Genomic DNA, 71,168 nt, shown 5'->3' on the forward strand with positions numbered 1-71,168 from the left:
GGAGGTGCTATGAAATATAGAACGCAAGAATAGCAATCAATTCACGCTGCTTTTGTTGATTTTAGCAGTTCGAACACAAATGGATGAAGAAATTAATTGTTTAATCAGAGATATATGCCTTTATAGCTTTCTTGATATTGTTCAATTTTTCATTCCCACTTCTGAACAATGCAGGTTTATTTGATATGTCAACTGTGTAGAAGTTGAATATCGCGAAAATTAATTACATAATGAAGATGTCTTTTACGATTCCTTAATTTTAATTCATTCACCTCCAATAGTTTATCCCAAATGGGGCTGTAATTTTAGGGCACCTAGTTCAGACCTCCCACGTGTCCTTCATTACTACTTCAGAATTATGTTCAAGGTCGATCTCGAGAAATTTCAAGGCAAGATCCTGAATTTGCTTCAGCCAATTTGTCCTGGTCTGCCTCGTATTTTTAATTCCTTGGGTTTCTCTTCTGCTCGCGAAAAATTTTAAGCCATGCCCCTTCGCAGATATTTTTAAAATTAATTTGATTTTTTTTTAATTTTCACACAAGAAGTAAATGGGAAATCGGGTTACGTGAGTCAAAAAAGACAGCGTATTTTTTCTCTAATGTTTTTGCAAATTGAAAAATTTATTTAATTCAACAATTTTTTCAACAATTAAAAAAAAATTAATTCGAGGTCTTAAGCATATATATATTATATAAGAACTGCAATATTTAAAATATATTTCTTGAAATTTTCATTTAAAAATTTTAAAAATTCAGCGTCTGGAACCTGCTTTTCAAAGACTTTTTTGAAAAAAACTTACTTTTCGATGTACAAGATTTCTCGAAGTAGGTTCATTTGAAATCCAAAAACCAAATATTTCCTGTTATACCGGCTTCAGACCTAAGTCTTAACCATATGGCTTAATTCTTCTAAATTCTTATCAATCAAGATGTTTTGGAAAAAAATAACTTAGAATTGGATTATTAGGGACAACTTACCTATTAGATTCCGATAAAACAATGAAATTGGTTGATATTTAGGATTTCCAGACTTTAAGGAACTGGGCTAAACCTCTAATCTGAAGATCGCTTTAGCTAATGAGTTAAACTTTATAAATTATATAACCCATTGGATAATATTTTTATTAAAACCGTACTTGAATAAAGAATTTTTGAAAAAAAAATAATTTTGAATACTTGGCAGAATTTTATACAAAAAAAAACCATTTTGACGTAGTTTACACCACGTCTCGTTTTATAGAATAAGTTCTGATTAAGTAAATATAGAATCCTTCGTTCAAAGGCTAATTAGTTAACGGAAACTATTTGCTGTTTTAGTATCAGATAATCCTAATTTGAAAAATATTATCCACCCAAAAGTAGGTCTTTTTCAAAAAAGTCTCCAAAAATACGTTGTCGCAATGGCTGACTTTTGGAACTTTTTAAATGAAAAATTGACTGAGAGCTTGAATTAAATGATTTTTTTATTATGCTAGAAAGGAATTTTGAGAAAATATTCTGTTTTTTGGTCTTCTTGATCCATGTAACCCCTTAAAGGAAAATATTAATTTTGATGTGATTGTAGTAAAAATTTAATTTTTAATGGTGAGCCAATTCTGAACGGGTTTTATGGTATATTTAATTATTAAAATATAGGCAGCCTTCGCAAATTTTTTCGTGCTTCATATTCAGGATTTTTATCTGACTAAACTGTAAAATGGGCAGTGAATTGCACTACATCAAAAAGTTCTCTGATTTTTTAGGTTTCTATGCATGCCTAGTTCACTATCACAGAATTGTTGGTTTTTCCTGGACAGGAAAATGAAAAAAAATACAACGATTTGTGCGATTCTTGCCCCCGGGGCAGCGTTCACACGATGGGGGTTTGGGTTCGTCATTGCTTTTTTTCTCGAAATAAATTTAATCTACAATTAAAAATTATTTTCCTATTGTTATACTGTACCCCCGTGAACCCGCGGAAACTATCACTGCACTAAAAGAAAATCTTTTAAACACCTTTTTCACATTTTTGGAACACTGTTTTTTCTTCCAAATGAATATCGAAAAATCGACTATGAACATGTTCACACAGTTCACACTGTCAATAACCGTTGTCTCATGGAGATCGGAAGGAAACTATACGCCTGTCGAAGAGGAAATGACCACGAATGTCTCACTGTGGCTTATGAGGCTTTAGTGAGGTTATGATTTTCAAGCTGGAGTTGTCTGATGGATGTGCGAACGCTCACACATTCAGTGTTTGAAACCACACACAATGTAGTACTTGCGAATATTCCGCCACCGTGAAGACAATTTCCCTCCGATGCAAAAAATTATTACGTAAATATCGTCTCAAGTATACTCTTCATCCACTGTGTAAGTGATTTTTTTTAGAAATGAGTTTAACTATGAGAAATCAAATGAAATGTGCACCATCAAAATTATCCATTTTGGGCCAATTTTCTATTTGTGATCCTAGCACCTAGAAAAGAAGGCTGCCTATTTTTACAATGAATATAAGGTTCACAAATACTTAACTGAAATGCGGAACCAACTCTTTGGAAATAAAGAGAAAATTCGCATCGTTCGAAAGATAACACGTGCGAAGCCTGCCTACATTCCCCTAATTACTTCAAAATTTATCTCAGAATAAAAGTGAATAATTTCTAAGGGGGGAAATACAACGAGATCCAAAATAAACAATTAAATTAATCATTCGGTCCTAGTAAGTTTAAAGTTTTTAGACGCATCTGGATGAAAATACCAACGAATCATGTCTAATAATAGGATTTTCAAGGTAAATGTTTAAAAAGGCTATAGAGAGTGCATTTATCAACTGAATAGAATAATGTTAGGGTTCGTTGGAAAGGTCTTGGAATTTCTGATAAGATTGAGCTAATTAGAATCGGTAAACGATAAATGGTGCGAAAAAGTATTTTTGATATATAGCATCTATAAGTCACGAGTTCGAGCAATTTGCGAAGCATGGGATGCTTTGCTACTCCTTTATGGCGTCTACACACTAGTAGAAATTTAAAAAAAAAATGCCTTTTTTAAAAAAATTCTGACATTTCCACCTAGATAGGGGAAATTTTCTTTAAAAAGGCATTTTTAAAAAAAAATTCTACTAATGTGTAGACGCCATTTATTAAAACTGTTTTTTTTTTATTTACCAGATTTACTAATTCACTCAATGGGTCAAGTGGTAGAGTACTCGCTCTATGATGCAAGTGTCCCGGGTTCGAAACCTTTCTAGGTCACCAGGAATTTTTCTGGCGTTAAAGGTGTTCGGATTGCATCCAGTGAGCTTCACTGCACTTGATTCCACGGGCATGCGACTGACAACCTCATCCCGTACAAGAAAAAATAATAATGCATGTCTAGAAATCCCCTTGCGGGAAGGCCTAGTCCCTTCATGGAATGTTGTGCCAGCATTATTATATTATTATTATATTATTACTAATTCACTGGACAAAAAAATTTTCCCTCCCTTGCAGTTTAACATTTTACTCTTCAAATCAAAATCACCCAAGTTCTAAAATTAAACAAGTTATATTTAAAGTTCTTTATAACATTGCTATGGTGTTAAATATCACAAAACTTACTATTTTTGCACCAAAGTGACAAATATCCCAGTCTAATAGTTTAATTCAGTTTAAATTGCTTTTATTGCTTTAAATTTGCGTTCTAATCCCCAGATACCAAGTATCTGTCATTAAAACTAATTCCACTTGACACACTCTAAATTATTAATTTTCTTTGGATTTGTGGGAGTGAAAAGTGACTCCAAGTGTCAACAAATGAGACAATCTTCGTGGGACTTAGAAGACATCATCCATTTAAAAATAGATTAAAAAATTTGCACGATGTTTGAAATAGCTCTCTGTTTTCGTTTTTTTTTGTGCTATATTTTGAATACTATTTTAATTTTTTATTGAGCAATGTCATAACAAAAAAAAGTCGGTCACACTTTGTAGCATTGTTGTTTTGTTTTTCACTGAATTCTTTTTCCACAAATTTTTATGTTCAGAGTATAAAATGTCAATCAACCTGGAGGCGATCAATTTTGCAGAATCTGTGCAAAATCTTTTGACTGCCAATTTGTTTGAATTATATTGAGGAATGTGTGTGACATGGGAATCTCATATAACATGGAATAATATAATTGGAAAAGGTTTATTATATTGAAATGCTATTTTGATTCGCTTTTTACCAGTGAAAGTTATTTGTGGATTTTAAAATTGGACTCTAGAAAAAATAACGTAGAATTTTTCCATTTGAACAATTCAAATTGATTTAATTTTGCAATTCTCCCATTGAATTCTATGTATTTCTTTTTGAGTGAAAAATATGCTCCTTCAGTAAGGTATATCAATTGAAATGTTATCAATCACTGTCTGTGATCCATTTAATAAATTATCTGGGTGTAATCATCGCAATTAATATTGAATATTAACATACTCAAATGATTGATTTTCGTGCAAATCAACTCGAGAGCACCTCAAAATGTCACTTAAATAGTCATTTATTACATTTCGGTGTCATAATGGGATTTCTTTTTTTAATTTTCAACTTATTTTTTTTTTCTTTTTAATTTGTAAAAGAAATCCATTTGATTTTTTTTGTAAAGCAACAACTCAGCCTAAAATAAACACACAAATAATTTTTTGTTGATGAGTTTCAATTTATTTTCTCAATCTTTTGCGATTTAATTCATTAATTACAATGCGTCATGTTATGATTTTTTTTCACTCCCCAAATTTCAGACAAATTTCAAGTTGAAAGAGATCCGATTTGGGGATAAGGACCGTTTGTGTGATGAAGAGGAATAATATATTGAAAAAGAATAATATTTATTCTGCACTGAATGAATGGAATCAGGGGGCAGAACATGGAGCAATAAACACGAGAATGAGTGATAAATTTAATCTGTCATCATTTTAATTGTAATTAATTATCACCTTATTGGACGCTTTTATATGATCTCGTTTGGCTCCTCATTCGCCCACTAAATTTTCAAATACGCTCTTGTTGGGAAATTTTAATCAAGATTTGGGATAATGTCAAAATTATGTTCAATATTCAATAATAGTAACTCATATGAGCATAATTTGTTATGGTATTATATATTAAAGACGATCTATAAAGCTTAACACAAGAAGTATTCAACAACCAAATTCTTTCAATATCAATTGGATTTTTTTTTGAAATTATAAAAAGTTACTATTTACTTTGTGTATCTGGGCATAAAAAACAATTCAATACAGACAGAAAATTAGTAATAATAAATATTTAAAAAATATAATATTTTGAAAATTAGAGACAGTAGAGTAATATAGCTAGCAGTATACCGTAAAAAATGTGTGTAGAATCTATAAAACAATAATTGTAACTCACAGTATATTTTAGTTTAATTTATGTTGGATATCAATTCTTATTGTGACTAATTTGCAAACCTTATTGACTTGAGGTAGTGAAACTGAGGCTGGCATAAAATGTTTTACACTTAAGCCATATACTCCGAGAGAACAACGCGTATGCATCAGGAACTCAATACTTGCAAAAGAGAAAAACAAGGATAGGAATAATTGAGTAATTGCAAAGAGATGTAGACAAGGAAAATACTAAAAGTTTAGAATGTCTAAACCGGTGTAGAATCCGGTGATCGTCAGATGGGAGGAGGTTCAGTTCAGAATAAAAATTCTTTTTTTTTGGTAATTTCCGACGATTAATTCAATAAGTGTGGAAACCGGTTGAGTAGTCTCACAAAGAAATATTAAGAAAATCACACAAAAAGAGAGAAAAATTGATAAAATTTTAAAAATAAGTAGAAAATTAAGTGCAGTGCCCCAAATCCCATGTCCAGTGAACAAAAAAGACCCTTTGACAAAGCAAGAAAAGACTAAAAAAATTTGACTACTGAGGAAGGCTTGGAGTCCGAGCCGAAAGCTTTGGGAAGAATTTGAGAATTTCTTTGCTTCTTCTTACCCTACGCTCACCGGTTTCCACACCTATAAAAATTCTTTTCTTCCCAGAGCTTTCGATGCTCTACGCACCTTCTTCGCAGTGGTCGAAAATGTTAGGCTTTATCTGGGACTTCGATTCGATTGGGGACAACGATGATGTCTTTCCTGCGTACATACAGGAACTGAGTTCACGCAAAAAAGAAGCCACATCAGAGCGCCAAAGAAGAAAGAAAGAAAAGTGTTTAGCCAAAAAAATTGTTGATTGTAGAAATTGTAAAAAGTTTTTGTTAATTGCTATAAAGTTATCTGAAAGTGTGTAAACTCAGTTATATATGTACCCAGAAAAAACACTATCCTTGTCCCCAATCGAGACGAAGTCACAGAAAAAACTTAACGTTTTCGACCACTGAAGAAGGTGCGTAGAGCACCGAAAGCTCTGGGAAGAAAAGAATTTTTATTCTGGGCTGAACCTCCTCCTAAAAGTTTACATTCATCTCAAGAATCGAAATGCGAGTTGTGCTAAGATCACGAAATTGACCGGAAAGTGCCGCTCAACCCACCGTAAGATTGTAATTCGGTTTAAGGAACTTAAGACTGTTGCTTGGTGGGCAGAAAGTTGTCTGATGATCTGTAGTATCGTGCCATTTTGCGAAAGCCATACTGAAATTACTCTGAAAAATATTGCACATTGATAATTACACATTATTATTATTATATTGCTGAGCAATTAGTTTTATTGGTTTTTCAGAACGCAATTGATCATTTGCCCTTAATAATACAATCTTAAGTCCAAATTTTCCAAAAATTTTTGACTGATAAGAAACTAAAGACGTTAAGCCATATGGCTTAAGCTTAGGTCTGAAGCCCGTATAAGGTAAGATATTAAATAAATCTTTTCATGTTATTATTTTTCCCAAGTTTCAAGTCAATGAATGGAAATGAAATTCTATATGAAAGAGCATTGGAAATTAATGTAATCGAGTATAGTCAATAGAAACATCAAATGTAATTACTTTTCACTCAAAATAATATTTTTGAAGTACGTAAGGTAAAGTACCCTTACTCGACCGGGTTCCTCTATTCGACCGGTGGGTCAATTTTTGAATATTTGATGGTGAATTTCATCAATTTCTATGAATTTGTCACTGATTCGTATTATTTAAAGAATAATTGACCTATTAATGTTAGATCATACACAAAATATTATAGCAAATATAATTAAATTGAATAAATAAATCTACCGGTCGAATAGAGGAACCGGTCGAATAAAGGGTACTTTACCTTACAATATTAAAAAAAATAATTCATCAGTTTAATGGAATCTTTCATGCTTTCTCTAGACAGGACTGACTGGTATTAAACCAAAAAAAGTATTATTTTATTACATTGCTCACAACTTACTTTCCTAGTCAATAACAGTTATGCATACTGTTTACTGAAAATCCAAAGGAACTCTGCAAAAAAATAAAATTTAGATCTTGTTTAATTTTTCAAGGTAATCATGAGATCAGAACAGAAGTTTGGTCAACTAAATATTTAAATTTAATCAAATCAATCTCTATAGTGATAATGATAGATAATGATTAGGGGTTCATTCAAAATTCAACTCCTAATGCCTGAATTTTGAAAAGTTTTTAATATGAATCAGAAAATATTTATTTTTTTACTATGTTGAAATGTAATTTAAATATAATTATTTACTTATTGAGAAATTCATTTTCAGGCTTCGAATGTCACTTAATGAAGTAATCTTAAAGTTTTAGTAAAAACAATTGGAAGGTAAGTTTGCTAAACTGAACTTTCGAATTTACAAAATCTTCATGCAAGATAATTCATTTGATTTTCTGCGTAGTAATATAATAACAAAATTTATTCTGAATATAAAAAGAATCATAACTTTTCTAAAAACTGTTTCAATGATTTTAATAATGAATATTAAAAATACTAATTAAGTGTTTAATATAAAAATGTTAAATGTGTATTCACTTGTAAACCCTTAAAAAAGTTCTATGAGGCTAATAAAAAATCTCGGTTAAATAGTGCTATATATTATTTAATTCAACTTAAGACACTTTGTTAATATTACTAATGCGTTTCTATTCTTTGCTGTGTTGTATCAATTTATGAATTTTACATTGTAAGTATAATTGCTACTTCTCAGTCCACTTGAATCTTTCATCTTTCTCAAATCTTGCATTTTATTTCAAAAACCAACTCCTTTTCAAATGCTATCAATTCAATTTTCACTTTAATGAACTTCATATCTTAAGCTCTTAAACTAAGGTGCATTTTTCATAAAAGCTAAAAGTCTTGGATACCTTATCAGTATTTCCAATTCACTTTATATAAGACCAATCCTCAACCAATTGAAACCAATTCTCCAAAATCAATCCATTAACAGATTGGCAATATAGCAACTAAATTTATTATTTATACAATCTGGCAGTTGCTGAAAATCTTTCGAAATTCACTTTAACATGGTCCTAAAGTTGTTGGGATTTTTTTGGGAAATTCATTTGGGTGAATTCTTAAGAGAAATAAATGCATATTGGGTTACAAGAAAAAAAAGCTAACACAACATTCAGTGTGATTTTGTGGCTGTTCTCGTGATCTTTCCTCACTCGCCCATTGTCGACACAAGACTCATTTGTAGGAGTGGTTTATTTTTGTTCTCGAGAATGTCTTGTAATTTTATTTTCATTCACGAGTTCGCCCATGTTCCTGTTCACCCCACGTTGTTCCTCTTGCCTCTTCCAGCACTACCTCTTGCTTTTCTTATTTTTGCCCCAAAATGATTGTGCATTTTAATTTCTCCCACAAGAGAGCCAGCAAAAAAAACAAGAGAAACGGCCCCAAGAATCCGATGACTTCTTGCACTTATCACCTGGATTTTTTCTCATACACCCGTTCGAGACATTTGAATCAATGCAGAAGGTGGGAGACACAAAAAGTGTAGAAATATTAATAAGAGAAGCTGATTGATCACTCTTTTAAGTGATGTTTCAGTTTTTGGCTCTGGAATGGGAGGGATTTTGAGTGATTCAGCTAATCTTTCTACAGATGAATCAGTTGAACTTGAGAATAGGCATAGGCACATTACATTTTTAATCCATTAAAATTGCAACATACAGTGAGTGTCAATAGTTTGTTGCCTAATGGATGTTTGAGAAATCAAGTGAAAAAAATGATAGAAAAAAATACTTTTCCAAATTTTTCTTTTTGCAGATGAGTTCCTTGTAATCCGTAGATATTATTTATAATTTTCAAAAAAATAATTAATTTTATTTCATATCAAAAATAATTGTTTTCCAAAAGTTGGTCATTTTTGAAAAATCAAAAGTTTGTTGCCTCATTAAAAAAACTAATTCAAAATGGTGAAAACGTGCAACCAACTTTATGTAAACCGGTTACATTTTGAGCTTATGTCATTTGATAGGCAAATGGTGGATTTGTACATTTTTAAGGCTGTCAATGTTAAATATATAGGTGTAAGAGTGATGATAAATAACAAGAAATAATCAGTTTTTTGATAATTCATAATTTAGGTTATAATGGCAAATTACAAAAAGTTGAAAGGTGGGATATTGTCCAGAGATACTGCTGGAAGGAATCGGCGTCGCTTAATTGCCAAATTTTATGGAAATTCATGAAAAGTTATACATAAAATGGTCAAATATTATAGTTATGAGGCACGAGTACATCTGAAAAACGCTACTGGTAGACCCAGGGTTTCGACTCAGAAAGTCAATAACCGCATTCTAGGTATCTCTGATAGTAACCCCATGATGTTTGCTTCAAAAATTCAGAGTCGGCTGGTTACAGAAGGCATACAGGCTTCAAAACCAACCGCAATTTAATGAAAGTGGTAAGAATAATTACTTGGTTTGCAGGTTTCCATTGGTAAACAAAACCAATCTGGGTAAAAGGTTGTAAATTTACTTGGAGCATGCTAAAAACGTAAAAATACAACCTCTTACGCAGTTTGGTTTTGCTTACCAATGGAATCTTGCGAGCCAAGTACCTATTCTTATATTTTCTTTCATTTTGAGTTTGATTTTCGAAGCATTTGAAGCCTGTATGCCTTCTGTAACCAGCCAACTCTGAATTTTTGAAGCAAACATCATGGGGTTACTATCAGAGATACCTAGAATGCGGTTATCGACTTTCTGAGTCGAAACCCTGGGTCTACCAGTAGCGTTTTTCAGATGTACTCGTGCCTCATAACTATAATATTTGACCATTTTATGTATAACTTTTCATGAATTTCCATAAAATTTGGCAATTAAGCGACGCCGATTCCTTCCAGCAGTATCTCTGGACAATATCCCACCTTTCAACTTTTTGTAATTTGCCGTTATAACCTAAATTATGAATTATCAAAAAACTGATTATTTCTTGTTATTTATCATCACTCTTACACCTATATATTTAACACTGACAGCCTTAAAAATGTACAAATCCACCATTTGCCTATCAAATGACATAAGCTCAAAATGTAACCGGTTTACATAAAGTTGGTTGCACGTTTTCACCATTTTGAATTAGTTTTTTTAATGAGGCAACAAACTTTTGATTTTTCAAAAATGACCAACTTTTGGAAAACAATTATTTTTGATATGAAATAAAATTAATTTTTTTTTTTTGAAAATTATAAATAATATCTACGGATTACAAGGAACTCATCTGCAAAAAGAGAAATTTGGAAAAGTATTTTTTTCTATCATTTTTTTCACTTGATTTCTCAAACATCCATTAGGCAACAAACTATTGACACTCACTGCTTCTGTTCTAAAAATATTCTTCTCGGCTATTTTTCTGAAGTAATTGATTGTTTTAATTATGAAAGAAAAAATCGTAGTTTTTATAATAAAGAAGTACACAAAAAGCCGCATTTTTCATTTATTGGCCAAAAATTCATAGATGTTTAGAACAAGCCAAGAGGATAATCTTTGAAAAGTACTAATAATGTCCAAATTTGCCAAAATGCTCAAAAGTCACGGAACTTTAGAACAAGGGGAGTACATAAACCACATAAACTCACAGTAAAGTACTAAATATGTTGTTTCTTTCTAATCTTGCTGACTGCAAAAGAGGAAATTGATTTTTGAAACAAGAGGAAGATAGAGAGAATTTACGGAACTTATACTGTGAAGCATGTGGCAATGCATCCCAGGCTTTGTGATGTGCTCGAACTAGTGACGTAGATGAACTACTACAAAAATACTTTCAGATCATTTACCGTTTACCGGCTCTCAACTGATTTCTACCGATTTATAGGTCACTCAAAGATCCCTCAAAATAGTTTTAAGAGTAATTGAATTGATTTTCGGACAAAAAATACTTATAGATTCATAGCCGGTTCATTAACGGTTCACAACCGATTTGAACCGATTTATAAATCACTCAAATTTATTTGTAAAAAAAAGTCCATTCCCTTGTCTATTCCAAAAACTTAGCGAAATTCTGTATCGAAAATTTCTCGAATAAGGGAAGAGATCATAATTTTGGACAGTTTCTAAATTTGGACACTTTGAGAGTAAAATTGGACACTAAAAATAAATCGATTAAAATTAGGGATTTTTCTTCCAATATTTGATGAATAAAGAATTCTATTTAAAAATTTATTTTGTTTAGAAAATTTCAACACTAAATTCGTTAAATTTTGAATATGATTTAAATTAAAATTCCGTTGTTGAAATTTCAGTGTGAGTATTTGCTTACGAGAAATATGACAGGAACTTCGTGTTTACTTCCCATCTTACTTAGCTGTGGTGAAGTACTAACAGTTTTTTCCGTTTTTCCTTACTTTTCTGAGTGATACTATTAAATATTCATTGAATATTGCACTGGTCAAAATAAAAGGGTCAAATTGATCGAACTGCTCAAAATGAATTTAACACTTATTTACCTCCGGAATAAATGAACAAAAACAGTGATAAAGTTATCTTTGATGTTCGCCCGGATGAGAGAAATATGATATCAGTAATAAGTTCATGATAATAAAACATAATGTAATGTGATAAATTTGTATACAAAATTTCTAGAGACACTAGTGATCTTTTCAAAGCTTCAAATATGATCCATCCTTTTGAAAATGATGGATATAACCTAATTTGATCCTTTTATTTTTATCAGTGTGTGTTGATTCACGTTAATGGTGATTTGTACATTTGACCTGAAGTGAGATTTACCTTGTGAATTACGTTTCTCGTGTGAAAAATGGACAATTTTCTCAAACATTCACCAGTGAGTTGATACTTCTTATTTTGGGCAAGCGTTTTTCTCTCGTAATTTCGTGAAGTTTTGGCTCTTGTGGTGACTAGGTTGTACAAATGCCTAGAAAAACAAAAGAGCATCATCTCCACGATCGAGGATAAGCCCAAAAAGCCTTAAAAGGCTCCCAAAAAGGCTAGAAAATGCGCGAACACGCGCGTACTTGGAGTACCACAGTCAACTCACTTTAATAAATGATATAGAAAGTTTCCGGACTTCTTTTGACATTCTACGGTTCTCTTACATAAACAGGAAGAGGACTTGGTACGATAGGTTCTTGAAATAGAGAACAATGGGCATTCTTTTGAGGTAGATTAGCTGCCCAAATTTATAGCCAAGTTGTCCAAATTTACAACCAAGGTGTCAAAAATTTGAGTAAAATTCACTTCTACATATTAATTTATTTTTAAACTTATTAAGACTAATTTTTAATAAAAACAAAGATGCTAAACCCTTCTGAATAGAGAGTAACAAAAAAAATCAATTAGTATTGAAAATATCGCACTTTAAACTTAGAACATTGATGCTTATAAGCACCCTGTCCAAAATTATGAGCTCTTCCCCCATTCCTTCATTACCGTTTTATTATTTCTATGAAATCTTAATGCTCTTTCTTTTCATAATTTAGGATTTAATTCCCTAGAAATATAATATTTCAACAGATTTTATCACATAAAATACATAGCCAAAATGAAACAGTCTTTCTGTACATTAGATTAATTTTCAAACACAAAACGTCTATCGCTCATCTTTATTCATTTTCCCCAGGAATTTTACAAAATGTGCCAAATGCACAAGTTCCGCGCTGAAAGTTGTCCAAAACGTCTGTGATCCAATGTTGACCAGAGAAAGTTTCAAGCATGTTTCCGAACAAACACGTATGCAAATGAATGTGGGAGCAAGTGTTGCTCCAGACTAAAGGCTGGGAGTCACAAATATGGGACATTTGGGGAGGACTGAGAGAGGATAGGAGAACCAAATGGGATGTATGGTGGTGACGGAAGAAATTATCACATCTGCCCAGATTTAAGCGGAAATAATGGATTTATGTTTGAAGATTCACACATTTTGTCATGCCGGGAAAACACAAACTTTTAGAAGATATGATATTTGGATTTTGTAAGTTATATTTAAGTTATTTAAATCTAGATAGTTTTAGAACATTGCAATTTTAATACTTAATTATTTATATGATTATTTACTTTTTTGTTGACACTAAGTTGATTCTCGAGAATATTTGGCCCTTGTCAGTAAAAATTTATTCCAAACTGTCATACATTAGTAGGGTATAAGATAACTGATTAAAGATCCTTGCATACAATTCCTTTATCTAAACTTCTACTGACAAATTTTACATAATGAATATTCTCGAGGATAATCAGCCTGAGTCTAACTAATTGGGTTCTAATGAAATTTTCTGTAGAATAAAGCTAAAAGAACGATTTTGTTTAATATATTATTTGAACTGATTTTTTTCGGATAGGAATAACAAGATATTTTCTCGAACGAGTCGCCGTGATCAGCTATAAAGTGAAATTAAGAAAAAAATAAATAAAACACTGACCGTTAAAGAACAATGGACAAAACGGTGCATCTTTTTGTCACGAATTAGACGAATCGAATAAGTATTGGCAAAAGTAACAACTTTTGTTCTTGGCCTAACCCTAAAGTATGTAGGAAAAGAACTAGACCATAAAACTATACTTAAGAAATGGGTAGAATTATTTTACAAGACTTCTCTTTTAACAATAATTGTTTATCTTACGTTATAGTTATCAAAAAACAATGTGTAATGAAGACAGTGTATTGAATATTACTTTTTTCAAAAACTAAAATTATGAAACTCTAAAACATGTTCGAAAATAGTGTATAATGTGCTAAATGTATGTTTAAATTTTGTTTTTGGCCAAAAAAAAAACAATTTTTTATAAATAATGCAAATTTCGTTTAATAATTCTTAAACTTAAACTGTATGTAACATATTATCGTTGTGGAGAATTACCTGTGGTAAACAATAATTTCTCTGTGATAGGATTCTGTGATATCTAATACCCTCTTCTTCCTGCCCAGTTTACCTATAAATATATTGTGGTGTTATAAATCTGTCAGGGACTGTGTGTTTCTTGGGCTTCCTTCTACCGTTTGTGATATTCACGTACCTGGAAATATATATTCCTTTATTAAATATCTTCAACAGTGATCCGGAACGTAGGCGGCTGGATTTTCCAGAAGACGTTTCCTCGATGACCGCCAAATGCCCTTTTCCAAATCCACTGAGGCAGTGAAACACACTTTTCACCTTCACCAATTATTTTATTTACAAATATTCTCCTCTTAGATTGAACTGAACACGTTTAACTCTACGTCACGTAAATTTTTCTGTAGTTTGAACTAATATTTAATTTATAATTCACAAATAAATTTATACACTTTTCTCCTCGCGTCTCTTTGCAAAAATCAAGTCTTACGTAACTCCCATACTCGTTCCCCTTATTCCCCTATTTTCTTTCCAGCTGATCTCATTCACCACTTTTTCCTCTTTCTCTCTCCCTCCATGCATGTTCAAAATCCAACCGTCTTTTGTCTCTTATTTTTAAGAGATCTCCAATCAATGGAAATTCTATACAATCGTTATTTATGAAAAACTTGGATGAGAAATGCATGAAAGTGTCTGAAAATGTTTAAAGTCGATTATCTCGGAAACTATGAGACATAGAGCTCTCAAACTTTACATCCGTTTAGAACCTCTGTCAGCGACCTGTGAGAATCCGCGACGATATTCATTACCCACGAAAAATACGCACTCCGCGAAAATCCGCTAAAAAAATCGGGCCCCTCGAAAATCCGAGAAAAATTTCGTGCCCCGAGAAAATCCGCGAAAAAATTCGCGGCTCGGGAAAATCCGTGAAAAAATTTGCGCTTCGCTACAATCCGCGAAAAAATACACGACCCATAAAATCGGAAGTTGGTTGAAATCGGCTGTGTATCTCGGGCTATAAATTTTCCTAGACAAAATAAAAAAAATACGTATATATTATTTTTTTAATGTAAATATAACGTTAACTTCAAAAACCTCTGACTGAGACTCTGAGACTATGAATTCTCCCCCTGCCTGTCTCTCAATTTTGAGAGCCCCAAAGGGGGGGGGGCGTATTTCGGTAGAATTTTCGAAATCTGAAGTTTCAAGTTTTTTGGCATCACGCTGTTTGTGCGCCTGTCCGACCGTCCGTTTGACTGCCGCCAACTCTAGAGGTCAAACGGTAAGAGATAGCGACTTGGGACCTAAGGAGGATCCCCCCCCATAAGTCGACCCAAGGATCGTTAACATACCTCTCATAACATGCCCCTTGCCCTCTAAAACCATGTTTTCTGGGATTGTTGGAAAACTTCCGGCTGTCCGTTCAGCCGTTACTATACCTAAAACCCAAACAGTTAGAGATAGAGACTTGGGACCTTCAAGGGTCCTCCATAAGTCGACCCAAGGATCATTAACATGCTTCACATTTTCACTCCACTCCTCGCCTTCCCCTCCAAAACCATGTTTTTTTTAGTATTACTCGAAAAGGCGGACACTTCGTCTTTATACGAAAATACCGTTTTTGCAATGTCAAAAATTTAAAAGGCTCTGGTGAGCATATTTCTCAACCGAATGAGGTCATTTTTCAGCTACCCACCCGGCAAATTCTGCAGAATTCTGCAGAAATTCGTCAGATTTGAAAATATAACTGCCGAAAATTCTGCAGAATTTCTGCAGAATTTTGTTCTAAAGGTGGATCCGATCGTTGTATGAAAATTCTGCAGAATTTCTACAGAAAATTTTATGAATTTTCAGCACTTTCCTCAAGATGTCGTTCTGTCAAAATGGACTTGGAATATTTTTTCTGAAATGATTTATCAACTTGGTAGAATTTATAATCACGGTTTTCATAATATATTTTATATATAAATACTGTGAGGGTATGCTGTCTATAGAGAAGGATTAAATAGCAGTATTAAACAGACCGAAAATTCTGTATTTTTTGATAAATTGTACAAGAATTTTCTTGAGAACAAAAAAAAATTTTACGATGTGATTTTCAGCTGAGGCCTTTAAAATTATTTATTATCTATGAAAAAAATATTCTTTTCATTTCATTAAGTATATTTTCGTCAATTTTTCCAATAAAATATATAGATTTGAAATAACCGTCTCTGAAGCAGCCATTAGGTAACAGGTGTGAGACTTCGCTTATTCGAGACAAATTTTGATAGCTTTTGGTTATTTGCCGTTCCGATTGCTAGTGCGGTTTTTGAATGATGCCCTTTAAAAAAGGAAGAAGAAGAAAAATTGCGGAATTGAAGAACGAAGTTTTGCTAGGTAGTTGGAAAGGTCTTGGAATTTCCGACAAAATTAAACCGGTTTTGAATCGGTTCATAACCGATAACTCATTTTTATCCGAAAATAAAATAGGTTGTGCACCGGTTATGAAGCGATAAGTAATTTTTGTCCGGAAATTAATGCTATTGCTCTTAAGACGCTTTTGTGAGATCTTGAGTGATTCATGAACCGGTTCAAATCGGTTGAGAATTGGTAGGGGAAGTGGGGCACCTTTGAAATTAGGATTTTTCACCTATTTTTAAATAAAATTTAACCTTATCGTGATATAATTTAGCTTTTCAATCTGTTTGTGCAGGTACTAAATTATATCAGAATAAGGCTCAATTTTATTTAAAAAATATGTGAAAAATCCCAATTTCAAAGGTGCCCCACTTTCCCCTATTTAATGGTAAATGATGCGTAAGTACTTTAGCATCTAATTAATAAAAACAAAACGTCCTTTTTAAGCAAAATATGCTTCATAAAAAATATTATTTTTTTATAATAAGTTTTCTTTATTTTTAAAATATCATATTTTATCTGTAAAATTAAAAAAAAGTTTTTTTTATTAAAATTTCTGTACAATTGCATAAAATAAATTTAAATGCTCGAATTTAGGGTTTGATGTGAAGTGAGAAAGAGCTCGAGAAATTCCTTGCCATCGCCTCTGACTAAACTGTCTGACGGATTGATTTAGCGCGTGATGTCTCAGCTGCGGCTCTCAGCGGGAGAGTTTTCAAGCCTCACGTCACAGCGTCGTTGCATTTCCCGCCAGAACCTGCCGGATGTTGAGATTGATGCGACAGTCGCTGAGATATTGATCAAAAGGCTGCCAGAAATCCCCCTGAGTGCACTTCTCGCAGAGATCTTGGTCAATTAGGGGATTTTTGAGGACTTCCGGATGGGCCATTTCTGCATTCCACGATGCCTCGCACCCTTGAAGGATCTTCGGGACAGCATGATAGCACAATCTACTCTCCCTGGACATGACTACAACATCACCACTGTGGAGCCGCAGGGGAGTAGCTGGGTCATCCTTGGAGGGGCCTCCAATGAGGAAGATTGCTTCCTGACCAAAGCTAATGGAGAAAAGTGGAGCTTCCAGGTTGACTTCTGAATGATCAGTGTGCCCAGCTAAAGTGCTTCCCTGAGGGTAGAAATTCACAATGGCTGCCTGAGCACGGAAGTCTGAAAATCCCAAAATCATTCCCAGAAAACTCGTGAGACCCTGAAGATCTTCCGGAAATGGATTTTTCTCCTTTTCGCTGTAAATTTTCCGATCCCAATCATGATGGTATCCCAAGGTGGACCATCTGAGACAAGATTTCAGCTTCTTTTGAATGGCTTTCTCTTCAGCTTTGCAGAAAAATGCCCAGAAATCTCCGTGAACTTCTTCAGGAAGCTTCTGCGTTTGCAAATTCGTTCGATGTGGAGCCTTTGGGAAGTCCCTGAGACATCTACTGATCCAATATCTCTGCCCAAGGGAAGTGAAGGGATTCTGGATTATAAGGAGACCAGGATGATTTCTCAATTCATGAACTGACCATGTTTCCGGAGGTATAAGACCAAAATCCGAGGAGTTTTGAGGTTGTGTTTGGACGCTGCGAGTTTTTAAGCATTCCTGCAATATTTAACAAAATCAGAAAAAGGGATTAGGTGGAGAAAAGTTGTACTCACCCTGAACTTCCCATCTCGTGGGTCAACAACACCTGACAATTCCGGAAAAGGACATTTTCTCTTGTAAAATTTAAATGCTTCTGAAAAGGAAGTTGACATCTCCCAAAAGCAAAATAAACGCGAAGTTGGCAGCGAATTGCAATAAAACCCTTCAACAGCAAATACACTATGACAGGTTTCGACGCTGTCAGTGACGTCATGGACTTTTGCAGAAGAGAATGGAGTGTGTGAGAAAATTTCGTTAAAAATTGTGTTTTCTGCAGTTTTCCGCCACAAAGGGATTTTATTTTTTCCAACAAACCTTTCTAGAGACATTCTTGTGTATCAGCAAATAGATTTTCATGGCTTTTCCATCGCTAAATGCCCAACAAGGTGATATTTCCACTATGCTACCTCCCACTTCACCTCTGACATTTGCTTTTGAGGTTATGTCAATGTAAATATTTTGAATGTTTTTCTCACCGGAAAACCCTGCTTTTTGTGGCTTTTGCAGAATTGAACAACCGGAAAATTCTAGAGGATCTGCAGATTAAGAAGCAATTGCTCCAAAAAGGTGTATCACCAGTCGTGACATCCATTCCCAGCGTCCCAACGAACAATTCACTCGGTTTACCTCAGGTTTGTCTTCCCGGAAAGTCCATTTCCCGCCTGATTTCTCACTGTAATCTCAATATTTCCTTGCAGTACATGCAAATGAGTCAACCACCAAGTGATGTCATCCTAAATGCACCTGCCAGGGCAGCTTGGAATCAAGCACATACGCAATCTTTTGGTTTCTTCGTACCTCAGGACTCTGCCTTCGGGAATAGCATCATTCCCGTTTTGCCGCGCTTTGAGGCACCCCCTAAATAGTTCTAAGTCTCCCTTATCACTACCTGTCTTACTAATAAGAATCCCTTAAGTGTTTGTGTGTGAAAATGGCGCGAATAAAACTGAAAAAGTTGGAGGAGTTTTTGCAGGGAATTGACGGATTTGAGGATCCCAAAATCCTCTTGGAACAGTACCAAACACCTCCTCATATCGCCAGCTGCATGCTCTATGAAATTCAGGTGAGTGAACTTCATTAAAAGACATTAAATTAAAAATTTAGTAATTTTTACTTTGTGCCTTGACTAAATTTGGAATTTAAAAGGTTTCCACCAGGGGCGTAGCTAGGGGGATCCCATTAACAAATAAAAAAATATAATTTTTTCTTTATAGAAAAAAGAGCTCATAACGAACAAAATGGAAAGAATTAAAGATTAATTTAAGAATATTTTTGAAAAAATAGATATTTTTAAACATAATTTGTAATAATATACTCAAGTTATTACTCTCGTATAACCGTCTTTCTAAGATAAATCGTCAGTTAAATCAGCATTAGTCGTAACTTCATATTTCCAATTTTGTGATATAGCATAGGGAGAGGTGGGACTACTTTGAGCTGTGGGGCATAAATTATATACGATTTTGTTCGCATACTTCTAAAACTGGGCTTTAACATAATGTAATAGTAACTTAATAAATATTTTTCTAATTAATTTGTAGTTTATTAGTGCTATCTTTATAATTTTTATTCAAAACATAGTATTCAGGGCACATTTTTAAGAAAAAATGAAGCTGAACTGAAAATGCGTCTCATGAAAAGTTGCCAAAAAGTAGTCACAACAAATGCTGATTTAACTGACGAAAACGAAGTCACTAAATGCACTTTTTTGGGTTATAGGATAATTTCCATCCGAACATATTCCGAAGAAAAAGGGACAGATAATCCTAACCGGTTTATGTAAGTCAGATCCTTAACGTGAGCTAACTCGGAATGCATGCAAATTCGATTTAGAGCTGAAGTTAGTGGACGCCATTCAGTTATCTTGAATCAAATTCGTGAAATTATACAAATTTTGTATTTATTTAAACCAAAATATCAAAGATTTTGATGAAGTGACAGAAAAGTGATATATGAGTGAAATGTAGACCAGAATGTTAGGGTAAGTGTGCCAAATTCCGGCCAGCTTGCAATTTCGGCCACCTTTTTTTGTTCCTAGAATTTCCATGAACTTTTAGATTTTATGTACTCTAGAGATTATACAATGCAAAAGAATAACAAAAAATGTAGCTTCGACAAACGAGATGACGTGAAAAAGATATTGGAAGAATTCCCGAAGGGCAAGGAACTATGAGAATGAAGGTGGCCGAAATAGGGCACCAAAGCTATGTCTATATTTTTATTTATTTTAAAATGTATTAAGAATGATTGTAGAGTAAATCAAGACGGTAAACTCTTTACAAGGTTCCAAGCAACACTCTTTAAGAAGAAAGAATAAAAAAAATCAATTTGTATTTAAAATATTACATTTCATACTTGAGACTTCGACGCTTGCATTCAACTATGCCGAAATTTGGCACACTTACCCTATCTATAATTTTGCTGTAGAACTTGATCTCATCGATTAATCAGAAGCCGAGATAAGCGCGGTTGTTTGTTTCTGAACTCGTTTTTTCGACCAGAGCGCCCCAAGTGTTCATTTGATGAACTTCAACTATATCAAAGAATTGTTGTATTATGTGAGACTTTTTATTTAAAACCCTATTTTAAGTGTCTTGGTCAAGAAGAAGTAGTCAAATTGGCACCTGAGTGGTTTCAAAGCGTTATTATAAAAAAAATCAATTTTTTTCACATTTAAACAACAAAATCAGACAGATGACATTGTGTGATCGAAAAATGATGTAGGGACGAAATGTAGACACAAATGCCCTCTACAATTATGTCGAAGTAATCATCAAAATCAGGGCACTCAATGGGTCAAGTGGTAGAGCTCTATGATGCAAGTGTCCCGGGTTCGAATCCCATTTAGGTCATCAGGAATTTTTCTGGTGTTAAAGGTGTTCGGATTGCATCCAGTGAGTTTCACTGCACTTGATTCCACGGGGCATGGGACTGACAACCTCATCCCGCACAAGAAAAAATAATAATGCATGTCTAGAAATCCCCTGGTGGGAAGGCCTAGTTCCTCCATGGAATGTTGTGCCAGCCAGCATTATTATTATTATTATTGTTAATCATCAAAATCGGTTCAGCGACAGTCGAGATAATTGAGGTTATGTGATATTGAAATTGGATTTTCGACTGTGACACCCATGGTGTTGGTCCCACGAAGTTCGAATGTTCTAGAAAGTTGTAGCATTTGGTGAGATCTTTCGTTTAAGCCCTCATTCATCAAAATCGGTCAAATAGAACCGGAGATATGATTTTTTGAATTTCGTGAACTTTGACCCCTCATATCTCCGGTTCTATTATAACCACAGCGCACTGGAAATGGAAACACTGGTTTGGAAACGTCGACTGGTTTCGATGAATTTTGACGCTATCGCAGCGCCACCTGTGGTGACTTTTTGAATTTCCATCTGAAAGTGCTTATCGAGACGAAACCAAAAACCCAAAATTTAGATCAAAATGTTAATTAGAACCGGAGATAGAGGCTGGTCAATTTTCGAACTTTGACCCCTTATAGCTCTAGTCAGGGGTTATGAATCCACTTAAGTATTTTTTTGCTTGATAGGTATAATCAGCGGCTGCAACATACTAAAATTTCAGCCCGATGCACAAAGGAATTTTTGAGTTATTTAAATTAGAAAATTGAAAAATCTTTTTAAAAATAGCGCCCCTAGCGGTTGTTTTATGAAGTTGCGATGTTAGAAGAGGAAGTGGCATTTCACGAGAGCTTTCCAAAACGCCTTTACTTTTTAAGAAGAATTTTGGTTCGACAGAATGTAGCAGGAAATAGACGGAGACACTGAACCTTTCTTGATTTTCACAATTTTATTCTCTACGACGTTTCGAGGATGGATGTCCTCTTCATCAGGTATCGAATATGGCAGGGAAAATCACGTACAGGTGGGAGTTGTTACACTGCACTTGAACTTTGATCACAAATTGATCCGTGATGTTCACCATTCGACTGACCGACACAGAAACTCTGTGTCGGTTAATTAATGGAAGGAATTAATGGAAATGGGGGACACAAAGGGCTTTTGCGAGCCTAGTTGTCCAATATCGATTGGAAAGTCTCAAATCTACAAATATCAACTCAGATTAACCCTTCATGTATTGGTGTAAGTGATTATTTCTGAACATCAATTTAAATGTGAGAAATCACACGAAATGTGAATCATCAAAATTTCCCATTTTAGGCCATTTTTGCATTTGTGATTCTAGAACCTAGGAAAGAAGGGCTAGGTTGCCTATTTTTGCAGTGAAGATGAGGCTTATGATTATCTATCTAATGCCTAAAAAATGAGGAACTAGCATTTTTCAAACAAAGAGAAAATTCGGATTGTTCGAAGGCTCGCGCGTGCGAAGCATCCCTCACTTCCCCTATAGAGCGTAATAAGAACGGGGAAAAACAGTCGAGGCAGGAACCAACACAAAGAAAAGTCGATAATACAGAATCACTCGAGAACAGTAACATGCTAAATAATAATGTTCAGAAGAAAGATTTCCCCTTTTCATTTTTCATTGGAGTAGCACAATTAGACAGGAATGAGTGCCCTCAAATGCAACAGAGTATAAATCTTGTTTTGATAACCTCTAAATCAATATAAACCTGTAACCTAATACTACTTTCTGAGCTCCAAAAATACTAGGAATCATGAAGAGAAGATTAAATTTAAATCTTTATATTACTTTCTCTTCAGTGAAGATTGAAGAATTTTAAACAAATAGCAAGCCCTACCTACGAAATTGGGTTTAGCTATGAATTTTGCTTTCACATTGTTTTAAAAAAAATAAAAGAAAACTCTTCTGATAGGGATGATCTATTGCAAAATTTTTAGAGTCAATTTGGGGATCTTGAAGGGAAGGTAGTCGCAGATTTGGGCTGCGGTTCCGGAATGCTAAGCATAGGATCGTTCCTCCTCGGAGCAGCTCATACAGTTGGTTTCGAAATAGATCCGGATGCAGCAAGTGTAAGCCTAAGATTTCTTTGCAAAGATCAGTTCTAAAAGATCCCAAAACTTTCGTAGATTTTCGTAGAAAATGCCACTGAAATGGAGATTCCTATTGATTGCATCCTTTCTGACGTTACAAGGGATCTCCCAGAATCCCGCTTCGGCAAAGCCTTCGACACAGTCGTGATGAATCCTCCATTTGGGACCAAGAAGAACGTCGGAATGGATATGAAATTCCTCGAAGTGGGCATCTTTCTGGCCAGAACGGCCGTCTATTCGCTCCATAAGTCCTCAACGCGGGATTTTGTGAAGAAAAGCGCTATTCAATTGGGCGTTGAGCCCAAGATTGTTGCCCAGCTTCGGTACAACATCGATGCTGCGTACAAGTTTCACAAGAAGAAATCTGTGGACATTGATGTAGATTTCTGGCGATTTCAACTCCCCAAGACAGACCTTTAAAGCTGGATAGTGAATAAAAATTAAACTAATTGTATGGTGTGAAGATGATTGTTAAGTATAAATAAAATCAATGGGAAAATGACTTTTTTGTCTTTTAGTTAACTGAACTTTAAAAAAAAAACAACAACAAAAGTATCGTCACTTTCATCAAATTACAATTATGCGCAGAATTAAGGTTTGTATCTTGGACAGCCGAACGCCTATTCGATCGAAAAATATCCATAATGGTTTGTATCTTAGCACATTTTCCTGTATCCAAATTTTCAAAAATTTATTCGACTATTCACAAATTAATTTAGTTTTGCAAAAATTAATAAATTATAAGTTTAGAATTCAACTCTGATGAAAAGGCCATATTGTCGTGAGCAAATTTTCAGGAGACAACATGAAAGGTTCAATTTTGTGTAAAAGGAAGGCAAAGCGTCCCGGCTTTGCGCAATGTTCGAACTCACAAGATAGAGCTCTCCGTGAATTAGTTTTTCGCATGATTTTTTTATGCTTACTGGTCTACTAGAGATCAAATAGACTCATAAATCCAGGGGCTTATCGACATCTTATTTTTCCATACGTTTTTGCATATAGAGGCACTGAAGACTATTGGCAAGTTTTTTCCTAAAGAGAATTGACTTATCAGTTTGATATATTTCGAAATCGTGCATGAATAGCTGTCTAAAAATACATTTTTCATAATAATCGCCGAAATTATACAAGAACTACGATCAAATTTGTTTAAGTCGCGGTGCAATATCTGAAACATTATTACAAGGAAAAGTGAAAAATAGCTTCACTTTTTATTAGACTTGATGGGCCCCTGTATAAATCACAAAAGCATTTGAAAATCAAGAAAAAAATCGGTAACTTTACGTACATATACGTTACCGATGCAGCAGGGTTCGAAATTTCAACATCTTTCCAAAAAGCAAAAAATACAAATTTAACCAAAAAAAAATTTAAAAATAGACCATCACAGTAGTAAAACTTTCTTCCTTCAAATATTCAAGATGGCGATTTTTTATGTCATAGGCATGTTTGGACGAAATGTCCGCCTGGACCACCTCTAAAACATATCCAAAAATAAAAGAAATAAGGGACAGATAATCCTAACCGGCTTACGTAGGTGAGATTCTTAACGTGAGCTAACTCGGAGTGCATGCAAATTTGATTTAGAGCTGAAGTTGGGAGACGCCATTCAGTTATCTTGAATCAAATTCGTGAAATTATACAAATTTTGTATTTAAACCAAAATATCAAGGATTTGGATGAACTGACAGAAAAGTGATATATGGATGAAATGTAGACCAGAATGTTCTCTATAATTTTCCCATAGAACATGATCTCATAGATTACTGAGAAGTCAAGATAATCGAGGTTTTTTGTTTCTTAACTCGTCTTTTCATCCAGAGTGCCCTAAGTAGTTATTTGTTGAACTTCAACTATATCAAAGAATTGTTGTATTTTGTGGGATTTTCCATTTAAAACCATATTTTAAGTGTCTTTGTGGAGTAGAGGCAGTCAAATTGGCATCTGAGTGATTTCAAAGCGTTATTATTGGAAAAATCAATTTTTTCACACTTAAACGGCAAAATCGGAGTGATAGCGTAGTCTGAGTGGAAAATGATGTATGGACGAAATGTAGAGACAAATGTCCTCTACAATTATGTCGAAGTAATCATCAAAATCGGTTTAGCGACAGTCGAGATAATTGAGGTTATGTGATATTGAAATTGGTTTTTCGACTGTGGCGCCCCTGGTGTAGGTCCCACGAAGTTCAAATATTCTAGAAAGTTGTAGCATTTGGTTAGATCTTTCGTTTAAGCCCTCATTCATCAAAATCGGTCACATAGAACCGGAGATATGATTTTTTGAATTTCGTGAACTTTTACCCCTCATATCTCCGGTTCTGTTTTAACCACAGCGCACATTTGCACCATTTTGGAAACGTCCTAGACTGGACTACAACATACTAAAATTTCATTAACTTGCACAATGCCGTTTTTGAGAAAAATGACTTTGAATTTCGATGAATTTTGACGCTATCACAGCGCCACCTGTGGTGACTTTTTGAACTTCCATCTGAAAGTTCTCATCGAGACGAAACCAAAAAGGTAAAATTTATGTCGCTATGTTAATTAGAACCGGAGATAGAGGCCGGTCAATATTCGAACTTTGACCCCTTATAGCTCGGGTCAGGGGTTATGGAGCGACTTAAGGTTTTTTTTGTTTGATAGGTATAATCAACGGCTACAACATACTAAAATTTCAGCCCGATTGCATAAGGAATTTTTGAGCTATTTAACTTTTAAGATTTAAAAATTTTCTTTTTAATAATAGCGCCCCTAGCGGTGGTTTTATGAACTTGCGATGTTAGAAGGGGAAGTGGCATTTCACGAGAGCTTTCCAAAAAGCCCTCATTTTTTAAATTCTGACAATTAGAACCGGAGTTATGGCCATTTTAAGAATTTTTTTTGGACCCTTATAGCTCGGGTCAGGGGGATCGGGGGACCTTAAGTTTAGTACTGATGGAAAGCTCTAAGGCCCAGCTGTAACATACTTAAATTTGAGCCCGCTCGATGCCATAGGGGCGGAGCTATTGAGAAAACAAAAAAAGGGGGGTCTTCAAAATGCTGGAAGGAGGGGTGGGGGGTGGGGGGTCTATGCACCAAGTTGCAATTTTCATGCGATATATAACCTTTGCCGAAAACCGCAAGTCGATATCTTTTTTAGTTTAGGAGCTATTAAGCTCCAAAGAGCGGCCGGACGGCCGGCCGGCCGGGAACGTAAAATAGCCACATATATATTCGTGATCAGGAAGTGGCGAAACACATTTTGGCCAAGTTTGAGGTCGATCGGACGACATAAAATTTTGTTAGGATTATAGTAGGTGAGATTGTTAAGAATCTCACCTAACATGGAAGGGGATGGAGGGGATTGGGGGAAAAGAAAACATATGGAGATATTGTTTTTTTATTGGGGGTCAGCAAAGACCGGAAGTCGATATCTTTTACCGTTTAAGCACCAGGACGGTGACAAGTTGAAAAAATAGACGATTATATAATTGCTCTCTCTTTGAGTTCGAACTTCGAACAGTATAAGGGTGGCAAAGTGTCCGAGGCTTTGGGAGCTGCTCGAACTTCCACGAAGGAGGTCTGCTTTATATTCCTTTACGCAAGGTTTTTGGAGGCACATAACGGCACTATCACACTAGGATTTTCACAATTTAATTTTAAATTCAATTGAGCTAATTGAGCATTAAGATTTCTAGAATTTACTTGAAAATTCTCACAGCCAGGACACATTTTGCAAGAAATTTGCTCAATTTTAAATAGTGCCGCGAGATTTTTGATTGTAAATGACTACTGAAAATGTGTGATAGTACTTAAAATGCCTTATAGTCACTTATCTGTTATACAAAAGAATCCCCAAAGCCAGAAGAAAGGGTTGTAGGCAAGGGGGCTCATGAAGAGACTCTCATTCAGTCTTGTTGAAAATCTGTATCATCCTAATTGCGATTTCTTGACACAACAATTTCCTTCGAAATACTTTGGAGGAACTCAGTAAATTACTCACGATACTGAAGATTCACTCGCGTATAAGTTCATCAGCTTCATCACTGTACTTATTTTATTTTTTTGGCCACAAATAGTAATTAATTACGAGTGAATAAATTTAATAAGAACATTTTTCTTCAAAAGACTACTTATGTAACTGCAATAAAATTGAAATTAATGAACAATTAACATTTTAATTTGCTAAATTCAAATTTAATTGAGCAATCACATTTATGCTATTTTAGCATGTTTATTCAGGTTTTGGTGGGCCAAGTATTAGTTTATATCAATTAATAAGCGAAAATCTATCAATCCAAATGATTTTTAATGCAAAATTACGCTTAGGAACAATTCATCTGAAAATTAAATTGAAATAAAGGGAAATCTAGATATAATGTCATTTTGGGAGGGTCATCGAAGATCATAAGTCGATATATCTTACCGTTTGAATTTTAGGCGGGTCAGAAGACTGAAAAAGTGCAACAAACTATATTTTTAAAATAGAGCTCATACAGTTACTTTACCGATTCATAATCTATAGCGACTGATGCAGTCGGGTTCAGAATTTCAGGATATCTTTCCAAAAAATCCAAATTTAACTATATACGTTTAAAATTAGGTCCTCCAGGGTGGTTGAACTTTAACCTTTAATAATCCAAGATGACGAGTTTTCTGTCAATAGGGTAAAATGGGGTAATTTGGAACCATTTACAATTTGGGACATTTGAGATTTTCTCACTGTTTTAGAGATTCAAAGGCAAGAAAATCTATTTCTGTTCTTCTGTTTTCTCTTTGCTCATCTAAAACAGTGAGAATGTTCCAAATTACCTCATTTTAACCTAGATGTCGACGTCGGCATGTTCAGCTGAACTATCTCCAAAACATATCTAAAAATGAACGAAATAGCCTTAGCCAAGTTTGAGACAAATCAAAATAAGACATATTTCGGGAGAGGATGAAGGGGGGTCGTAATTTAAATATGTTATTTCGATATAGCATATTGACTTGTGGGGGGGGGGGTCATCGAAGACCGCAAGTCAATATCTCTCACCATTTGTCAGCTAGGATGGTGAGAATTAAAGAAAAATGGATTGTGGAAATTGCTTTCTCATGGAGCTCGAGCAGTTAAAACATCAAAAAAAAATAATAATTTTCCTGTGAAGATAATCTTTTAGCCAAGTTCATTACAAAATTCAATCCAGCCAACTCAAGCCAAGATACACAGTAAATAAAATAGCGAAGAAAACGTACAAGAACTGCTTCAACATTTGTTGGATGGTTCTGTTTCTAAAAGAATTAATACTCCCTGGAAACTGGTTTTTATAACGTTTTGAAAAATGCAACAAAATATGAAAGTCACATCTTATCAAATTGATTAAACTTCTTTAAAAATATTTTTTTCTAAATTTCTTTATATTTCTTATTTTATTTCCTCCATGCTGTAATTATATAATAATAAAATTATTTTTACCATGCCTCTTACCTTCGAGTTGTTTTGATGATTTTTTTCTCTGATTTTCTTATCATAATCCTCAAGAGATCACTCAATTGATCAATCCCTCTTTCGCTCTTCTGTCTATTTTATATGGGCAATTGTGAGACAAATAGCCGGCCGAATGAATCCGAACACTCGTTATCAGCACTGATAAAAGCCAATTGAGCACTAACTTGGCCACGAAATTGTGCTTTTACAGCCAGTTTGTGCAGTGAATTTGGTGAGTTTGCGCGAGTAAAATCTTTTGGGCATTTGATAAGACAATCCAGCATCTTATCATTTTGATAAAAATATAATAACTCTCGCACCTTGGAGACTTAGAACACTTGAGACAGTTAAATTTTCCACCAGTCAAATGCCCCTCCTCGTGACACGCAGTCTCCTTGCCACATCCAAGAGGATCCATTTAATTCGTGCCATGTCTTCCGGATACCTTGTCGAGGACCCAAAGTTCTCCTTCCTGCGAGACCTCGGTATTGAAAGGGTCAATGCTGGGGTGTACAATGGATCATGGAAGGGTTCTGGACCCGTGATCAAATCCGTGGATCCAGCAACTGGGCAAGTCATTGCAGAAGTGAAGACGGGTACTGTAGATGAAATGAAGGAGTGTATTAAGACAGCTGATGAAGTGTACAAAGAGTGGAGCAAATTGCCGGCTCCTTTTCGAGGGGAAATTGTCCGGCAGATTGGGGATGAGCTAAGGAAGTATAGGGAGCCTTTGGGCAAGCTTGTATCTCTGGAAATGGGAAAGATCCAAGCTGAAGGTATTGGAGAAGTTCAAGAGATCATTGATATTTGTGATTATGCCGTTGGACTTTCCAGAATGTTTGCTGGACAGGTGAGAATTTCTCTCAAAGGTTTTACTGGTTTAACTGATTCATTGTCTTAATCCTTTAGGAACTAAAGGGTCGTGATGACCAATAAGATTTCTTTTTCTAATCGAATATATGATAAAAGAATTAATTATGAAAAGAAACGGGGGATAAATTAGGAAGTGTTTATTCTAAATCAAGTTTATCTATGACAAAATGCCGCTTGAATCTTTATTTAATCAAAGAAAAAATAAATTTCTATTTCTCTTTATTGCCAATCAAATCGACGTTTTTTTCTCAGAATTCTAAGCAAAGAAAACCTTTATTTGATGGATATTTTATCCACGGTATACCCTGCTTAGACATTATTTGATCAGCTCTGGAAGATTTCAAAGTTTACCATAAGTATAAGAGTTCATTTAAGTTTAAACAAGAATATTTCGAAAAGGACCCCACTGTCTCTTTATTTAATCATTTAAAATCTACCCTAGTGGTTTGTTCCTGAGATAAAATCTCACATTTTGATGGTATAGTGTTCCCAAGTGTGTCTCGGATAAAATTAAATTCGAAATGTTTTGAATTTCTGGAAAGTTACTTTTAATAGCAGACAATTAAATTTAAATTGAAATACTTAAAATTAATATATAGCTTTAAGATATTAAAGTAAAATTAACCGGATATAATAGATGATTTCAATCAAATATAAAATGCTTTAAATAATTTTAATTGTTACATTAGGAATATTCAAAGTTATCTATTTTGTTTAAAACGCTACACTTTCCAACCACTTCACGGTATAATTCATCTGATTATGACTAATATATTTTAAAATTATTCATTAAAAAAGATTTAATAGCCTTGCCAGGTTCTTATTCATGTCCTTAGATCTCGTTCAAACGGAAGTATTTCAAAGTGCACTTCTGTACCAATAGGCCTCGGAAAATCTCCCCTAATGGTTCGTTCCTGAGATAAAATCCCATTTCAATCTGTTATAATCCCCCCAAATGTGTCCCAAATAAAACAGAAAGTCCACTAGATTTTTTACTTTGTTTTTGAAAGGGTGATTTCGAAACGAAATATCGTTGTTCAAATAAAGCTTTTAGGGTTAACAAGATGAGTAATGATCTTATCTATTCAATCGGATTACTTCAATCTGAACAATATCGAGCAAAAAATTTATCTGATTAGACCACTTAGCAACGATATGGAGTGATGATTTGCTAAAAACAATTAAGATAACTTACTTCAACAATCGCTTTAGAAGCAAATAAAAACCACTGAATTTACAAATTAACAATGTATATTATTAAAATATTTTCAATTGGTTTCTTTTCCTTTTAATCAAGTGGAATATTCATCTTATCATTCCCAGTATTTGACCAATGTGATAATATTATATACCCCTTAAAACTATTACATGACACTAAAATCTATTCTTTCGCACTCAGATTATTCCTTCCGAAAGACCAAAGCACGTGATCCTGGAAAAATGGCGTCCACTAGGCTGCATTGGGGTCATTTCAGCCTTCAACTTCCCCTGTGCTGTCCACGGATGGAATGCTGCCATCGCTCTAACCGTTGGGAACTCTGTTCTATGGAAAGGAGCGCCCTCAACATCCCTCGTTGCGATCGCTACTACAAGAATCTTTGCGGAAGTTTTCAAGCGCAACAATCTCCCGCCAGTCGCTACCGTCTGCCAAGGAGGTGCAGATGTCGGAGATGTCCTCGTGAAGGACCCACGAGTGAAGTTGGTGTCCTTCACAGGAAGCTCAGCTGTTGGACAGCAAGTCGGTGTTGAGGTGCAGAGGCGTTTCGGGAAGCTTATCCTTGAACTTGGCGGGAATAATGCCCTCGTTGTCAATGATGATGCCGATTTTAACATGGCGCTTGATGCGGCATTCTTTGGATGTATCGGAACAGCTGGACAAAGATGCACGGCAACAAGACGTCTGATCATCCATGAGAAAATCCACGATGCGTTCCTGGCCAAATTGAAAACTCGATACGAAGGGGTAAGTTTCAGCTCGAAGGACCAAATTGTATTTCAATGAAAAAAAATTATTTTCGATGTTTTAATTAAAGTCTCTTGAGTGAAATTTACAATAGGATTTAGGAATTACAGTAATTTCCCGGAGAAATACCGGTGAATCGAAGGATGATTTCTTCAAAATACCAAATTTTGACGTACATTTCTCGTAGGTTATTAAGTGTCAAAATCTAATAGAGCTGTTTTGGCAACCAATATTTGAAAGGTTGCAACGTTGCAACTTTTAACTTTATATTAACTTTTTGTGTACAAAAATAAACTGTGCACATGTTTGTTCAACAAATTAATTTATAATAGTACCAAAAAAATATTTACTTATCTCTCATGACTCTTATCAAGCTAGAAGTATACCTACTTAACACTTTATAGCCTATTGTAGAAATTGCTTACGAATTCTTTGGCAAGAGAACAGAAAATTGATGTAAATTTTCTTTACATTTCTCTTTGCAAATATATATTGATTTGAGATGTACAAACGAGATGGAATGTAGATAAATTGTTATTATACTAAATCGATTTTAAACAGATTGAAAAAGATCTTGATGATCTTCATGACTTAGATCAATCTTAGATTATCCCTATTTCACCAAATTAGTTCAGAGTAATAAAATATATTTTAAAGGTACAATTCATAAAGAAAAGCGTTGTGTTCACGATTTTGAGTATTTCGTAAAATTTTTATTTTTTTCTGTGCCATTATTTTATTTTATTTTACCAGTTCACGGCAGATTTGTTGCCTAAAATTGCCTAAGGGTCTTGACAGACTTGAGGATTAGCCAAGAGACGGCTTAACGTAATTATATTAGAAATAATATTTAAAGTGCATTAACATCATTTCCCACTAAGCCGTCTCTCGGGTTAAGTCGTAAGTGTGTCTAGGGCATAAGAGTTTGCGCAAAATAGGGCTAATAATGTGATATAATCGAATTCATTAAAAAAATAAACTAAAAATCGATTCATTACTGATTCATAACCGCTTAAAACCGGTTTATGATTGACAGAAATTCCAAGACCTGTCAAATTAATCTACACGTACCCAAATTGGTTGAGAACTATGTACTCTGGTGCTGTTTAACCCTTTAAGGATGAGAGGGTCAAAAATTTGGAGTCAGAAAAAATCACTTTTTCTGAATTTTTAGAGACAAGCGTACCTTTAGAAGGCTGTAGGAAAAATTTCATTTTTGTGCCACCACTGACCCAATCCTCCTTAAAGGGTTAACGTATCAATCCATTCGCTTTAGAAATAACTTTAAAGGAATTCGTCGCCTAGTTCCAATGTGGAATGTTGTGCCGGCATTAGTACAAGAAATCGGTGCAAAGAAGTAGTACTAATGGCATATTATGCATTTTATAGGCCATTTTCGTTAATGGACGTAGATTAATCATAAAGTGAAGATGCCCAAGATGCCACAAAAGGTATCTAAAATTGAGAAAAAATATAAACGGTTTTCAAGATATTCCAGAACTATTTTGTGGAAGTAATAAAAATCATGACAATGATAGGAGATGTGACTAAAAGAAGCCCTAAAGTTGTTCTATCTCTTCTAACCATTTGCTTTTTAAGTCCTCGAGGCCTGGTAACGCAGAACAATCATAATGCCTAACAAGAGTCGTTTAGGGAGGTTTATTTACATAAATTAAATAATTATAGATGCACTACTTTCCGTATCCACATTTATTACAGCTAAAAAGAATTTAACGTATTTCGAATTCGTGTATACCACAAATCTTAGTATGGTTTGATAAGCCTTATTACGCATTCTCTGGTATTCCTATTATGATTTGTTGTTTTATGCTCGAATAGAAAACCTAATTAGTAAACGTTAGTTTCTTAATCTTTAAAAAGGTTTAAAACTTTAGAAGAGATGGCAAAGCGTCCCAGCTCTGAGGAATGCTCGAACTCGCGAGATAGTGCTATCCATGAATTGTCTTTTCGCATATTTTTTGGGTGTACAGGTACACCGGTTTATTACCGATTAAATTCTTTCACAAATCGGAAAACAATTCGGAACTAGTAAATTGGCCAAGAAATGTAAAGTGTAAATGTATTTGAGAAAAATAAATCAATTACGATTACTTGAAAATTTAGGAATGATATAGCCGAATAATAAATTTCAAGACCTTTCCAAAAAATCCAAATTTAACCAAATCGGTTGAAAAATGAGCCATCCAAAGTGGGCGACCCTTCAAAGTGATCATGTGTGAACTCAACGTTCGCCTAAGCTACTTCTAAAAACATATCCGAAAATAAAAGAAATCTATAGAGCCGTGTTCAAAATAAACCAAAAAAGACTTGTTTTAGATTGTTTTGAGGGGGATGAGGGGAAAAGGGAAAAGTAGAAAGTAAAAAGACCGTCCAAGATAATGTTTACTTATCGGAGGGGGACATCATCGAACACCGCAAGTCGATATCTCTTATCGTTTGACATTTAGCTCGGAAACAAACTTAAGGTCAAGTAAAAAATAATTTCCGAAAAAGAAATTATTAATAATCGGTATTTAATCGATTCATTACCGATAAGACTGATACAGCCGGGTTTGAAATTTCAATATCTGCAAAATGATTGACCTTTGTCTTTCTATCGTGCAATTTGCGATAGGTTATGCATATTCGTAATGTTCGCCTAGGCTACCTCTGAAACAGATCCGAAAATAAAAGAAATTGTAGGAGCCGTTTTCGTGTGAGTTTTCGGTGAGGAGAAAAAAACGCGTAGTGATAATGTTTTTTATTTGGGGGCCGCCGAAGATCGGAAAGTGCTATCTTTTACCGTTTAAGTTCCAGGACGATTAAAAGTTGGGAAATAATGGATCTTTGTGTTCGAGCAGTAAAAATTGACAAGAAAATTGACTTATGTTTCTCTTTATTAAAATATTTTAAATATTTAAATCAATATTTTTTACATAGCAAGTAGTGCAAATACAAATCAGTTTTGAATTTTCTTTGCGAAAATGTTAAAGAAAGAACGTTAAAATAATCCTGAATGGGTATTATGGCTATTATCTTGACTTTTATATAAAAAAATTATAAGAATAAGCTTATTAACTTCCGTAAGATATAGTCGATCCGAAGCTAAAACTATTAATTTGCAAATTAAACTGATAAAATCTGAAAAATAAAAAAGCCGATTATGAGCTTTTTGGACTTGTAAATAAGTAAAATCGATAAAATCCGTAAACTGCCTGAGTTAGATAATTTTGATCAAAAAAGAAATAAATAAATAATTGACTAATTTCTGTAAACAATATTAATTTATTTCTTAGCTATTTTGTATTTTTACTGACTGAAAATGGTGTAAATTTTTCTTTCAGTTGCTCAAGAGAGTTGGTCATCCGCTGGACGAGAAGACACTTTTGGGACCAGTGCATAATCAACAGGCCGTAGATAACTACTTGAAAGCCATTGAGGCTGTCAAGAAAGCAGGTGGAACAATTTTGGTTGGGGGGAAACAAATAGATAGGCCAGGATTCTTTGTTGAACCAACGATCGTTACAAATATCGCTCCTGATCATCCCCTTGTTAAGACAGAAACCTTTGCCCCAATTGTTTATGTTCTCAAAGCCAAGAACTTGGATCAAGTAAGTTATCTTTAATATCTCCAAAGCTGCGAAGTAATCACAAAAGATTCTTTCTTAGGCCATAGAATGGAACAATGCAGTGGATCAGGGACTTTCATCGGCCCTATTCACGCGCGATATTGGCTCAATTTTCCAATGGATCGGAAACCATGGATCAGATTGTGGTCTCGTGAACATCAACACTTCACCTTCTGGGGCTGAGATTGGTGGAGCTTTTGGCGGAGAGAAGCATACTGGAGGCGGCCGAGAGTCTGGATCTGATGCCTGGAAGCAGTACTGCAGAAGGGCAACCATCACTCTCAATCATTCCTCCGAGATGCCTCTGGCCCAGGGTCTTGTGTTTGAGTGAATGTTTGTGCCCAGAGATTGCGATTAACTTCTTGTCATGATGACACTCAGATTTTATCACAAATCACCTGCCTTCTTTTTCTCGTTGAAGTGAAAAGAGGGAGAAAATGTACTTGATACATGTACAAATAAAACTTGTTGATAGTGTGCACATAATTCTGTAAATTTCTAACTCTTCAATCACAGCTATTACAGTGATTGGCGTTTACCTAGACAAATAAGTAATTTTCCTTGATCTCGCCAATTCAAGCATTAACCCATTGACGCTGAATAAGAATGAAAAAATTAAGATTCTGTTCTCATATGATTACAAGAATTCACATTCTCAGGTCAGAGCTAAACTCTTCCAATTTATTTATTGCATCTTGTTTGAGAACCAATGGGTCATCTGTCGGTGTGAAAGCGAAAGGATTTACTGTTTATTTGATTTTGGACTTTGGAATTATCAGTGAGAACTTGTTTTTTTGCTGATTGATAACGCACTCTAAATATAAATATATATAAATCGAATATAAATCATTGTTACCATCATCTACAGTAACAGTAAGTTTTTATATTTTTAGGTACCAAATCAGTGCATCCTTCCTTATTTTTGCTTGTACTTAACTACTCAAAGAGAGAGCAGAATAGTATTTCTTTTAACTTGTTACCGGGGCTAGAAATGAAATCGTAAAAAATATTAGCCTTTGATCTTCGTTGACTCCTATGAAAAAATTTATTTAGACATATTTTTCCTCGTACCCCACATCCTTCTTTCCCACTAAAATCATGTTTTTTAGGATCTTTCAAAAGCCTCTTCAACGATTTCTTACATTTTTGAATATGTTCTGGAGGTAGTCTAAGCGAACATTTCGTCCATTCAAACCTATGATCGGAAAATTCGCCATTTTGAATTTTTTAGTTAGAAGTTCAAGGATGCTGAAGGGTCTCTATTTCTCAACAGATTTGTTTGAATTTGGATATTTTGAAAAAGTCTTAAAATTTCTAATCAGCGGAATCGGTTTCAATATGTAAGGGCTCAGTAAAGTACAGGGAGTTCCGATTAAAGTGAAGGCGAATTAAAAGAGTTTGATATTAATTGCCAACTATTGGGAGTAATTTATAAAAAATATTTTTAAGATACCCTAAAGGTATGCAAATATTTTTAATCATCATCATTATCATCATCATAATTTTCAAACGCTTATTAGTATTCGGGTCGCGGGCCCATGACATTCACCTTAGCAGCCCGTGTCTGTTGATCCTCTGCCACTTAATTCAGAACTTCATTCACTTCAGGGCGATTAAGGTGATTTCGATCACCCAAATCTCTTGACGCTCTTGACCATAAATGAGTATAGGAATAAACACAGTTTTGAAAACCGATAATTTAGTCGAACGACCAAGCTCGGCCTTCCTCATACCGCATCACGCTTCTGTTAAGTTCCCTCATTACTGAAAAAGCCTGGCCGGTTCGCAACGAAAGTTCTCCGTTTATATAAGATAAATAAATATAAAAATGTTTTCTAATGTTTTATTATTCATAAATCTAAATTTTTGTATGCACAGCTTCATAACAAGAAGTGTTTCTAAGTCATAATGATTTTTTTAAAGACTATTGGGTTTAAGTATAGCCTTCAGTCTTCTGCATGTTTTACAATATTTTGGTAAACACGGTTAAAAAAATAAAGTTTGGTAAATAAATAATTAAAAAGGAAAACATAATCGTTTCAATGATAAAAAGATTGAAATGCTGTTCAGAATTTATCACATAATTATCACATAATCAATAATAATTAATAATAAGCTAACTAATATTTTATAGAAATGTATAAGTCTTTTAGGAAAACTAAAGAAAAATTCACATTATTCGAAGGCATGAACGTTCGAAGGGAGAGTACTTTCCCCTATTAAGAAAAATCTTGCCAAATCTTGAAGGTTTAATAAGGTATTGCAAATCCTAGCTCATACAAAATAGGTACTATAATATCCACATGTCAATTAGATTACTTTTATTATTGTATTAAAAAAAGATAATAAAATGTCTAAAAATTGTAAACATTTTATTTTCGCAGATTAAAAACTTTCAATTAAATGTTGGTACTTTTGATATTCAGGGAGTTTCGGGTTGAGTGAAAACGGATTGAAATAGTATTAATTGGAATTACAGTAGAGTCTTCTAAATTCGAACGCTTGGGGGGTATTTTTGACATTTCTCACCTCCCAAATTCGAACGATTTTTTCAAAACTAACGAAATTTGTGTGGGATTAAATTGTACTTTGAATCAAATTCCCGTACTTTCTCGCAAGTCTTAGTGGTAACATACTTCCTTTTCATTTTACACGACCATAATGTATGTAAACATTCAGGAAGAAGCATATAAATATAATTTTCATTCACCTAGAATACGAACTTTCTAACATAACCTCACAATTGACATTTTGAATCCAAACGGCGTTCGAATTTGAGAGATTCAGATTTGAGAGACTCTACTGTACATAAATTTGCTCCTTGACTCTTCTAGAATGTCACTGTTTAGTGAAAATTCTTTAGATATAATTTGAAAACTTCTTAAATACAAGAAAAATACGCAAGTGTAAAATGCTTGTATTGGAAACATAATTAATCCAAATGGAGACTAGGGAAAGTTTCTAATTGGAGACAAACAGTGTAAGTGAAACCGCGACAAAAGGCTTTCTAAACCTTGTTGAGTTGCTCCTGAGTGCAGGATTTGTTCTTATTCCTGGTCTTTTCTCCTTTCCCATCTAAAACAATAAGAAAATCTCTCCAAAAAAGTCATATTTCCGGGGTTTCCTATTGAAGCATTTTCAGACACCTCAGAAAAACCCTTTTTGTTCACGAAATAGATAATTATTTCATTTGAAAACTTCACATTACCGTTAACAATAAAGATTTGCACTTAATTTAACTAAAATTGGCTAGATCGATCGATGAAAAATTCGATGGTGAAATGGTACATTTTAATTTTTCTGAGATACTAACAAATTAAAATTTGTGAATATAAAGGATTTTTGCTTTATTTGGAGCAAAATTAACTAAATAATGTGGTATAGAAAATATATAAATAAAATAATTTATTAATTCTGGGAAGTCCTCTTTGTACTCTTTAGATTATGGTGTCCCTCAAGGAAGTGTCTTATCTCCTCTACTTTATAATATTTTTACTTCAGATTTAAAAATAAATCCTCCTGTAAAAATGGCATTATATGCTGATGACACAGCTTTTTACTACTCTAATACAAATCCAGATGTAATCATCAACAAATTATCAAATGCTTATGCTTAGTACATTGATTATTGTTCTGATTGGCTAATTAAAATTAACATGGATAAATCTCAAGCAATTTTCTTTATGACCAGAAGAGCTAAAAAACGTCTTCCAAATTCGCCCATTCGGATTAAATCCATGGAAATAAAATAGACTAAAGAAATTAAATATATTGGTATGATTTTGGATCCTAAGCTAACGTTCAAAGATCATATTAACTATACTATAAATAAGTCATTAAAGGCACTCAAAATACTTTACCCTTTAATCAATAGAAAATCGAAACTCTCCACTCCCAATAAAAAGTTATTATATATTGCTATTGTACGCAGTATTCTTCTGTACGGTTGTCCCATCTGGGAAGTCTGTGCTAGAACGCACAAAAAGAAGCTTCAAATTATTCAAAATAAATTCTTAAAAATTATCTACAAGAAATCATGGGACTTCTCTACAATCAAACTTCATGAGATTGCCAAAACTCCTCTTTTGCAAAACCAAATTTCTAAGATTAAAGATAACTTTCTTCTGCAATGCAAAACCTCCCACCACTCGATTGTAAGTCAATTAGCACTTTAAACAGTATCATTTGTACAAAATACATATCTGTCTCGCATTAAATCTGTAAGCACCACATTACCTTGTGCCTTATTTATTTTTCTTAATCTTTTATCTCTTAATACAATTCAAATATTCTTAACAATGTATTAAAGTTGAAGCACATCAATGATTTGGAACACTTACAATGTAATTATTTTGTAAATGTACAAAAAGTAGCTCAATAAAATATTCTATAATAAAATAAAATAATTTAGTACTGTATTTATCGTGAAAACAATTACGTTTCCATTTGGAGTAGCGAAAAATTTCCATTTAGAGTAGGTTTTGAATTAGCTTAATTTACCCTAGTTAAAGGGTTAAATCAAATCCATATTGATCATTTTATACTTTGAATATATTTTTTATTTACATTAATCAGCTTATTTTAGAGAAACAACCTTAAAAAGTTAAAGGTTTGCTTTACTATTTGTACCACTGATAAAATTCTTATTTTAGAAACAGTTCTCTAATATTCTTAAATGAGTTTTCATTTTTGTTTTTCCTTTATCCTCGCGTCTCTTGAAATATTTTTTTTTAAATTTAAATCGTTTGTGCTTCTGCAATTAGTTGTCGATCGATTTAATAAAAATCCGGGTTTTCTTTTCTACTGTCGGTTTAATATAATTTTTATTTTAGAAATGAATGTACTCTTATACGGGTGTTAAAGTGACAGTTTAGCCCAGTTCCTGAAGGAGTTTAAATCCTAAATAATAAGTAATTTTAGTGACTTTTCAAGAACAAGTCGATCATTTGCTTTTGATAACCAGTTTTAAGTCAATTTTTTTTAAAGTCCTATCCGGAAAAAATTAAGAGAAGTTAATTTAAGCTAAAGGGTTAACTTAAATCGATTGTGTACCAAATGAGTTAACGTATTTTCTATAGACGCAAAAAAAAAGAGGAGCACGATGAAAGAAGTGGACTTTGAATTTTCCTAAGTCATCTTCCTGACGTGATGCCCTATGATCAGCCGACTGTCCCCGTTCTCAGATAATAGTTGTGTTTTCTGGATAATTGGTGGGGAGTCGATCCCCTCTGCGACAGAGTTGGAAGATACGAATCTATAAAAGAACATTGCAACATTGTTCCAGTTTCAGTTGCGTGTGATTCTGTGCATGTGAAGAACAATGTTCTCAACCAGGTATGATAGTGATCAGAAAATCTGGAGTGGGCGGCATTTGGCGCCATTTCACCATGAGAGCGTCTCCCTGGGACGAGCCATCTACTACAACTTGTCCTTCAATCGCAATGTTGTGGGTCAGATAAGTGCAGAAACAGGATTAACTGTTACAAATGGTGAAATTTGTGATCAAATGCTCGCGATCGCCAGTAACTTAGCGGTTAGAGGGGCTAAGAAGGGTCAGGTGATCGCGATTGTGGCAAAGAATGGACCAAATATTGCACCAGCAACATTTGCCGCCTTCTTTCTCGGAATTGCCGTCAACACCCTCGATCCCAATTATTCAGTTGACGAGATCAGCCACATGCTCAGACAGACGCAACCCTGTATTGTCCTCTGTGATCGTGAAAACTACCCCAATGTCCAAAGTGCAATCCAATCGATGAAAAGTACAGCCAGAATTATTAATTTTGGCCTGAGGATTGAAGGTGTGGAAAATATTGAAGATTATTTAGTGCCAACTGGAAAAGAAGAAGCTTTAACTCGAGAGTGAGTATTCAGTCCAAAATTAATAAAAAAAAATCATACAACGGGTTTAGTATTGAATTGTACCGCCCTTGCTCGTGATATTGACCATGAATTTCCCATAGAGTGAATTTTCAATAGTCATAGAAATCATTTAAAAGTTTCTGTGTAATGTAACCGATATAACCAATTGGAATCTTAATTCCTATCTTAATTATCTCATAAACACTTTAATAATCTCATAAACACTTTGAGAAATGATAATAATTACTATGAGATTAAGCAATTTTAAGACGGATAATCCCTTGTCAGTAGCACTAGTTTTATAATACAATTGGAATGACAAAATAAATCTTTTAAAATTTAGGAGGAAATAACCACTATAATGCCACTGACACCACTGATTAAAATGCCTTTTACCTTCCGTAAAATGAACGGGATTGATGACAATATGTTTTAAATATTTCACGAAATTTGATTCGATTAATGAAATTATTTGCAGACCTTGCAGACCAAATCCACAAAAAACGATCCATCTCGATCTAAAATATTTGGCAGATGTATTCTTTTTTTGGTTTTCGTGGAACAAGTCGATCAAACATTTTTATTTAATTGATGGGGAAACCGGAAATTGTCGTGAAATGAATCTCTCACTCAAGGAAAACTCATCAACTTTTCTCAAAGCTTTCGGCTCAGGCTCCGAGCCTTCATCAGTGATCAAGTCTAATATTTCTCTCTTGAGATTCGTTCATAACAATCAACGTCAACACTAGGTACAGGGCATATGGACACATGGGGGCACGTTTTTACAATTTTACAATACTTTTTCACTATTTTCGCAACAAATTTACAATTATTAAAAATGTTAGAGGCTTCTGGGATCTCTTCTTTGTTCGCACTTTGTTCAAAGAAGAGATTCCAGAAGCCTCTAATATTCTTAATAATTGTAAATTTGTTGCCAAAATAGTGAAAAAGTATTGTAGAATTGGAAAAACGTGCCCAAAAACGTATCTTTTTTCAAAAAGTTCCGATTTAACGATTTTCTTCGGATTTTCTTAGTTCAACTATGAAATTACAGTAATGGAAATTGATTTTTTTCTCAGATAAAAATTACAAACTGCAGATTTTCTTGAAATAAGTGAGTAGTGCGACGAGGCACTCAAGAAAAATTCAAAAATCTTGACCGTTTCCTTCTCCTCCAAAGAAAAAATCCGAAAACAAGCTAAGTTTTGGCCTTCTAATTGACACTCCCCCCTTAATTTTTTGAGTAATAAGAAACACGGATTTGACCTAGATCCTTCTCCTCCTTTATTACTCGGACAACGTTTTGGAGCTTGTTGGTCCCTTGCTCAGGTATGCAAAGTAATGGGTGGGAAATAGGGTCTGGACACAAAATAACTACGTATATACACACTACTGGACGATAATTGCATGCTGGTGGTCAGAATGCGACAAAAATTCACAATGCATTAGGGGGGACTCTAAATTAGGAGACCAAAAATTAACTGTTTTCTTTTTTTGGTTTTACGTGATTTTTCATACGAGAAGGACACGATCAAGTCTTTATATTTTTCGAAAAAAAATATTACAAAATGGCTGTCTAAAGTACTTCACTAGAGCGTTTTATCGCAGCACTCCCTAATTAGCGTGAAATGTGTATCTGATAATTCTAATATGAAGAAAAATTAAAATAATTTTCGATTTTCATAAGTTCCTTTCATATTTAAAACAAAAAAACTAGAAAAAAAAATCTTGAAATTACGTGCTTCAAAATTTTTGATTTTTGCTCAAGTGCATGCAAATTTACTCGACAGTCTTTGGTTTTCATTTCTGTATTTTCAAAAATACAATCATTTTTATTAGACATAAGTTTTCAAAAATCGTTTTTAGTAAAAACAACACTGAGAGAAATCCGTAAAAGTTAATTTAACATTATGGGAATGTTAATTTTACCCTGCAATATTGATCCAAAATCGGTGTAAATATTACTCTTTTTAGGTGTATTAGGGGTTAAAATTACCCTTTTCCATGTTAATTTTACCCTTAAGTAGGTGTAAAATTAACATTAAAAAATGTTGATATATTTTTACACCTAAAAAGTGTTAAAGTTATGAGGAAAAAAGTTAATCGCACCCTCTTTTTTTCTCAGTGAACGAAACCAAGAAAAATACTTGGCAGATCGAGTTGCTCCGAAAAATGCAAATATTATCAAAATTTTTACTTAAATAAAAATTACCATTTGTATAACTTTTTAATTAATTAAAAATAATCAATTTTCATTCAAAAATTTTGTCGTGAAATAGTAAAACGAGTAAAACAATACGCTTTTTTATTTTATCGTTTAATAAATATTTCTTTGAATGGTTTTGAAAGAAAATCGATCAGACAAGAAACTGTTTCCTAGGGTTATCTACATTAGCAGTAATTTATGCCAAAATTCTTTTATTTTAAGAAATTGACGGTATTTCCTCCAGGAAGAAATGTACAAAAAATCTGTTAAGAGAACAGCTTTCGACGAAAATTGCTCCTTATGAACTTTAAACATTTCTTTCCTTAAAAAATGCGTTTTTGAAGGAAAATGCCTGCAGTGTTGTAGATAGAAACGCAAAAATTCTGTCAAAAATGCGATTTTTTGACGAAAAATGCTCCCAATAATGTGTAGAGTCCTTTACATTTAAAAGAAGTCTTTAACCACAGAGGCAAATTTGAAAAAGTTTTGTTTTGGATATATTTTACAAAGGCGCTCTCGAATTCATAAACTTATAATTTTTTTGATATATTGCTTCGAAACTTGAAAAATAAGTATATTTTTAAAGATCAATACATGAATATCAAATAATTAGTACGTTTTTCTGAATTTGTCACAAAACTGTGGCAATATTTTACCGAATTTTGATTTTGGAGAAAAACAATGGACAATTTTAGCAAATTTTGAAACAGTGATTGGCTTTCTCAGGGGGGCGGCAGAGGCAGGTTAGGGGGGGGGTGGCAATGTACCCCTGCTCCTCCCCGTTGTTACGCCCCTGAATACAAGCATCATAAGGCAAGATTACTTAAGATCCAATCGTCCTTAAAGGCATAAGTGAGCTCCCAATTCTCAAATTCATTAAGATTAAGGGCAGAATCACATTGACAGTAAAATGCTCACCGCATTTCGTTAATTTACGCAATTCTTACGCAAATTTTCCATTACCGTATTACCTTATCTCATACTCGGTGGCACTAGGTAAAAATAATATAAGAAAATTGAAGAAATAAAACGAAAATGTGATAAACGGTAAGCAAAAAAACTGTACGATAAATTTCTATTACAGTTTTTTTGCTCACCGTTTATCACATTTTCGTTTTATTTCTTAAATTTTCTTATATTATTTTCTCCTAGTGCCACCGAGTATGAGATAAGGTAATACGGTAATGGAAAATTTGCATAAGAATTGCAATGAAAATGCGTCAATTAACGAAATACGGTGAGGCTATAGCGAGCATTTTATTGTCAATGTGATTCTGCCCTAAGACGGATTGAAAGCTCAAATTCTTTCAATCCGTTTTCACTCAAGCCGAAACTCCTTGTATCCCTTGTATGTTACAAATGAATTTGGCCCATTATAATATTATATTTAATTAGCTAGTTTAATCAGTTTAATGCCTGAAATTTCGAAAAAAGAGCCATAGGTCAAATTCATTAAGTACATGGAAATAAAATTGAATTGTTGCTTTCCCCTGCAATTGCATTGAAGGTAAAGAAATAAGTATCGGTTCATAACAGATTCAGTAGCATTTCATAACCAGTTGAAAGCGATGGAAGCGATTGAGACTTGTGTGGAAAATGAAAGTCTTCTACGGAAAATGAGAGTCTTCTACGGGGCTCTGGTTCATATCTACTACCGTTTGATCTCTTGATCTTACACCGTGTTGTGACCGTTGTGACAAATGCATCGCCATTTTTTTCTAAAAACTTCAGACGAAATATTCTCCAGAACAATAATCTTGAAACAAAAGTACTAAAGAAATCAGTCAATTTATTGTCTTTCCTTTTTGCTATTTCAGAATTGTGGACGTCGATGGAAGCACCTGTGCTGTTATTCTCTGTTCTTCCGGAACTACAGGCATGTCCAAAGGAGTCAGTTTGACTCATCAGCATTTCCTGTACATGATGTCCTATCCCGTATTCGTTGATTGTTATCACAATGGCATAATGCTATGCTTCAGTTCACTTTACTGGCTTTCTGGGATGGCTCATCTCCTGCTAACAACATTTCTGGGAATGACCCGAGTCATCACAACCGAAACATTCAATGTTGACCTGTGCTTGGATATAATCCAAAAGTATCAGGTCACTCATCTTATCACAGCACCAGTTCAGCTGGCCGGTATCCTGAGCCACAAATCCCTCTCACCTACCTCCCTGGCCTCTATTCGCGAGTACATGGTTGGCGGTAGTGTCGTGCCGAAGGACAACTGGTTGAAGATACAGGCCTACATGCCAAATGGCTCCATCAAGATTGTCTACGGCATGAGCGAAGTGGGATATGCAACGTGCCAGGAGTACCGATCAACCAAATATTCAACCGGGAAGCTCGCCCCGGACCTTCAGCTGAAGATTGTAGGAGATGATGGTCAAAATTGTCCACCAGGGCAGACCGGAGAAATTTGTTTCAAGCCACGCTTCAAATTCATAGTAAGCGAATATTTTAACGGATAATAAACATTCAAAGCTCTTAAGACCTAAAACTAACCCGTTTGAAAATTTTGAAATTATAACTGTGTTATCACACTTGCACATTAAAATTTTAATATAATTCACATTAATTGTTGCTGGTGAGAGTCCAAATGTGTAATTTGTGAGTTTGGATCATTTTATATTCAAAATTTGATCTATTTGTTGATAAAAAGGTAGACTTGGCCCGCAAAATTTGATATGAATTGATTTATAGATGCGAAAAATTAATGCGATTTTATCTTTAATTTTTTAATGTGAAAAATATTTATGCTTTAAGTAAATTTAAACTTACTTTTGCAGGCCAAGTCCACTTCTTTATCAATAAATAGAAAAATCCCAAATATTAAGTGATTCAAAGACACAAATAACATATTTGGACGCTCACAAGCGACAATTAATGTGAATCACATTAAAATTTTAATGTGCAAGTGTGATAACGCCGTAAGGTTATGTTTTATTTTAACATCAAAATCTAGTATTGTAGACTAAAAACAGCTAAAATCAAATGATTCTAGGATGAATTGAAGGTTACGTTTCACTACCTAACCTAACAAATTCTATAACCACGAAAAAATATCAAATGCTTATCCCAGTAAGTTTTTCAATCGCGACTATATTTTCTTAAGGTTTAATTTGAGTTTAATTAATTAATTAGTTTAATTTGAGTGATTTGAGGTTAGGTTTAGCCTTACCATAAATTTTGATGTAACTCCTTGCATAACCAAGAGAATAAAGGTCATTGACACACTTAGGACTTAACCCGAGAAAAGGCTTAGCGGTAAATGATAGAAATGTGGTTTAACCGGTTTAACTATTAATTCGAATATAATTATGCTAAGCCGTCTCTCGGCTAATCCTACTGTCATGGCACTAAGGCCCATTATAATGAATTTTGGTCAATTTTACTTACCAAAAACTTCCGGAAAACTGTCAATCACCTGTCTAACGTGAAAATTAAAACTGCATTTGAGTCTTTGTTTATTAACTTTTATTGTAATTCAGATCCTAAATGAATTAAAAAACCATATTAAGGTTAGGGATCACATTTAATCTTGGGCTATGTCTCTAAAATATGTCTTTCAACTTCCTTTTGACAACAATTTCGACTTTTATTTTAACATTTCAGAGATATATCGGGAACCCTGAGGCTACGAATGAGATAGTGGATGCAGATGGATGGGTGCACAGCGGTGACATTGGAATGATGGATGCTGATGGCGATCTGCAGATTGTTGATCGCATGAAGGAGATCCTTAAGTACAGCAACCACCACGTGTCACCTTCTGAGATTGAAGAGATCATCTTTAGTCATCCGGAGGTGGAGTATGTGGCTGTTGTTGGGGTTCCTGATGCTGTGTTTACGGATCTGCCAGCGGCTATGGTGGTGCGCAAGGAAGGCAGCACCGTCACCGAGAAGGAGATCAGTCAGCTTGTGGCATCTCAATTGTCAAACCCCAAGCACTTACGTGGTGGAGTTTACTTTGTCAACAAGCTGCCACTGACGCCATCTGGGAAAGTGATCAAGAGGAAGGTGAAGGAGACGGTGATAGAGCTCTACAAAGCCCGACATCAGTGATCTGCTTTGCGTTTCACGCCATGGCCGCTCTGTCCCTTCTGTGCGCCATCTTTCTTGTCACTTCCTTCCCACAGGCTGTTCCTCACAAAACGCCCCGCCACCGGAACATTTAACCGTGGCATCAGTGTCTTTTTATCATGAATTTGCTTTTGACGCATCATCGCTTCGCGTACTCGAGCCAATTCATGCTTAATTGTGTGCTGAAATACCAAATCGAAATATGCTTGTTTTCCTCATAACCTCAAAATATTTGCATGAAACGTTTTAGTTTTATTAGAAAATTAAATAAAAGTTTTATCAAGGCTATTTGTAATTTGTTTTCAATGGTACTTCATATTGAGGGTAAAAATTACAGTGAAAATTACATGCATAAAATTATATGCCTCTGGTTTTTTTCTAGTGTTTCACTGATGTCAGCTTGATCAGTGATCGGAAAATCGGAAAATTGTTTGAGATTTTTTACTCTCCAAAACTTTGGCATTCCAGATGAATAATTTACGGAAATGGCAGAAAGAGAAGAAAATGAAGGGATAGGGACGTGACATCGAACAGTTAACTGCGATCATGTGAGTTTTTTGTGAAATTCATCGGTGTTTGACAGCTGTCAACCGAATATCAGAGGTTCGAATATTAGGTTGAGTGTACCACAGGTACCACATGTACTAAAAGAAAAACAAAGAGTTTTGAATTTTGTGTAATGGACTTTCTTGAAGTATTCTACGAAAAACTGAAGACTTTAAAGCAAGCGTGAGCAAAAATCATTTGAAATCGAATAAACGTCAAAATAAGTTTGTCCAGGTAGCGTTTTGACCATTGACGTATAATTTTCATTTGACGTTTGTTCGGTTTCAAACGGTTCTTGCTCACCTCTTTAGAGAAGAAAACTTTTCAATTCTATGTATTAAAAACTTGTTAAATGCAATTTCCATTACTTAAAAATTACACAGAAAGCTCTCTGATGTTGAGTAGACAGATGTCAAAAAAAAAAAAAAATAGGTAAACTAAACAGGTGAACATCAGAGAGCCCCAAGCTGTAACTCATTTCCATTTTTTCTGAAAAGGGTTTCTGGTTACTCGGGTTTCGCGATGCAGAAATTGGGTTTCTCGGTTTTTGCGATGCAGAAATTGGGTTTCTCGGGTTTCACGATGCAGAAATTGGGTTTCTCGGGTTTCGCGATGCAAAAATTGGGTTTCTCGGGTTTCGCGGTGCAGAAATTGAGTTTCTCGGGGTTCGCGATGCAGAAATTGGGTTTCTCGGGTTTCGCGATGCAGAAATGGGGTTTCTCGGTTTTTGCGATGCAGAAATTGGGTTTCTCGGGTTTCACGATGCAGAAATTGGGTTTCTCGGGTTTCGCGATGCAAAAATTGGGTTTCTCGGGTTTCGCGGTGGAGAAATTGAGTTTCTCGGGGTTCGCGATGCAGAAATTGGGTTTATCGGTTTTTGCGATGCAGAAATTGGGTTTCTCGGGTTTCACGATGCAGAAATGGGGTTTCTCGGGTTTCGCGATGCAAAAATTGGGTTTCTCGGGTTTCGCGGTGCAGAAATTGAGTTTCTCGGGGTTCGCGATGCAGAAATTGGGTTTCTAGGACAATTGACGAGGGTTTCTCAATATGAGTTATCCCTTGGAGAGCCCAGCGCAAATAACCTTGTTTAATGTTTCTAATTGCTTGACAGTTGCCAATCAGAGAGACTCGGATTGGTTATATGAACCTAAATGAGTCCGATATTCACTACGAAAAAATTATGAAAAAAGGGAAGAGAAACAGATATCGAAGAGGAAACCGTAAGTGAATAGAAATGTTTTGAGTGTTTAGCAGCTGTCATCAGGATATTGAAGAACTAAGAGTATCATCTGTACTAAAAGCAATTTTTAGTACAAAGTAAAAACAAGATGAAATTGGCAAATTTCGAATAACAACCATGGAAAAAATCAGCTTTCAATTAAATTGCAGAATTAGTGAAATTGAACCCTCGGTAATTGTCCAAATGCAATAAATAGTAGTAATAATTTATTATTATAATAGTGCTAAAATGAAACAACAAAATAGCGTAAACTTTATTTAATTTACTGGTTGAATATTTCAACGATTATAGTAGTAATTTTTCAAACAATTATTGCAGTAAAAATTTCAACTTTCAACTACTTTCGTTTGAATTCATTCTTCTTTTTATATTTTGTGGAATTTCAGTGCAACTTTTGGAGGAAAATTCAACTTACTTTGCTTTTCAACCACAAAAATTCAACTTGCTTGCTTTTCAACTTTGTGTGCTACGAATAATAGTTTGAAAATTACTACAATTTTACCAATGGTCTCCTATTACACGCGATAATCGTAGTAATTATTTTTTATTGTGTACACTATAATTTTGATTTTCTTGAAATACTTAATAAAGAATTAACAACTTTAGAGAATAAGCCTTTAATTCCATAGAAATTAAATAACCTAGTCTTCTTGGCATGCATTTTCCTCATTTTCTAAAATATTTATAACCGAGACTCTATCTCAAAATGTTGAAAACTATTTTATATAATCAATTTTTTATTTTTACTGCCTGTAAGTGACTTCGCTTTTGGTATTATGAGTAAAAAAATATTTTCTTACGCATGGATGACTCGGCACTCATTCTTAAAGGGTTAAGCTTGGAATTTAACTATTTATAATGTAGTAAATTATCAAATTTTTAAAAGGAATATTCCTAAAATTTCTAAGATACACTTTTTTCTGTCGAAATTCCAAAAAGAGAAGCATGACTTGGTTTCAGTTAAATATTTCCTTAAATTTTTATTATCGGACGATTTATTGTTTTTATTGTCGGACGTGCACAGATTGTACTGAAATTTTCCAAATTTATCTCATCTCATATTTTACTTTATTATATAATACACATCTCATGGTTTTAATTCAATGGAAGCCTCAGCAGCGTTTTCGTCAAAAGTTGCATTTTTGAGAGAAATTTTGTCTTTTTCACCTACGTACACTCAGTCCCGGCATTAATTCCTTCGGGATTATGCAACTGACGGAATTATGCACATACAATTATGCAAATTGCCTACCATTGCGAGTCAATTTATGAACTCATTTTTGAAATACGCCTGAATAGCCTGAATATATACTTTTTATTGACGCGGGAAATTTGAAAACATTTTGTTACATTTTGAGAATAAAACTTTAATTTCTTTTATTAAGGTAATTTTTTTTTAATATTCAAACCATTTATTGAAGAATTCTGGCCAAAAAGTACTGTTTGTTAATGTATTTTTATTAAACAGTTGAATCTTGTTGTTTGAACTACTTTTATTCCGCGCGAAATTCGTTCTACGGTTTAATATAAAAAAAGCCCCTGCGGGTATGCATCGGGGTATGGTATCGGGATTAAGTGTGCGACAGTGCTGCCATTTTCCTCAAAGAAAGCAATTTTTGATGAAAATTTTTCCCAATGTGTAGAGGCATTAAAAGTAACTAATAAAATTTATTAAATTTAGTTTTCAAAAAAAAATAAAAAATAAATAACGCATTGTCAGTTTCCAGGCTTGTTCTGTCCTGGTGTTGTGATATGGTCTGGTCACTCGAGCAAGAAAATGTGTAAATTCCGTATTTCTACTAATTCTAAGATACTTTTTTCGACTTACCTCGCTCACATCTGCTCCCTGGAGCTTTAGGTGGATGAAATAGAGGGAATTGAGGGCGTAGGAGAGGAAAATATCCAATTTAACCCGGTCTTCTTGAGTCAAAGTGTCCTCCTTGACATTCAGAGCTTTTTCCACCACTGAATCTACTTCCTCCAGCGCCTTGTCCAAGTTTAGCATTTTCTCCACAAATGCCTTGTCATTTTTCAACTCTCCAAAGTCCATTTTCCAGGATTTTCAGCGGAAAAGGCAGAGCACAAAAATATAAACACAAACACGTGCAGTTGACAGTCTTCCTCTGACATGTGGCGACGTTGCCAAATTTATTGTTTTTAATTCTAATTTACTAAGATTTCTTTTAAAAATTGCAATTTAAAAGTCAGATACTCTTCCTTTTCTCTCCCAGTCACCATATCGAGTGGGTTCTGGTCCTCTAGGACCTCCAACTTCTCCAGTTTCGGGATTTGTGTTGTTGGGAAATGGCGGGAAAGCATTGTCCTCCTTGGGAGCTGCTTCTTCCTGATCCAGGCTCTCAATTGGTGTTTTCTCCCTCAATTTCTTCCTCAGTTCATCCAGGCGGGGAGTGTCTTTCTTCTTGAGAGAATCTCCATTCCCTCCGGAGTCCGTTGAGTGAAGACAAATTTGGTTTCTCCCAAATTCTTCAAGTAATAATTGGTATTGTGATATTTTCGATATTTTATAGATTTTAGGGAGTGTCATGAGTTAATTTGAACTTACTGATATGCAGAAGGGGACTTCTTTGTACAACTTGCTGAACTTTTGCGGAAAATATTATTTTATTCATAATTATATTGAATAAAAGAGAGAATGAATTATAAACAAACTAAACACGTCAAGAACAGCTGGTTCGTAATTGGTAGGTTTAAAAACTAGCGCGTATTTCACCAATTGATAGGTTTCATAATAACACCAACCACAGGTGTTAGGTGGCGCTAGAGGCTGATGGAAGAAAATTCAAATATTTTTGAAAAGTACTGACTCGTTCATACCATAAATATCGACACTGAGTTATTTAAAATAAAATGCATAGCATATTTTAATACAAAATTAATTCACAAAGAATTGCTTTTCATTCAAAATTTTCCTAACTTTCAGGATTCATTAATGAATGCTTTCTTAATTCCAATTCACACTTTTAGGTGCTTTCTTGTAGTAAAATATTCCATTTTGCTCCGTGAGTGTCATTGTGAGGTCAAGCAATTCCTCATAGCGACTCGAAAAATGCAAATGACTCAGTACTGGGTGATTCGTGGTCTGATTGTCTGCAATTTAGTTGAAATATTTCATCCAGTTCGTCTACGAGAAACTAATTGCACGCCACTGACAAAATGAGGGCGACAGAGGAAGAAAACGAGAGCGATTATTGTAAACAATAGTGACTTCTTTTTGCAGTTTATGTATATTTGAATAATATGATTTATGAGGGGTTGACAACTACACAAATAGAGGAAATATATAAAGTCATTTAAGGAGTATTACAAAAAAGTCTGAGAGGTTAAATGAAACATTTTATAAACTCGCAGGAAGAAAAGGAAGAAAAGTGATTGATGAAACTCATGCTTAATCTTAACAAAATCTTAAAAAACTAAATTAAAATTGGATTGTCAGATATTTCATGTTTAAATCATTTATCACGGAGTGCAAAATAACTGTTATAAACAAGATACAAGAACTACAAGAACATTGCTTTCTGTTTTTTAAAAAATGGTTCATATATGAGGTGCTATAATAATAGCAATTCATTCCTTTAGAGAAATTATAGCGAAATAATTTTGATTTGACGCTATTGTTTACAAAATTGGGCAAAGTATAATATACAACATCTATTAAAATAGTTTTGAATTAGAGAAATCTCAGTTTTTATGGTAAATTTTTACAATATTAAGTGTCTTCTGTTTTGTTTTTCTCTTTAAGGTTTTTAAGGCCCTATAATTTCTTGACATCCATAACTGTCTTAACTATTGCCTCAGCAATCATTCTATCACAATTTTTACATAAAATACAGAACCACAAAATGTGAAATCGAGGTTTGTGTTTCTGCTACTGTTTATGGTTTGATTAGAAAAAGCTGAGGAGTAGCTGAACTTCGATCACTTCGATTCTCCAAAAGAGATTCGGCTGAAGTCGATGTTCAATACAGGGGGTAGTGGGGCACCTTTGAACGAGGACCGCTTTAGAATTTGGCTTTTATCTCTTATTAGGTGAGATTCTTAACAATCTCACCTAGGGTAGAGTCAGCCCTTTTCGCCACCTAATATAAAACAACTTATTTAAGGCATTTAAAAATAAGTAGCATTTCAACACTCATAATATGTTCTGTTCTAATATCCCAATACGTTATTACGTCTCTTAATTAATTGAAATTCGATTTAAAACAGGTGGCGAAAAGTACTGAAACAAGCATAATTGGGGAAAATGCATATTTTTCAATTAGATTCTCTAAAATTCTCGAGACGTATCCTAGATATATAGGTAGATATTGCTTCAAAGCATCTTTATACAAAAATTAATTTTAGTCTGACAAAAATATCACACCTTACGAAGCCCCTAAAGCTTAATGGTGGCGAAAAGTACTGACTTTACCCTACTATAATCCTAACAAAATCTCATGTCCTCCGATCGGCCCCAAATTTTTCCAAAATGTGTTTGGCCACTTCCTGATCACGAATATAAGTACTTTGAAAAAAATATCTCGTAAATAATCTCGTAAAAAAATTGTAAAATAAGTCAATTTATATGGAAAAGTAACAAGATGTTTGGCTACCCCTATTGCCATAGGGATTCTCGTAAAATCTTTTCATTTTCAACAAAACATCTTGCTAAAACCGAATCCACCAAAATTAATTAACAAAATTCTTGTAAAAGTTTTCTCAAAATCTGGTTTTCTTGGGAATTTCTCAATAGATGGCGTTGTAAAATATATCGTTTTCTCTTTCTTTTTTATCTCTTTCTCTCAAAATGGTCTTGGAATATTTTTTGTTAAATTGTTTATTAATTTGATGGAAGTAATAATCACGATTTTCATGCTTTATGTTATATATAGCGATTATACGCCGGTATGCTGTCCGCAGAAAATGGTTAAATAGGACTTCAGAGAACATTTCCGACTACAAAATCGTCATTTTTGGTGAATAAAAAAAAGAATACTGACAAAACTTTTACAAGATTTTCTATATTATTAGTAAAAAAAAAAGTGGAGTATCCGGTATCAACAAGATGATTTTGATGTGAAAAAACTGATTTTTCCCATAATAGCGCTTTGAAACCATTCAGATGCCAATTTGACTGCTTCTAGTCGACCAAGACACTTAAAATAGGGTTTTAAATGGAAAGTCTCACAAAATACAACAATTCTTTGATATAGTTGAAGTTCATCAAATGAACGTTTGGAGCGCTCGCGTCGATAAAACGAGTTCAGAAACAAACAACCTCGATTATCTCGGCTTCTGATTAATCTATGAGATCAAGTTCTTCGGCAAAATTATAGAGAACATTCTGGTCTACCTTTTACACGTATATCATTTTTCTGTCAGTCTATCCAAATCCTTGATATTTTGGTTTAAATAAAAAAATTGTATAATTTCACTAATTTGATTAAAGATAACTGCATGGCGTGCCCAACTTCAGCTCTAAATCGAATCTCACCTACAATTAGCTGATCTAGGCTTATCACTAGCTTTTATTCATGCAATTGTTACTAACCAAATTTTCAATTAAAATTTGTTCAATATGAATTTTAGTCTAACCAAATTTGAATTTTTATTGGCTAAAATTCTTTTTTTTAAGCTTCTATACAACATTTTGGGTCGGGAAAAATTCAAGAAATCAAAATTCTCATTGCTCTTTCTCCCAGATACATTGCCAAATTTAGGTCGTATTCTGCGTATGATTATGACATGCTCTTCGAGACAAATCCAATTTAGAATTGAGTGCAAAAGAATAGAATGAACATGGACATTAGACATACAGTGGCGGCCAAAATAATAGAATCACTTTGCAAAGCTTATATTTTTTTAATTTTTGTATTTTTTCCCAATTTTTTTGATATAATTATGAGGTTGAAATCTTCAAATTAAGCGTAGAATAAGAGTTGTTTTGGTCGCTAGAGGTCTCTATTTTACACAGAATACGTCAATAATGAAATTTAGTTCGGCCAAAAAAATTAGAAAACTAACATTTTTGGTTTCTAAATATGCACTCAGAAAAAGGCAGTTCTAACTTTGTATGGGATTTGCAAAAATGCAGCTCTTGTCTGTAAGAATATTTTAAGAGCCGAATCAACCTAAACATGTCGTGCTTAGAATCAAGAGCTGTTTTCTAAAACAGATCAACTAAGAGCTGCCGCGTCTTGAGCGAGAGAGAGAGAGTACCGTCTCTCCAGAGAAAATTTTCAGTGACTTCCAGTGCTGTCAAATGACAGACAAAATAATTCACAGTGCAATTAATTCGCAAAGTTGTGATTGTTTTCGCGAATTTTTTCAATAAAATTATAGTGAAAATTGTGGGGAGAAGCCTCTACAAGTAGTGAAGTGTCTTGTGGTGCAAAAAAATACAGTGCCGATAAGAATTACGTGGAAATTTGGTGAAGTGAAGCTCGAAAAATAGGAAAATATTTTTTCTTGAAAATTAGAATATTGTGCCCCACGAGCTCGCTCAAGTGTCTGGAGTGTTGTGAAAAGGTGGTTTTTTATTTAGAAAAACTTATATGGGGAGGCTTTGAACTTTCGCATACAAAAATGATGTTCAAGTTCAGTGATTTTTTCTGACTACCATGCAAACTGTATGGATTCTCCAACTATGCCAAAAAAATGTCTTACTTATAAGGTTTATAATCCCACCAAACAAAATTCCAGGAAATCCTTAGATTTTCCTCCAGAGGAAAATGAAAATTTAATGGCGATTTATCCGATAGATGAATGAAGTTTCTACTATCGCACACGATTCACGCCATCATTGAACACCCCATTTTCACCGTAAATTTTGCACCGGACACTAAAAGTTGCACATCATTGTTTAAAGGGAACTCTAATCTACTTGATTAAACCATTTTTATATAGAATAAAACATTTTAATATCACTTTTTTGGAACTTTTCTGAGAGATGTTTTATTGACATTAAAAACCATTTTTTTGATTGGTTCTACGAGAATTTCACTCCGGAAACGGTTAAATCTGATGAATACTTTCTTAAAAAGTCCAAATATCACGAAATTTACACGAATCAATAAGTTTTTAAAGCTAAAAATTGACTAAAACTCTGCAAGCGAGAAGGCCACACAAGATTCCACCATTCCTCCACGGAGCCGGATATGCACAAAAACGTTTGAATGCGCATCATTGAAGATTTCTCTGTTCCTGCAGCTGCAGGAATCGGGATTTAGCACAGATATTGAGCTTCAGAGGGTGAACAGACAAAAATTTTCACAAAACATCTTCTTACGGACAATTTCTTTTCTTTGTCGTGCAAAACAACACAATAGTGAGGTTATGTCAAAGATTGTCAAAAACCAGTTGTAAACTGTATGAGCTTATTGCAGATGTGATTCTTTCATTGCACATTCAGTTTGTGCAAGCTTGAAAAATATTTTTATATCAAAGAAATGCAAAATTGCTTAATAATTACTCAACTGCAGCCTATTTGAGTCAAATTACTTCTTGTTTATCAACTTTACGATTTTTAAGTTTTCCTTTTTAGTGGTGGATCAAATCGGTAGATTACAATAGATGTGAATATGAGGGATCGTATCTAAAATGAAGTTTCCTGGAAAATATCTGAAAGAAGCAGTCTTCTATGTGCGATCGATGAATCTGAGTCAAGTTTGTGAATTTTGTTCCACCCACAAAAAGTGCCTGTTCAGCCTAAAAGATTTTTACATAAATCTGATTCCTAATAACCCTTCTACCCTTTGTGATAGTAGTTTTTCAGAAAAGTGATATTAATTCTGCACAATCGTATGAAATATTGCACAGCAAAATTACAGTTTTGGACCTGTTTTTATTTTTTGTTTCCTGAAACTAGGAAAAAAGGATTAGACTCTCAATTTTTTCAGGAAAGATGGGATTTAAGGTTAGCTATTACAATATATAGCCATATGTGAGATTCATAAAGGAATATGGGAGAAATATGAAGTGTCTGAAGGTAGCGTATGTGCGAACGATCAAAGCCTCCCCCTATAGAGGAAAAATTAAAATATTTTTGTGAGATGGTTCGGGTCAAAAAAAAATTGTAAACATGTCGGGCATCTCGCTCAGCGATAATCGGATGGAGAAATATCTTCCCAAATGTGAGTTTTTTTTAGTCAAAAATTGATCAATTTCGCTTGGATTTTAGGAAAACAATAGGGAATGTGAAATATTATAAATTAAGAAGTGTATACTGTGGCATAGGGCAATAAAAAAACGTGAAATTCTATTGTGTTTTTAATTGTGAGTGTACGTCAAAATTGTTGCGATACAGCAGAAAAAATCTGATACTAGAATCAAAACTCGTTATGCTTTGCTCCAAGAACTTGTTAGTACTTAAAATTCTTCCAGAGACTATTTTTGCCATCTCTGAAAATTCAAAGACTGTACGTTCTTGAACCAAAGCATATTTTAAAGTAAATGCTTTCCTTCAAGTAAAATAGTCTTTAAGCTCAACACACGAATGCCCGTTCTTATATCAAGAGCTAAATTAAGAGCTGTTTCCACAGAGCTCTTTTCTGAGTGTGGCTTTATTTAAACTTATTCGATTTATAGACCACATTCTTTAATTTAAATGGAAGTGGTCCTGTTGTGTTGTTCAAACCAAATTTCACTATTGATGTATTCTGTAAAAAATAGAGACCTCTAGCGCTCAAAGCACTACTTTTCTGACGTAAGGTAATTATTTAAACATTTCTATATCAAAATTATCTCAACAAATTGGAATAAACAAAAATTATAAAGGTAAAATAGTGGTCTTTGCGGAGCTGATTCTATTATTTTGGCCGCCAGTGTATACACCATATACAATATGTTTGTAATGGCTCCGGCATACCTTTTAGATCAGGAAAATTTCATGAAGTCGAAATTCGCATCCCTTTCATTCTCACATGTTTTGCATATTACTATCTCATTCTTTCGCATACCAAATTCGATTGATCGAAATTGAATTTGGTGTGATGTTTAAGAAAAGAAGAAGAGTGCAAGAAATTGAGACAGACATATGCAAAGAATGTGAGAAAGAAAGTAATATGAATTTCGACTTCATGAAATTTTCCTGATCTAAATGGTGTGCCGGAGACATAAAAAAAGGGGTTGAAAATTTTGATTTCATGAAATTTTCCTGATTTAAAAATTACGGTAGAGACATAAAAATCAATTTTGGAGAAAAAATAAAATTTTATCAGCGTAATATTCAAATGAAATCCAGGCAAAATTTCAATGGATGAATTGACAAAAATGAGCAATAAAAATTCAATTTGGTCGGCAAAAATTCAAATTTGGTTAGCGAATAATTCACATTAAATAGGCGCAAAATTTGAATTGATCAAATGTAAAAAATGAGCAATAAAAATTAAATTTGATCGAAAAAAAATTAAATTTGATCAGCGCAAAATTCAAATTAAATCTGTAAAAAATTTAAATTAATCAAATGTAAAAGAATAACAACAGAAATTTAATTTTATCAATAAAAATTAAAATTTGACCAGTAATATATATGGTATATTTGGAAGTAACTTCTCCATAGGGCTCAATAAAGTGCAGTACCCAAAATTGCTAGTGATTGCCCCATAAAGTCATCGTGAATGCTCAATTGTGTGCGACAGAGAGTGCCTCAGAAGCAATTGGTATGTTTTTGCGGGAAGAAGAAAAGAAGTGATTGCCGGAGCAGTGAATTGCTCCATGAAGAGACGGAAGAGAACTTTTCCCGGAAGAATTGATCTGATGTGAGAAGTGATCGAGCGTCTGAAGTGGGATCCATTGTCGTGTGATCTTGTGGCAATTGTGGACGAAATATAATTGACCAAATGTAGTGTAGTTTGATGTTTGATGCGGTGACGGCTGCTGAAGATGTGTGTAATGCCCAGGGCAGTGAATTGCAGTTATTAATTGTCGATCCATGACCTATAATTGGAACTATACTAATTGGAACACATGGGAGGAGTGACGCGTCGAATGCATAATAAATACGATAATTATGCATCAATTTCTGGCGTCTCACTCTGAAATTTGAGGGTGGAATCTGCGGTTACAGTGATTGCATCTTTCACCCAGACCCCTTTCAGCTATTATTGTGGCTTTATTTAATTACTGGATTAAATTTAATCTCAGTGCCGATGACACCAGCAAATAACATACATATATTGTCTTCAAATTACCAATCAGACCTTCATTTTCAGTCCAGTGATAATTTCTATACAAATGTGCAAAAAGTGGCAGCTGCGGTGAAAATTGTGTCACAATATATGCAAGTTGTGACGAAAAATCCATACTAGTCTTGGGATGTTAAAATAGTTTTCGCAAATTCGTGATTTTTTGAATCGTTTTCGTGATTTTTTGTGTGTCTTTTTAGTTACTAAGAACATTTTGAACAATAATTATTGTGCTTAGGCTTATATATCTAAGAAAAGTGGTTAGAGATGAAGTGAACTTAATTGTATTTCAACTCATTTGTAGGCCCCAAACTTATTTTTGCATAAACATTCTCAGTTGGGTAAGTAAAAAACTACTATTTTTTGTTATTTAAAAATATTCAATTTTAATCAATAAAATAATGATGATTCACTATTTCATATTTGATTCATCACAGTGAATAAGAAATTTTTTAAAGCTCTTAAGAGGTTAGATGGATCAGGAAGGCTTAAAAGCAGCATATCTTCTCTAAAGTTTTTCAACAATTTAAAAAAGTATTGCATTTAATTTAAGCTCTTATGGCACTATACACACTGTTCCGTCAAAAATTCTCTTTTTTTTATTTTGACGACTCTGCCCATAATAATTGGGACATTCTCTGGACATTCTCTTTAAGAAAGCATTTTTTTAAATTGTTCCTAGATTTAAAGACCCTTAGAATGTTTCATTATATGCAATAAAAAACCAAAAAAAAATAATAATGACATTAAAACGGTTTTTGAAAAAACGATCAATATACACTTTTATCCATCCTCTATATTAAGATTTTTTTTTTCAAATCCTTTCGAAAATCTAATTTAAGATAGATGGTATAAGCCACTGACCTTACTAGGTAGGGTAAGTGTACCAAATTTCGGACAGCTTGTATACTCGGTCATTTCTTTTGTTTCTCAAATTTCTTTGAAATTTTAGTTTATTTTTCATACTCTAGTGTGTATTGGTCATTAGTTCGCATCGTTCGCATAAATTGGATTAATGACTTGAAACATCAAAAATTTTTAAAACTTGAAACATTAAAAATTAATGGGAATCATATTAAAAAGAAAAATGTTCAACAAGAAGGTATCTAAATCACATCCGAAAATCAAAGAGATCGCTGGTGTCGTTATAGCAAGAAGTAATAAAAAAAAACACGATAGGGGGAAGTGAAGTACCTTTGAAAGTGGGGAACCTTTGAAATTGGGGATTTTTCTCCTATGTTTAAGTCGAACTGAGCTATATCATAATGTAATTTAGCTTCTCAAACTGTTTGTGAATCTAAATTATATGACGATAAGGTTCAATTTTATTTAAAAATAGGTGAAAAATCCCAATTTCAAAGGTACCCCACTTTCAAAGGTGCCCCACTTCCCCCTATTTGTAAGGAAAAAGCGCGGTGAAGCGAAAAAGAAAAGAAAAACGTTTGGGGGAGACTTCGAAGACTAGAAGTTGTAATTTCTTATCGTTTAACCTCTAGCCTAGAAACATGCATGCGGAATATAAAAATAAAGGATATTATTTACAGAGGATATAAATTTTGAATAACTTATTTTTGAAAATTGATGGATTTTATAAATTGGTTCTAAAATAAATCGGGTCAGTAGAACATAAACTTTTATTAATTTTTTGATTTTTTCTAGGAGTTTTCATCAGTATCATTTTTTATAATAAAAATTGATCTTCGAGAAAGATGTAGAGGAATAACTTTCCTTTCAAAACATACTAAATGGATATAACTTTCATTTACAAGATCCCTAAAAAAGCAAATAACAGTGGAACCTCGATAGAGTCAACAAATTATTTCCAGGCGTGTTGACTCCATCGGATTCGGTGACTCTATCAGAGTCCGAAAAAATCAATTAAAGTGTGAAATTTTAATATAAAGGAGTATTATTTTATGTTTATAGAAAATAATTGATAAATTTAACACGATATTAGAATATTTCATTTACTAAACCCATAAATTCTACACCCTCTGGTTCACAAAAGTCTTATGTTTGGGCAAAAGTTGAAGATTAAGGACTGATTTTATAGAATGTTTGTATTATTAGTATGTATCTTAGGTGAAAATTACTATCCATGTGATAATATTGAAGTCCATCCACGATGTTAAGATAAGGAAATGGTGTCTTAAAGATTTCTTTTTTCACTTGTTTTTAGAAGAGCTCCGGTAGATATTTAATTGTTGAAAATTTTGATGCAATTGACGTTATTAATTAGAATTTATTTAAAACTTTTATTGTATGAAAGAACAAATTGATAGTTGTTCTTTTCGATATGACATAATTATGGCTCTAAACTTCACAAAAAGAGCAATAAAATCAATTTTTCTTATTTTCTTCTTGTTCTGAAAAATGGGCGCTAAATGGTTAGAGATATCTACTTGGAGTTTTCAGATGACCTCCTATAAGTCAACCTGGGGATTATTATTATTACCCCCATTTCCTCCCTACCTTTCCCGTTTCAGCACCAAAATCGTTTTTTTTAGATTACAGGAAAACACGTTGTACGGGATCATAGGGCTTAATCAAAAAATCTTAAGACAAGAGAGAAAAGATAAGAGAACTTTCAATCGGTCAAAACGCTTAAAATCACGAAAAAAAATATTTTTTCGAAATTTGATTACATGATTAATATACGAATTTTATCATAATATTGTTTTTCTTGTGTTAAAAACGTTAAAAATGTTACATTGGTACACCAAAACACTAATTTTAATTTCGAAAAAGTCATACAATATTATTAGTTCAATAATAATGAAAAATTTGACTATCGGAGTTCGTAGCGTAAAAAAATAGCTGTTGACTCTATTGGAGATTGAGTCTATCGGGGGTTGCCTCTATCGAGGTCCCACTGTATAAACTTACGATTTTTTATGCCTTCCGGTATTTGTCCCAGCATGTTTGAAAACTTCCACCAAAATCATTTTTTGGATAATTTTTCAAAAAGCGCGTTGCCTTTCGAAAGAAGAGAAAATTGCCTCTATAGAATATGAAAAAAAACTAAAACTTCATGTGAATTTGACGAACAAAAGAAGTGGCCGAAATTGCAAGCTGACCGAAATTTAGTACAGTTATCTTAGGGCCTTGACAGACCTGAGGATTAGCCGAGAGACGGCTTAGCGTAATTATATGCGAAATAATGGTTAAACCATATTTCTATCATTTTCCACTAAGCCGTCTCTCGGCTGAAGTCGTAAGTGTGTCGAAGGCCTTACTTTCCAAAGGAATCCTATCCAAAAATGGATTATGAGAGCTTATTCAGATAGCCCTATATACCGCCTGCCTGCATTAAAAATTGTAACATTCACAAGTTACTCTTTTATCGCTAAACAAATAAATTTCATAAAGATACGACCTTTAAATAATTCAATTTAAATTCAGTGAAACAGAAAATTTATATAACTGTCTGGAAACAAATCTTCGTGGGTGATTTTGCTACAAATCTAAAATTGAAAAAAAAGATCTATGTGAGTATTCATATCTGTTTTTTTTATTTATTTATTTTACATAGTATATTGCCCTTTGACGATGTTTCCAATCGACAATAGAATTTACAACTTTGTCGCATTTGTAATTCATTTTTCATGGTTCAATTCACACCAATTCATCGGGAAGATCACACGATTCTCGGTATAAAATTCCATGTTTGGCATTGGTGCAGTTGTTGTGGGGAAAATATTGAATTTTTATGTCATATTTTTACTGCCGTTGAAGGATGAAGACCTCAATTGTTGTGAAAGGTTTTCAAACGTGCATAATATTTTTACCATGAGAGGGTAAAAATTCACATCACATTGAAAATTCCTGCATAGAAATGAAGCATCTTCTGCAATTCCAAATGGAAAATGTTTCAGAAAACCATCTTCACCCTTTGAAATTTTTCTCAATCTCTCTCACTCTGTTGTAATGCCATCCCCTTCCGGGGTAGTTTTGGGCTTCTGGTACGGAGAGCCAGAGGAGAAGTAAAAGTTGAGTGGCTTTAGAAAATATTGAAGAATTTATACAAAATACAACCTAGTGCATTTTGCAGCATGCCAAATTGATCTCAATTTGGACTTTTCTTCCTCTTCTCTAGACTTTGTGCCCAAAGCTACAAAAGCTCCCTTATATGAGCTTTCTTATGATTGAGTTTGTATACATTGGATGGAAAATCCCCGCACATCCATTTAGGGGTGAGAATTTGGGGTGGACTTGGGGATGTAGCAGGGCTTCGGGGGCTGCAGAAGGGAATGGACCGAGTGAGACAAGTTGAAGAAAATAGGAGCAAACTTTTGAAGTCACGTCTTCAGTGAGAAAACTAAAAACTCCACAAAATCTTATTCCTCCACGGAATAGATAGATATGAATAATTCTGAGCTCGTATGTGAAGCCCCAAAGGAAGGTTTAACTGTGTTATATGTGGGTATAACTTGAAGGATGCTGAAGGCCTGGAGTGGAAGGTAGAAAAGAATAGTTCAATCCTATTCTTAAGCACACACACACTTTGAGTTCACCGACCCAATTTTGACTTAATAAAATCTCACTTTATTGTGGGCTTTTTCTTGTCCACACTTTTCGAGGGGCTAATAAATGACAACTAAGTGAATTCCTAACACCTTTTGTCTCCATCTATCTATGCATTATTCAGTGAGGTCGAATTCAAATTAGTTTCTTCTTCTAAAATTAACTCAGTATTCTTTAGAATTTTTCAGAGGTTTATCAGTAATGTAAACATATTACGAATGAATTGTAGAGGGAAGTGGGGCACCTTTGAAAGTGGGGTACCTTTGGATTTTTCACCTATTTTTAATTAAAATTGAGCCTTATCGTAATATAATTTAGCTGCACAAACAGATTTAGAAGCTAAATTACAATATGATATGGCTCAGTTCCACTTATAGGTGAAAAATCCCAATTTCAAAGGTGCCCCATTTTCAAAGGTGCCCCACTTCCCCCTATACGTTTTCAAAAATCCCGGCTCTTATAAGCGTTATTATTAAAATTCGTTTCTGGGCCGCTTCTCAGCCGTTACGGTGTCATTTCCTTCTGGGTCCTTGTTACTGTATCTAATGTTGAAGAGTCAAGAGATATAGTCCGGTCTAGAACGCCAAAAGGACAAAAACGTGTGGACTTGCTTCTCTCTGGGAAACCTGGCTGGGTGCTAGGTGTGGCGGCTAGTTGGCTTAACAGAGCCTATTCCCTCTAAAAATCTTACTGGTAGTTTACAATAAGATATTGCAGTACATTTACCATATTAAAAAAAAAAACATTTTATTAGAACTAAGATATGTAGCGGTACCATCTAAAAAAAATTTTCCATTATTTCCTCTACCCATTTAAGAGCAGATAAGGCTCATAGATCTCCTTCTATCCTTCTCCATCCTTTCTGTATCGAGTGCCTGTGCTACTGTAAAAACTGGTTCCCACAGGTGGGTTGCCACTGCGAGACCGGTCAGAGTGGAACAGATCGTTGCCGAGATCGGTGGTATTCCACAGAAGTTCCGGTCCTTCCCAAAATTTGCTTCGCTTCTGCCACAGATATTAAATGAATATGTTGTAAATGGGTCTTTTTAGGACTTTCATAGAAAGAAAAAGAGTGGCAGAGACCAACGTGCATTTTATTAGATACGTAAAGTGTATTTTCAGTATTTTGGCGAAATTGTCAACAAAGTGTTCCCTGCCGAACAGGTGTTGCATTGACCCTACAATAATTGTAACGTTACGCGTCACTGTTTTTAAACTCTGCAACCTAGTGAAGGTATTTTCCATCGTTTTCATCCCGGAGGTTGGTATCAACGCTAAGACGGCGATAGCCGCATGGGAAGGGGGTTAAAATGACCAAATGAGATAAAAATAAACTGAACTGAACAGAACCCTAATGAGCTGGCGCCCTGGTTCAAGCCCGTCGGTCCATTTGAGGCTGGGTCGGCCTCGTTTCCTCGAAGCATTTAGTCCGTTTCTAATGACTTTTCAGGCTGGGTCGTCCTCATCTTTACGAACCAGATGACTAGCCCAACAGAGCTTATTGAGTCGTGTTTGCTTGATGACAGTTACCTCTCGGTAGCGCTCATACACCTCATGGTTGTATAGGCTCCGGAATTGTCCTTTTTCACTTATGGGGCCCTTTGTAGAATCCTCCTCTCAAACTCGGCTAAGAGTTCGCAATTCTGTTTGTTGAGAAACCCACGTTTCAGAAGAATTCGTGAGGACTGGTCCGATCATAGTCCTATACAATAGTAGCTTATGCCCCAGACACACTTACGACTTAAACCGAGAAACGGTTTAGTAGAAAATGATAGAAATGCAGTTTAACCATTATTTCGGATATAAGTACGCTAAGTCGTCTATCGGCTAATCCTCAAGTATGTCAAGGCCCTTAGTCTTTATGCCTGGTTCTAAATCGGAAAATTATTGATAGACTATAGGCCCTGTTGGTTTTCAAATGTTTGCATATGCCTTCATTACATTGAAATATCTTATTTTGGTGCTTTTTCTTTGAATTTTCGCCATCTTAGGTCTTATTTTTAAGAAGGTCTTGGGAGAATTTTACATCATACCAATAATATTATATTAGATGACGTCCTCATTCAGAATGTTTTACCAACTAATGCTCGTATATTCTTGAAGTTGAGTAAAATTACTATCGCAATGCTAAAGTAAAACATCAACGTTCTGCTAGACCCCGCCTTCTCAGAAATAGACCACACCCCAATAAGTCTTATAAGATATAGAAAAAACTATACTATTCCTTGACAGTATTATTTAATAACCTTTGCGTTTTCCAGCACTAAAATTTGTAAATCTTCAAAATAGTATAAGATATTTTGGGACACTCAAAAATCTAATACCTAAGAAAAGAAAAGTAATTAGCTTGAAAATATTTACAAACGTTTTGCAAACGAGTTTTAGTAAAAACAACAACGTGAGGTAGTTTAAGCCTCACGTTTCCCTAAATGATTTAAGAAACTTTTCTATATAATGTATTTTTTTCCGTGTGTTAATGTAACTATGAAGACAAGACACGAGTGTCCCTTTTGGAAGAGTTAGTGGAGGAGAATTTTCAATTCAGAGAAAAACCTCAGTTTCCCATAGCTTTCGGCATACTGTATGCCTTCCTCAGTAGCTAGAGAGGAGAATTTATTGGCATACGGGGAAGTGGAGATCTTTTGAAAGTGGGGCACATTTGAAATTGGCATTTCTCACCTATTTTTAATTAAAATTGAGCCTTATCGTCATATAATTTAGCTGCACAAACATATTGAGAAGCTAAATCACATTTTGACATGGCTCAGTTCGACTTAAACATAGGAGAAAAATCTCAATTTCAAAGATACCCCATTTTCAAAGGTGCCCCACTTCTCCCTAAGTTGACATTGAATATACTTAAAGAGCTCACAAAGTAAGGAAATCATCTTTGTCTTACGACGCTAATTCGCTGAACACAATTTGGATCTCTGAATGTAACTGCAATTGCTTTAAAAATTATAAACAAATGTGATAAAGATTGTAAATAATTTTTGAATTTGATCATATCTTTCAAAATTTTACTTTAAAATATATGTACCATTTACTTATACTGTGTTTTTCAACTGGAACTTTATTTTTTGAATTATATTACTTCCATGATGTATTTTAATGTTTCTGAGTCATTAAACCTTTCAATTTTCATCGCAATAAATCATTTATTTCATGGTCTTGTCAATCATATGAATTTGCCTAAAATGTAATTTTCTTGCTACAACTGAAAACTTTATTGATCTAGTGCTATTGACGATTTATTAAAACTTTAACATTAAAAAATATATAAATTTAACATATATTTTCCTTTTTTTATATTTCGACTATCGATTGAGTCACATGATGAATTGTTTAAAAGAGAATAATTAAACTCTCCTCCCAAAAGGGGATAGCAGAGGGTGCTATCCTTTGCGAAATGCTAGAACTGATGTCTTTATATGCTATACATGAAAAGTATTTTCGTATCATTTATCGTTTACCGGTTCTCAACCGATTTGAAACAATTTACACATTGCTTAAATAAACGATCACCCTAAATTGCTTTAGAGTAATATAATAGATTATCGATTAAAAAATACTTATCGATACATAACTGATTCCTTATCGGCTCAAAGCTGATTGAAATAGATTCAGATTTGACAAAAATTCCAAGAAAAGATCTTTATAATGAGCATAAACATGATACCATTCAGTTAAAATACTTCTTTAGGGTCTTTTTAACCTGTGACCTTGAAAGCCCATTATTAATAATGATCCAACGCTGTTTTCGCGTACGGACGAAATTTTGGCCTAGGTAACCTCTAAAATATATGTAAAAATGAAAGAAAACGAAGACGCGTTTGAGGAAGAAATGAGGGACATGTTATTCTTGAGTTGACTTAAGAAGAGTAAGAGCGGGTCCTTGAAAGTCTTAAGTCTCTATCTCTAATCGTTTGGACTCCAAGGGACGCACAAACAGCGTGATGTTATTTCTCAAAAATCTTCTGACACACAAAAATGTGTTAAGGAAAGTGGTATCCGAGGGGTGGAAGGTGAAAATTTTGGGTGGTGAAAAAATCAGTGAATTATTTAACTGCTCTCTCTCTAAAGGTCGAGCAGTAAAAAGCACCAAGTAACATATTCACAATGCATCAACAAATTGAGGAACATTTCATAAAATGTTATAACACTGTAGTAAAATCTCTGCAATTAATCATGCGCTTCAAATTGTTGGGCGGAAAATTAAACATTTAATTAATAATTTTATGAAGCAGTTTTGTAAATTTTATCACCATATTAGAGCATGTGTTGTCATTTATTCTTTCCAATAGAGCTTTCACATAAATCTGTGAATTGTGAAATATTGAAATTTAATGGTGATATTTTATCAAATAAAATATCACCCATGCAATTTAAAGGATTTATCAACCTCTGGGGATGAATTTAATATTTTAGTGTATATGTTCTTCCATAATTCAATTCAATTCAATTCAATTCATATTTATTCATCAGATTAACGCTTCCCCCCTTCCCTTGCGGCCATCGCCGTCTTAGCGTTGCTCCCAACCAACTCCGGGACGGAAACGATGGAAAGTCCCTTCTCTGGTTGTATGTTTTGCAATCCCAAGATTGCTAGGAAGTCTGGGCTGCGAATCTGAGATGATTAGAGCCAAGCCTGTAAGGCTGTTTGGCTCTAGCGACTCTAGTGGATTATCTTCTATACATTGATGTTAGAAGACCCTTGACGGCTGCGGGTTCCATTTCTCTCAAAACATGGCGGACTTCTCCTCTGGTCAAATGTCGTACGAATTTCGCTAAATTATTGACTACAACAGGAGCAAGATAGTTAATGCTTCTCATGAACGCTTACGAGTTTGGGCGTGGCACCTGCAGCAACTCACCCATGCGTGAGCCCGCGTTACTTCTGACAAAGAAGTTGGTGTGCAAGGACTGCGTCAAAAAAATGTCAAAAACTTTGTAGCAATACAGCTGAAGGACTGTCATAATTCCCCATTTGAGAAACAATGGACCCGTGTGTTCTCTTGACCGCGCAAATGACATTGCACGCAGAATGTATTTTTGTGCCGTAATAACGTGTTTTATATGGGTTTCAAAGGCACCGCCCCAGAAGATAAGTCCATATCTCACTCTAGACTCACCAAGAGCGAAGTAGAATGCACGAAGCAATTGCAGAGAGCACGAGTTTCTGATGGCAAAAACCTGCCTACACACCATGCGCAATCCATCCCGAACCAGGCTGGTATGAGCGGTCCATTTCAAGGAGCTGTCCAACATTATTCCAAGGTATTTGAATTCATCAACTCTTCTTATGAGCACACAATCCTGATGACAACCGTCGAGAGAGCAGCGAGACGAATGGCAGACTACTCCATTCAAATTTGGCTGAGATCTCCCAAATTCCATTAGTACAGACTTCGAGCTTAGCAGCATTCCATGGCTATCAAGCCACTGCCTCAGGAATCTCAAGTCCGCCCGCACTTTGCTCTCAATCACCTCAGCACTGCCGTCCACGTAGAGCAAAGCGACATCATCAGCATATGCGATTGCATGGCCATACAGATTGCTGTCAAGCAAACTATTTATATACAGCAAAAAGAGCAGAGGGCCCAAGACTGAGCCCTGTGGAACACCCAGAGAGCATACTGAGGGCTCACTGACATGGTTTGGATGTAGCTTCACCCTTTGCGTTCTCCCAACCAAGAACGAAGTCAGCCACTGCAGGGCAGCGCCCCGCACTCCAGCCCTTTCACACTTTATCAGTAGTTTATCATGCCTCACCGCATCAAAGGCTTTTGTAAGATCCAAGAATATAACTGTAGCCTTCCTCCTGGGTAGTCTATTCAGCGAGTCGTTGAGCATCCCCAAGAGCTGGGCCACAGCGTCCTCACATCCCACACCTTCACGGAAGCCATACTGAGATCTAGACAAATAACTATTCGCAGTAAGGAAGCCGGAGATTCTGGAGTGCATAATTTTTTCAATGATCTTTGAGATTGAAGAGACTAAACAGATTGGGCGGTAATTGGACATGGATTCCCTATCGCCTTTCTTAAATACAGGGACAACGAGAACTGTCTTCAACACAGCAGGGAACTCGCCTGACTCAAATGAGACGTTTACAAGATACGCCAGTACATCCACAATGTAAAAAGACACCTGCTTAAGAACCTTGTTGCTCAAGCCATCCGAACCAGGCGCACACTGGTTCCTCAGCCCCGAAATGACCGTGTGCACCTCATGAGAAGAAGTGGGAAACAGATATAAAGAGCCAAGACAGTGCCTATCAGGCCAGGGAGACTCTAAATTAGAATCAATGCTCGATGTAAGCTCCATGATTGCAGAAGAAAAGTAATTGTTCATTTCATTGGAAATTCCTTGTCCATCCCGAAGCAAATTTCCATCACCAGCACGCAGTTTACTGATTCCCCTTACGCCGGAAGAGCGACATGCCATCTCATTTAATACTCGCCAACAACGTCCTGTGTCCCTCCCCGCCGCGCGAAGCCGAGAAGTATAATAAGCATCCCTTGCAGCCTTCACCCTTCCATGAGTAGCCCTGGAGAATTCCCTACTGTACCGCACAAGCCTCAGATTATTCGGATACCGTCTTGCCAGATTCAGAAGTTTGTTCTTTTTATGGATTCTCTTACAAAGATATCGAGATATCCACGGCTTTATAGGGCAGTCTCGCCTACCAGTGAACGTCTCAGTTTTGGTGCAGGACTCGATGTGAGACTTCAAAGTCGTAATGAAAGACTCGAAGGCAGCGTTCACATCATCGCTATAATAAACACCGAACCAATTTTCATTTCTCAGTAGCAGCTTGAGACGGCCATATTCAATATAGGTTTTCGTGATGCAAGGAACCCGTGCAGGAACAGAGCCCCTCAGAAGATCACACTTAATACCGAGCACCACGGTGAAATGGTCAGTCACTCCGGTTTTGAGAACACGAGTTGTATTCGTTAGGCCACTGCAAAGAGAGTTTCTACAATAAACGTGATCCAAGCATGACGAGGAGCTCCGAGTTACTCTGGTTGGTTCATGAACAAGGGAGGTGAGGCCGAAGCCTGACATCAAGGTTTCATATTCAGTGCACAAAGATGGGTTCAGAATATTGATATTGATATCTCCAACAACGTAGACATTGCACTGTGTAATGCTATCCAGACAGGTACACAGCTCGGTAAGAAAGGCGCTTACCGCAAAACGATGCAGTCGATAGATACAGAGGAAAACAAGAGACATCCCATTTACAGTCAGTTTTAAGCAAACACAATCCGCAGTCGTGAAGCGGGTTTCAATACGAGAGCAGGTGTATTCGTTTCGTACATATACAGCAATACCACCAGAGCGATAAGAATTATTGCAGCAGGCATAGATGGAGTAATCATCAATA

General features: G+C 34.6%; 7 protein-coding genes across 7 annotated transcripts; 4 read left to right on the plus strand and 3 right to left on the minus strand.

The window, feature by feature from the left end:
• Positions 1–17,068: 17,068 nt before the first annotated feature.
• On the minus strand, positions 17,069–18,378 carry LOC129805762 (nucleic acid dioxygenase ALKBH1). Its single transcript, XM_055853895.1, has 2 exons — positions 18,252–18,378; positions 17,069–18,195 (listed from the first exon to the last, which is right to left on the minus strand). Exons 1-2 carry the CDS (start codon positions 18,348–18,350, stop codon positions 17,323–17,325), a joined length of 972 nt encoding a protein of 323 aa, XP_055709870.1. The 5' UTR covers positions 18,351–18,378; the 3' UTR covers positions 17,069–17,322.
• Positions 18,379–18,439: 61 nt separating this feature from the next.
• On the plus strand, positions 18,440–19,194 carry LOC129805764 (SOSS complex subunit C homolog B). The gene is made up of 3 exons (XM_055853897.1): positions 18,440–18,623; positions 18,745–18,869; positions 18,936–19,194. The coding sequence occupies exons 1-3, from the start codon at positions 18,593–18,595 to the stop codon at positions 19,101–19,103; spliced, it is 324 nt and encodes a 107-aa protein (XP_055709872.1). The 5' UTR covers positions 18,440–18,592; the 3' UTR covers positions 19,104–19,194.
• Positions 19,169–23,718, plus strand: LOC129805763 (rRNA N6-adenosine-methyltransferase Mettl5). The gene is made up of 3 exons (XM_055853896.1): positions 19,169–19,300; positions 23,064–23,195; positions 23,253–23,718. Exons 1-3 carry the CDS (start codon positions 19,169–19,171, stop codon positions 23,634–23,636), a joined length of 648 nt encoding a protein of 215 aa, XP_055709871.1. The 3' UTR covers positions 23,637–23,718.
• Positions 23,719–28,691: 4,973 nt separating this feature from the next.
• On the plus strand, positions 28,692–35,618 carry LOC129805765 (putative aldehyde dehydrogenase family 7 member A1 homolog). The gene is made up of 4 exons (XM_055853898.1): positions 28,692–29,517; positions 30,940–31,503; positions 34,848–35,114; positions 35,173–35,618. The coding sequence occupies exons 1-4, from the start codon at positions 29,035–29,037 to the stop codon at positions 35,461–35,463; spliced, it is 1,605 nt and encodes a 534-aa protein (XP_055709873.1). The 5' UTR covers positions 28,692–29,034; the 3' UTR covers positions 35,464–35,618.
• Positions 35,619–40,266: 4,648 nt separating this feature from the next.
• On the plus strand, positions 40,267–47,570 carry LOC129805766 (uncharacterized). Its single transcript, XM_055853899.1, has 3 exons — positions 40,267–40,994; positions 45,018–45,648; positions 46,817–47,570. Exons 1-3 carry the CDS (start codon positions 40,453–40,455, stop codon positions 47,264–47,266), a joined length of 1,623 nt encoding a protein of 540 aa, XP_055709874.1. The 5' UTR covers positions 40,267–40,452; the 3' UTR covers positions 47,267–47,570.
• On the minus strand, positions 47,243–51,186 carry LOC129805768 (nuclear nucleic acid-binding protein C1D). Its single transcript, XM_055853902.1, has 2 exons — positions 50,899–51,186; positions 47,243–47,466 (listed from the first exon to the last, which is right to left on the minus strand). Exons 1-2 carry the CDS (start codon positions 51,118–51,120, stop codon positions 47,260–47,262), a joined length of 429 nt encoding a protein of 142 aa, XP_055709877.1. The 5' UTR covers positions 51,121–51,186; the 3' UTR covers positions 47,243–47,259.
• A 20-nt stretch (positions 51,187–51,206) lies between these two features.
• Positions 51,207–51,763, minus strand: LOC129805767 (succinate dehydrogenase assembly factor 4, mitochondrial-like). The gene is made up of 2 exons (XM_055853900.1): positions 51,634–51,763; positions 51,207–51,554 (listed from the first exon to the last, which is right to left on the minus strand). Exons 1-2 carry the CDS (start codon positions 51,698–51,700, stop codon positions 51,268–51,270), a joined length of 354 nt encoding a protein of 117 aa, XP_055709875.1. The 5' UTR covers positions 51,701–51,763; the 3' UTR covers positions 51,207–51,267.
• Between the last annotated feature and the right edge of the window lie 19,405 nt (positions 51,764–71,168).

This window comes from Phlebotomus papatasi, chromosome 3 (assembly GCF_024763615.1).
Source record: "Phlebotomus papatasi isolate M1 chromosome 3, Ppap_2.1, whole genome shotgun sequence".
NCBI lineage: Eukaryota > Metazoa > Arthropoda > Insecta > Diptera > Psychodidae > Phlebotomus > Phlebotomus papatasi.

Excerpts from the sequence above, each read along its gene's own strand:
- LOC129805762 (XM_055853895.1), bottom strand. The coding sequence starts at position 18,350 with ATGTCAACTTCCTTTTCAGAAGCATTTAAATTTTACAAGAGAAAATGT. Across the intron at positions 18,196-18,251 it reads CACGAGATGGGAAGTTCAGG|GAATGCTTAAAAACTCGCAG; the intron begins GTGAGTACAACT and ends TAAATATTGCAG.
- LOC129805767 (XM_055853900.1), bottom strand. The coding sequence starts at position 51,700 with ATGAATAAAATAATATTTTCCGCAAAAGTTCAGCAAGTTGTACAAAGA. Across the intron at positions 51,555-51,633 it reads AAGTCCCCTTCTGCATATCA|AATTTGGGAGAAACCAAATT; the intron begins GTAAGTTCAAAT and ends TATTACTTGAAG.
- LOC129805768 (XM_055853902.1), bottom strand. The coding sequence starts at position 51,120 with ATGGACTTTGGAGAGTTGAAAAATGACAAGGCATTTGTGGAGAAAATG. Across the intron at positions 47,467-50,898 it reads AGGGAGCAGATGTGAGCGAG|CACACAATTAAGCATGAATT; the intron begins GTAAGTCGAAAA and ends TTGGTATTTCAG.
- LOC129805765 (XM_055853898.1), top strand. The coding sequence starts at position 29,035 with ATGCCCCTCCTCGTGACACGCAGTCTCCTTGCCACATCCAAGAGGATC. Across the intron at positions 29,518-30,939 it reads CCAGAATGTTTGCTGGACAG|ATTATTCCTTCCGAAAGACC; the intron begins GTGAGAATTTCT and ends TTTCGCACTCAG. Across the intron at positions 31,504-34,847 it reads TGAAAACTCGATACGAAGGG|TTGCTCAAGAGAGTTGGTCA; the intron begins GTAAGTTTCAGC and ends TTTTTCTTTCAG.
- LOC129805766 (XM_055853899.1), top strand. The coding sequence starts at position 40,453 with ATGTTCTCAACCAGGTATGATAGTGATCAGAAAATCTGGAGTGGGCGG. Across the intron at positions 40,995-45,017 it reads GAAGAAGCTTTAACTCGAGA|AATTGTGGACGTCGATGGAA; the intron begins GTGAGTATTCAG and ends TTGCTATTTCAG. Across the intron at positions 45,649-46,816 it reads AGCCACGCTTCAAATTCATA|AGATATATCGGGAACCCTGA; the intron begins GTAAGCGAATAT and ends TTAACATTTCAG.
- LOC129805763 (XM_055853896.1), top strand. The coding sequence starts at position 19,169 with ATGGCGCGAATAAAACTGAAAAAGTTGGAGGAGTTTTTGCAGGGAATT. Across the intron at positions 19,301-23,063 it reads GCATGCTCTATGAAATTCAG|AGTCAATTTGGGGATCTTGA; the intron begins GTGAGTGAACTT and ends CAAAATTTTTAG. Across the intron at positions 23,196-23,252 it reads TAGATCCGGATGCAGCAAGT|ATTTTCGTAGAAAATGCCAC; the intron begins GTAAGCCTAAGA and ends AAACTTTCGTAG.
- LOC129805764 (XM_055853897.1), top strand. The coding sequence starts at position 18,593 with ATGGCTTTTCCATCGCTAAATGCCCAACAAG. Across the intron at positions 18,624-18,744 it reads ATCGCTAAATGCCCAACAAG|AATTGAACAACCGGAAAATT; the intron begins GTGATATTTCCA and ends TGGCTTTTGCAG. Across the intron at positions 18,870-18,935 it reads ATTCACTCGGTTTACCTCAG|TACATGCAAATGAGTCAACC; the intron begins GTTTGTCTTCCC and ends ATTTCCTTGCAG.